The 72,089-nt window shown below is 31.9% G+C and overlaps 2 protein-coding genes across 2 annotated transcripts; one reads left to right on the top strand and one right to left on the bottom strand.

Moving 5' to 3' along the window:
• Nucleotides 1–33,465: 33,465 nt before the first annotated feature.
• On the bottom strand, nt 33,466–36,164 carry LOC18038062 (phospholipase A1-IIgamma). The gene is made up of 2 exons (XM_006428582.2): nt 35,539–36,164; nt 33,466–34,335 (listed from the first exon to the last, which is right to left on the bottom strand). Exons 1-2 carry the CDS (start codon nt 36,103–36,105, stop codon nt 33,670–33,672), a joined length of 1,233 nt encoding a protein of 410 aa, XP_006428645.1. The 5' UTR covers nt 36,106–36,164; the 3' UTR covers nt 33,466–33,669.
• A 34,187-nt stretch (nt 36,165–70,351) lies between these two features.
• LOC112097333 lies at nt 70,352–71,865 on the top strand. Its single transcript, XM_024182517.1, has 3 exons — nt 70,352–70,802; nt 70,941–71,140; nt 71,293–71,865. Exons 1-3 carry the CDS (start codon nt 70,352–70,354, stop codon nt 71,863–71,865), a joined length of 1,224 nt encoding a protein of 407 aa, XP_024038285.1.
• The last annotated feature ends 224 nt before the right edge of the window (nt 71,866–72,089 follow it).

Raw genomic sequence — 72,089 nt, 5'->3', positions numbered from 1 at the left:
GAAGTAGTGGAAGACGAAAATGTGGATTTACAGAAAATCCATACGAAGGAGAACCTAGCAAATGTTTTGACCAAGCCGATAAATACTGATAAGTTTGTCTGGAGTAGATCCTCTTGTGCCCTAGCAGAAACGTAGCAACATGATTATGACGAAGCAGAAATGATGGTGTGAAGATTGATTGATTTTCAATTTAATCTCCAAGTGGGAGAATGTCAAAATTGGCTGCAGCATCTAGAAGGTTTGAAGAAGCAAAATGGTTGGTACTTGGCTTTGAAATTCTAGATGCCGTAATGTTTGGTAAAAGAAAAAGAAAAAATTCAAAGCTCAAAAATTCAAAGTTTGAAAAACTGAAATTTTGAGTTGTATGGCTTGAAGTTTATGACCACTTTTTTTACTTTTGAGGCAAAGTTTTGCCTATAAATACAAGCTCTCAATTTAGAGCTTGTATCTAATTTTGTAAAGAGAGTCGAGAGTTGTGAGAAGCAATTCCTGCAGAGAGTTTTTTATAGAGTTTAAATAATAAAGCTCTTGTTTAGTGATTTGAGAGTTTGGGTGAGTTTTGAGTAGTGAGCTAAAATACTACAATACTTGTAACTCCTCTTCACTAGTAAAATATTTTTCTTCTGTTTTCGCCCGTGGACGTAGGCTAAAAGCCGAACCACGTAATTTCTGGTGTCCTCTATTGAGCTTGTTCTTTATTTTCTTCCAATTTTATTTTAACTGCATGTCTGCTTCACCCATCAATTTCTTAATAGTGTTAAAGTTAATTTGAAAATAATAAAAGAAATACATTAGTACTATAAAGTTTTATAATTGTTTTTATGACGGTTCTATAACCATTGTGAATAAATATTATTTTCTTATAATGTACCTAACAAAGTCTTTTTGATCCAATGTACTGGATAAGCTTAATTGACTTAATTAAAGTGACAACTGTATAACGGGGACGATGTTTTACATAATTATACAATATTATATTTGTTTATCGGATTGCTTTGAATCAATGCGCATCCAAAAATTTCAACTTGCCTCTCGTTAACTTTCCACTCGGCTAGAATTTTCCTCTCGGCTAGAAATTATAGGTACTCAATTATTTTTTTCGAAAAGCAGCCAGTTAGCGGAATCCACAAGTTTTAATTATGTTCTGTTTATTCTACGGCTTTCCCGTAATTTCTGTATGAATATACGGAAGTGATGAAGAGAGCCGTAGATATCGAATCTCAAGTCACGAGACTTCAAAGTCAGTCGATCACCAATACTCAAAATTTTTTTTTGAGCTATAATATAATCAATAAGATAGATAAGTTAATTATTTAATTATCTTTGTTTTCTAGCATCGTAAGAAGCCTATTTATAAATGATATTTAATTAACTTTTTCTAGTTCAAAAAGCCAAAACATATATTATGTAGTGTCAGGAATATCTAAAGTAATCTTAAAATTCTAAAGAATTAATCATTCTCCCAAATAATTTTAGAAAAATATTTTACTCCTTTTCAAATCTTTAATATAACATAGCATATATTTTTTGCAATATACAGATAATTATTACTATTTGGAGACAAGTTCTTGAAGATGAGATCTAGAAAATAATAATTTTTTTAGAATGTAGAATTTATTCTTATTTGTAACTAACCCAAATTGAGACTCATGTGGCATTTATTTTTTTGTTTGAATTCTGAATAGATCTGAATTAGTTTGAATTTTGAATAGAGCTGAATGTTTGAATCTGAATGACATGTTTATTTTTTTGTCTAAATCACTAAAAATAAATACTAAGTTGTTTGTTTTTTAAACTTAAAAAATCTGAGAACTAATACTTTTTACATTTATGTCTTTACAATTATAAATGTTAAGCAAATAATAAACATCTCAAGAATATAAATAAGATAATAGATTATCACAACATATATCATATTCAATTTAATACAACTCTTTAATATTCTATATCATATATGTTAATCAATTTTATAATAATTTATGATTTTTTATATGAAAATATTCATAATAATTATGAAAATAAATAATTCTAGTTTCAAAAAATAAAAAAGATAAAAATTATAATAGTCTACCACTATATATTAGCACAAGTTATATAAAGATAGATAATAATGCTAATTATTGAATCTTATTTAGATAAGGATGAAAATTAATTAATTAGATAGAGGTATTTTGAAGATTATCTTTTGATGATATTATTCAGTCTTTTTGGATTAAGCAAAAAGTTAAAAAAATTAGCTTAATAACTTATTGACTTAATGGCTAAAGATTTTCATGAAGTTGAAATACAAAATGACTTAATTGAATAAAATTCAGTCAATTAAATTATTAAATAAAAAAAGGCCCCTAAAAGTTTTCATAATTACATGAATATTATTCTTATATATACTATCACTATAGAGAGGTTGTATTGTAATGGGTTTGAGTTTCCATAACCATAAAATTTTAACATTATCATATGATTAGGTTTTTGAGTTAATTTTTTTGTTACATTTGTTAGGAATTTTAATCATGTTGAAGATCTTGTAAGCAAAAATATCAAATAAATAATAAATAAAAAATAGATGGAGAGTAAAACTGATCACACAACATAAGAAATTACATAGAAAACTCCTATACTGGAGAAAAACCACAGCCGCCAAGGATAGTAAGAGAAAAATCTATTAGATGAAAAATTATTACAATTATTGTAGTATTTTCCTCATACCAAAACACCGATAACACATAATCTCTCAATAGATCTATTGTTTCTCCTACACTAGAAATTGTCTACTTGCAAAAAATTGATTATTGTATTATATATCTAAACAAGTGAAACCCGACCTCCCTATATATAGTGTTTATTTCTTATAGAAGAAGTGTTCCTTTTCTTCTACTAGTTGTACTCTTCATTTTCTTCTACTAGTTGTACTCTTCCTTTAATAAGTCAAGTCCCAAAGGAGAAATTACTTATTTTTTATATAGTAATCATACTGAATAAGAAAGCAACTAAATAAGAAAATCTTAGGAAATCTCAAAATTTAGGATTTGCAATTACTTGTTTTAAAAAAGAGACATATTTCCTTATAATCTCCAACTTAGTGAATTTTTCAATTAGGCAACAAAACATGGTCCACTGTGTAACCACATAATTACGCCGTCTCCACCCTTTGTACTCCACCAAAATCATATTCACATAGGGCTTATGAGATTGGCTCCATTATAAGTAAAATCTTGTCCTCTATTCAACAATCATAATTGTCTACACTGAGAATCATCATACTCCACTTTATCCAAAATACAAATATTTAGCACATGTTGATCACATTGCTGAAAATACCCACTCTCATCTTTGGCTTCCTTGAGAGTCCTTAACCATTGACATAAAAATTTCACCGTACGTCTTGGATAAATGCCAAACCACATCTTGTACGCAAATCTTGTGGATTTGTTAGCAGTAATACATCCTCTTCCACAGCATTAGCGACTTGCCATGAGGATGTCATCGTCATTTATTATAAGGGACCGTCGTCTCTGACAATGAAGAGAGACTTTGCTAGTGATACTATCAATATTTTTATATATTGACTTGGAGCCACTTGCTAAATTTGATCTATTTACTTTCTGACAATCCTTTTTAAGGTGCCTAATTGTCAACACACCCAGCATACTCTTTCTTTTTGGAGTTATTGTTATACTAAATACCAATTGTCAATGCTGAGTCATCAGAAGCTTCATTACTTCCAACCCCTAGCCTTCTTTCTTTTGAAAGAAGAGTCTTAATAACTATTTCCATATCGACATTTTCCTTCCCATGCATTCAAGTAGGAAACAAATGCTTAAAAGAAGTTGGAAGAGATCATAATAGCCTGATTGCCTTATCATCGTCCGCAATTTTAACTCCAATTACTTTTAGTTTTGTCACGATGGCATTGAGAACACTTAGATGATCAGAAATTTGTGTGCCTTTAGTCATCTTAGCATATGAAACTACTCTTTAAGGTAAAAATGATTAGAGATACTCTCTGCCTGATACAAATTTTCTAGCCTTTCCCAAAGTTGTTTTGCCAAAGGAAGTTTTCTTATATTCGCAATAACATTCTTTGCTAGACATAATCGTATAGCACTTGTAGTTCTTTTATCCAATTCTTTCCAATCTTAATCACTCATAATAATAGATTTCCCATAGCCATTACTAAAAGTAGGGGATGGTTTGCCCTTAAAAGCCTTATATAGCTAGATTAAATGAATGCACCCTTAACTTGAATTTGCTACAAACCAAAATTGATTCTTCTATCAAAATTTTGACACTTAATCCTCACATGATCTAAAAATTTGTTTGCAGACATAATTGGTTTGTAGAACAATCTTTATCTATGATACCATTTGTTAGGAAATTTTCATCCTGCCCAAGATCTTGCAGGCAAAAATATCAAACAAATACTAAATAGAAAATAGATAGAGAATAAAACTAATTACACAACACAAGAATTTATGTGCAGAACTCCTACACCAGAGAAAAACCACATCCGCCAAAAACAATGAAAGAAAAATTCACTATGTAAAAAAGTATTACAATCACTCTAGTATTTTTCTCACACATAAAATCCCAATCACACTTAATCTCTCAACAGACCTAATGTTTTTCTCATACTAGAAATTGTCTTCTTGCAAAGGACTAATTTTTCATGTTATCTACACAAGTGAACCCAACCTTCCTATATATATTGGTTATTTCTTTTAAGAGAAATATTTTTTTTCTTATACTAGTTGTACTCCTTGAATAAGTCAAGTCCCCAAGGGGAAATTTACATATTCTTTAAATAGGAATCCTACATAATAAGAAAACTACTAAATAAGAAAAGCCTAGGAAATATCATAATTTCGGATTTATAAGTCCTCATTTCTAAAAAAGAGACATTTTTTCTAATAATATTTACTTATGAGTATAAAAGTTTTAGTAATTTTTGCAAGACTAAAAAATCTTCAATCTTTATAGTGAACCCTACTTCCTTATTTCCTTCAAAACCATGATGCTCAAGCTTTTGGTAATCAATTGACAAAAACATTACCAATGATTTTTTGACATAGTTGGAGAACTCATTAGTGTAAGGGTTTGAACCTTCATAAAAGTAAGTCTTCCTTCAATTATTAAAAATTTAGGGACTTCGGTAAATTAAAAAGTTTCCGTTGTTGGCTTTATTATTTTTTTAATCTAGTTTGAGATAATTATTGTCGCCCAATTTAAATACAAAATAAGAAAAGTAAAGTTAAAACATGGGATAATGATCGAATATGATTGTATTTTTTTATATTCCAATGAGAAAAACTAGTTTTTACTTTTTTTTATTAATTAATGTCCTAAAAGAAGCAACATTATTGTAAAACAATATTATTGTAAAAACAAACAAAAAGAAACAAAACATAACTATAAGTATGTAACAAATTTAATAGTAGTTATTAGGTAAAACATGGGGGTCATTCGATGATGTTGTAACTAAAGTTACTGCATCAATACCGTAACTAAATATAAATTATGTAAATAAAATATAAAACTTGTAAATTTGACATAAAACCTGTAAATCAACGTTAGCGGTAAAATAAAACATAAATTTTAGAAATTAAACATAAGACTTGTAAATAGAAGGTAAAATGAGTAAATTAATATAAAATTGGTAAATTGATGTATTACTAGTAAATAAAACAAAAACTTGCAAATAAAACGTAAAACTCCTAAATCAACATTAAGTGCAAAATGAAACATAAATTTTAGAAATTAAATATAAGATTTGTAAATGGAAGATAAAATAAGTAAATTAATATATTACTAGTAAACAAAATAAAACTTATAGATATAACTTAAAACTAGTAAATCAACACTGTAAAATAAAACATAAATTTTGGAAATGAAACAAAAGATTTGTAAAGAAAAGGTAAAACACATAAATTATTATAAAGCTGTAGTTACTAGTAAAGAAAATAAAAACTTACAAAGATAACATAAAACGAGTAAATCAACATTAAGCGTAAAATAAAATATATATTTTAGAAATGGAACATAAGACTTGTAAATGGAAAGTAAAAAAAGTAAATTAATATAAAACTAGTAAATTAATGTATTAATGTTAAATAAAACAAAAACTTACAAATATAACATAAAACCACTAAACCAACATTAACTGTAAAATAAAACATAAATTTTGAAAATAGAACATAAGACTTGTAAAAGAAAGGTAAAACAAGTAAATTACTATAAAACTAGTAAATTGATGTATTATTGGTAAGTAAAATGAAACTTACAAATACAACATAAAATAAGTAAATCAACATTAAGTGCAAAATAAAGCATAAATTTTGTAGATTATGCCTAAAACTTAAGAATAATAGGTAAAATAACTAAATTAATATAAGAGTTACTGTAAAAGAAATCCCAATTGCAAAATAAAAACTCATTATAATGTTTATTACCTTATATATTTATTGATTTTTTAAATTTAAATTGAATAATACTAGTTTTGCAGTTATGTAATACATGTGATGTTTTATTAAGGATGAAATTTATTCTCAAAATCGGATTTTAAAAAGATATTATTTTAATATCTTTTATAATTGTTGTAAGATGAGGTTATTTTGCATCTTTTTACACTTCCTAAACAACAACCCTAAATGGTCTCTAAGTAAAAGTAAAAAGTTTGAAACTACATGAAGTATGCATAAGATTCAAAATTAGATATAATTTTATTGATATATCATATATGTGTCTACAAATATAAGAATTTTTTTTTTATTTAGTATTTGCTTGATCCATGTCAAGATAAATAATTATGCTAAATTAACTTATGTAATAAATAGATATTATTATAGAAAATGGGAAAAAAGTATAAAAATATCCTATAATAAATATAGAATTTATGGTTGAACTAATTAATTAGTAATTTTCTTTTGTTTATTAAAGAAAATATTTTTTTGTAAATGAAAAAGTATTTTTCCCTAAAATTCTGTAGAAACATTTTAATTAGTTAAATAATTAATAATCTTGTATGAATTTTCTAGTTTTACTTTACATTTATTAATTCTATGTATAATTTACAATATGAATTTACTAGTTTTACTTTACATTTATTAATTCTATGTATAATTTACAATATTTATGTTTATTACGGTATTGGTGTTGTAATTTTCATTACGGCATTATAGAATTTTCTAATGAATTATGTTAAATCTATTATGTAAATATTATTTATTTATTATTTTTATGAGATTTGTTGTTTTGATCACTGGTAGTTGACTTTAATGTTAGAACGTTGCCCAGATCGTATTTCAGACTTTTCGTCTTCGGGACTTCTAAACTAGTTTGGAAGTCTAGAATTGCCATCTCTAGTTTCTCCGACCTTTCATAAGTATCTTGTCGAAAAAAGACAACCAGATTTGATAAGATCGAATTGAATGTTAAATAACCATAGTAAAAATATCTTTAAAACTTAAATATATCAAAATTTCATACTTACCGCCTACAGGTCTAGAAATTTGGAATATGATTGAAGTAGTGATTTGTGTTAGATAGAAGGGTTCGGATATTGTCACTTCATGTTCTGTCATATTGTTGGCTTTCAAAGCATTGAGCCAAATCTTGGCATTTAAGCATTATCGAGTCATATGTAGTGCAAATTCTGATCCTTTTGTCTAAAGATTCCAACTTAATGAAAAATTTTCGTGACTTTTAGTTAATTTTTCATGCTTGAGACATATCATTTTTCATAGTATTAATGTATAGGGACTAAATAAATAATTTTTTTTATTATTTTTATCTTTTTATTTTTTTTCAAATTAACATTATTTATGTTTTATAGTTTTTATGAATATTTTTATATAAAAACATTGTAAATTATGATAAAATTGTTTTAAATTTGTAAGGATATAAATATAAAGATATTAATTTTTAAATTTTTTAAATTATAAAAAAATAACTTAATACTTACTTTCAAAGACACAAGTTAAAAAAAAATCAAAACATACCAGTTAGATCTAAGTTTTCAACTCTACTCAAAATTCAAAGTAATTTAAGTTAATTTAGATTTCAAACAAAAGTACGAATGCCACCTAGGAAACGAGAAAGGCTTAACCAGGAGTATGTTACATAGTTATACAATATTATATTTATTTATAATTTTTTGCCTTAATTTTCTTCTCCAAGTTCCTTTATGTATAATCAATCACTTCAATTTCCACATCTTTTAGAAGTCTTTAGAATTGGCGAAAACTTATATGATAAGTCCTTTTTTAAAAATCTATTTTAACATTCTTTTGCATATTGGTCTACACATCCAAAATTAAATTGGACATTTTTTGCATTTTGTAGAAAATTCTATTTTATTTAGAGCATAGATATTTAAAAAATATTTTAATAAAAGATAATAAAAACACATTCAAAATGATGTCATTTTTTTCATTTATTTTCCAAAACACGCAAAAAAAAAAAAAAAGGGTTGAGTGTGTTTTTGACACGCTTTTTCAGGTTTAATTCACTTAACATTTTCTACACGGCTAGAAATTAAAGTTGATTTTTTTTTTTTTTTTGTGTGTGGCGGCCAGTGGAATCCAGACGTTTTAATTAACGTTCTTTGACTTTACATTACATGTAAAAATTCCAACCTTCCAATGAAACGTTTAGGTAGTGGCGTCAACTCGCTTAGAAAATCAATGATTATTTTTTGGAGGTTAAAGAATAATTTTTGTTAAATCCATTATTTATAAAGTTAGTATTTTATGATAAGTTTAATTAAATTAGAATTTTATTTATTGTATATCTTGTAATAGAGATTAATTTATTAGTTCTCTAATTTAGTGATATTTCAATTTATTAAGATTATTTGTTTCCTAGTTTTAATAGATGTTAAATTTAACAAGTCAATTGATGATAGGATTTTATAATTGGCCTATAAGATTTATTTAGAGAAAGAAGTTGGTTCAAACTGGAAGTTTATTAAATACTCTAGATATTTCTTGGGAGACAAGTAAGGAAAAAATATCAGATTTATTTCAATTCAGATTCATAAGAATTATAAGAAAAAAGAAACTCTTATTTGGAAAGAATCAAAATCTTTTAAGACTTACAAATTTTGTGAAACCCTATTGCCTATATAAAGAGGAATATTTCACAATTGAAAAAGTACAACACAAAGCATGAAGCAAAGAAGCAAAATCCGGCCTCCTCCTCAGAGAATCCGAATTTGGCACATAATGTTATGTTGATTTATTTTCGTATCTTCTTCATTCAAAGTCTTGTAATGAGACTATTTCTTTTCATCTATGTGGATCTTGGGTTACTACTATACATTTGGGAATCGAAGAATTGTTATTGATCACTTTGCGAAGTACCTTGAGGATCGTGGATCAAGAGGGGTAGCAGTTATTTAAAAAAAGCAAATTCAGTTTAAGGTTGAATAAGCTTTATGGTGATAAACTGTAAGTAAGAGTCTTAAGTTTAGCAAATCCATAAGTTGTAACATCTAAATTTAGTGAATTACTTTTCATATGGGCATGGCCTCGTGTAGGGATGGCAAAATTCAGATTCGGGTCTGAGTTTTGCCTTTCCAGTTCCAAACCCGGATGTAAACCCTGATATTTTTCATCCGGGTCCGGACCTGGTTAAACCCAAAAAAATTTGGGTTTCCGGATTCTGGGTTTATAACCCAGATGATTGTTAAATGTAATTTCTCATCTCTTTCTTCAGTGAAGAATTCATTTCTAATCTTCCATCTATTAACACCAACAATGGAAAATAATTCAAAATCAAATACTTAGAAATAAAATCCAAGATAACAGATTACACAAATTCAATTATCAAAGATAATCATGATGTCTCGACCATGATGATGACAAATTTGGCAATGAATGATGATGACAATTGGGCTTTGTGGGGTTAGGTCAAGAAAAGGGGGAGGATAAATGGCAGCTGAATTTTTTTTTTCCTTCCAAACAGCAAATGAACAAACAACTGGGGAAGGTGTAAATGAAGAAACAGAGACAAACTCATTCATAAGTGGCCGTCACTTTATCAATAAAGAAGTTGCTGAGGACATAGCAAAACACCTGGGGGTAGAAGTGTTGGCGGCCAAAATCGAGATCCCGATTTGCGAAGGTGGACAAACGGCGGCCAAAACTCGTGACATAGTTGGACAAACGATAGTTGATGATGAAGATGAATATGAACACGGTGAAACGATGATGAGCGACGATGATGATTTGTTGAAAAGAAGGGCTAAAGAGAGAGAACAAGTGTTTGTTTGGCTGCCGTGGCTGTGGATAAAGGTTGTTGATTTTTTATAATTTTTCTATTTATTTTAAAATGATTTAAAATTTAATATTAAAATAGTTATCTGGGTCCGGGTTCCGGATATGCGGGTTTACCCAAATCCGGATCTGGACTCGGAAATGTCTGGGTTGAAAATATTGAATCCGGATACCGGATTGTATTCACTCCGGTACGGGTTGAGCCAGGCCCGGAGTTTCCGGATTCATCCGGGTCCGAGTTAAATTGCCATCTCTAGCTTCGTGGATGTAAGATTGATTAATTCGAACCACGTAAAAATCTATGTGTCGTTTAATTTCTGCAATTTATTGTATTTTGAAAAATTAATATTTTTATGTGGATGAACAGTAATAGTGAACAATAACTTTAAACAGTAATGACAAACAGTAATTGTGAACAGTATTTTCAAAAATTAATTAAGTTATTAATTTTAGAGTTTTAATTTCCTACATCTATTTGCAATAGATCTAAATTCTTTTCAATTTTAAAAAATTAAAATAAATTTTTAAAAAATTACTTTTAGTAAAATTACTCTATCTTATAATAAATTTTGAGCAAAAAAAGAGTATCTTTTTAAAATCTAATTTTGAGAATTAATTTTACACTTATTACAGTTCTATATATATCCGCTTCGTATATTATAAAATTAAGAGTATCTTTTCATTAGGAAATAAAATTAAGAAATTTGAATAGATTAATATTATTACCAATAATATTGAGCTAACAAAAAAATAATAAAAAAATTATTTAGTTATCAATTATAATATGTACACAATAAAAAAATTATATATACGTTTATAAATGTGTTTAAATAGATTTTATTCAATGTTATGCCTATTTTAGTTATTTGCATTATGATAATAATTTAATAGTAAGATTAATAAACACATAAGAATACTTTTTAAACTCACAGAACTTTTGAAAATTAATTTTACTAAATATTTAATTGATTTTTTTCATAGTTGATTATTTCTACAATATAGCCAATAACAATTATTTTAAAAGATATAGCATTACCAAATTGACCCTAATGGGAAAATCAATTATAAATCCTCTACAATTTATATCCTTAGATTCAATTTTCAACAAGAGATCACCTGCAAACACCATCACTACTTCTTATTTGAAGAGCCACATTAGCGTTAAACACTTCAAAAGCCACTTTAATTAAGATTTTTTACATAAAATGTGCTTTTCACTTTTAATTATTACCAATTGAGTTTCTCCCTCTTCTACCAATGTTTTATTATTTTTATTAGCGAGAAATATCTATAATTACAATTTATTTTTCTTTTGAAAAAATAATAGCTATTTAATGGTATTTTTTAGCTTATTAAATATTATTAAACTCATACACATCTCAGTGCAAATATTTTTCTTCAAATTTATGTTTTCAACTAGTTTTATAACTAATATTATATGTTTAATTTATTAATTACTAGTTTTTTTAATTAGCATGCATTAAATTAAAAAGGACAAATTAAACATAACGAGGAAAACATATTAAGAGCATATCAATAGAATTATTAAAAGATAAATATATTTAAAACATCATCATCATCATTATTGTCATTGTTGTCACCATGATCATCCTCACAATCATTGTCATTGTTGTCCTCGCGAGCATCGTGTAAAACAACAACTGCAACAACAATAACAACAACGACAACCACAATGACCACTGCAACGAACCATAAAAATAACCACATCCACAACGACAACCACAACAATAGCAGCAACCAAAACCATAAAAACAACAATGACAACAACAATCACAGCAACAACAGTAACAACAACAACGACAATGACAACGACAACGACAACGACAACGACAATGACAACCACAATGACAAACCACAACAACAACAACAACCACAATGACAACCACAATGGTAACGACAACTGTAATGACAACCATACGACAATTACAACCACAACAACAACGACAACATCCAAAACAAAAAAAAACAACATCCAAAACAAAAAAAAAAACAACAACCACAACACCGAAAACAACAATGATGACAAAAATGACGACAACAATGAAAACAACAACAACAACAATAACAATGAAATTTCTTAGCAACAAATATTTGGTTAAATTAGCTGCAATGGTAAAATGGAAGGTAATTAAATTTGGTGAAGGAAAGATTTGATTAAAATAATATTAAATTGTATAATTTGAAGAACCTTTTGGAAGAGAGTTTAGTTTTCATTCTATTGACCACATAGATAAGTAAATAGAAATTTGAATGTTAAAATTTAAAGAGTTTCTTGGTGATGCTCTAAATAATACATTATATAGAGATCAAATTTCAAGTAGTAGGGACTTAAAAGATAGTCAATTACCAAAACTAAAAGTTATTTAAGACTCCTGAGAGTAATGATAGATATTCCAAAATTTGTATTCCAAATCTTAAATGATGATGTGACATATGATCTATCATTTATTAAGTAGTTGATTTTGATAAAAGTTCTTAGTAAATTAATTGTATCACACTATTATAAAAATGGTCTTTACTGATACTTAGTTCGTGACATTTTATTAAAAACTATCAGTATTTACATACATATGGACCATTTTTCGTGTTTAACATACCAGTATTACAAATTATTGATGTGATAGTGTTAATAAGTTAGACATAAGAAATTTCTAATGCTAAGATATCAGTAAAAAAAATCAAAATAATTCTAATCTTGTCCCAATTAGAACTTGAACCCAAGACCTCTCAAAAGTCAAGCTTCTAAGTTAAAAAAACAATAATATAATACAAACAAATGTATATATAGAAAATAAAAAAGCCCTAAGTTGGCAAATCCTTAAATCTAATCAAAGTTAGCTTCATCTTCTAAACTCTCTCTCTCTCTGAGTCTCAGTAGCCACGGTCTCTCTCTCCAGCGTGTCGTCACTCAGCCAATTTGTCGTTAGCCAGTACATCGTGACCGTCAGCCCGCGTGCAGTGAGGGAGCGCGTTGCCATTCCTTAGCTAGTCTTCCGCACAACATCCACACTATGTGCCATCATCGACGATTTGTGCTTTGCCTCATGGTGCGTTCGCTGTGTCATGACAGTTGTCACTCATCAGCACAGCTAGTCTCGCGTCCTCACAGTTGTCACTTGTTAGCCAATGGTCGTCATCACGGTCGTCTGCTACTGTTATTCTGTAATTTGAATTTTCATTCATAATAAAGGTATAATATTAGAAAAATTATTTTAATTTATTTGATTTGTGTATTAATGTATTGGATTTAAATCGGCTACTTGGTTAAAAAAAATTTGAAATTCTTTCATTTGTGTATTTGATATCATTCTTGTTTAAGAAGCACACATTTCACTAGTTGATTTCATTTAGTCCCGTGTTTTTCTTGGCTGCTTTATCTGGCAGAGAAGAGTAAAAGGCTTTTGAAACCTTAATTTTTTTTAACTTTTTTGGGGAAAATAGTGTAAGAGTAATATTAATGTTGGAAAATTTTCTCTTTAAAAGCATATGTGTTTATTTAATTGTAATAAATAATTTTTTTGATTAATAAAATAAATGAGGTATTTTATTCAAGTATCTTAGTCGCATTAATATTTTGAGTAAAATCCATTTAATCATATTATATATATTTATGTAATCACCATGTAGATTCACAAAAGACATAACTACAAGTTATCTTATAATTAAATAAATTAAGTTCGCAGTGGATAAATAAAATTGGACACTTTATTTAGGTATAGATTATAATAAATTCATTGAATAATTTGACTTAATCATATATGAATTTATTGATGTAGTATGACTACATTAAATATGGTCACATATGAGATTTAATTAATTTTGTAATAATTATCAGACTTATTAAATCTCATAGGCATTGATTTTATTGTAATCTTAATCTTGAGTTAGTTCTAATTTCATGATTATAATTGTTATTCCATTTGAGTTACAATGGGCACGACACAAACTTGTAGTCAAGATTACCTGGTATCATGGTGAGAGCAATTATGAGTATTGAAGTTATAGATTAACAATATAGAATTTGTACAACACATCTCTTTATGGGTTTTCGGCACTTGATCATAGAATTCTTTGGTCAGAGTGTGTCAACATATTTCATATGTTGAAAATGATCATTAGAGAAAACCAGTAAGTATTAAGGATCAAGATGTAATTAAATTGATTGGATAGTTGAGATATCGATTTAATGAATGATGTGATACAAATGATTATGCAGTAAAGAGATTAATGTGGCTTGTGACGAATTATTATTCGAGCATACAATTATGAAAGTCAGTTCCAATCTTATAGGGGAGTAGAGTTGGAATTAAATGATTAGACTTGTTCATTTTACAGGCTTATTTGTTGTAGCCACTATTGTATGTTCCCTAATGATCCCCGGGTTAACTCATTTAATTGACTGCACCACTATTAAACCTAAAAACAAGAAAACTAGCATATTAGGTGATAAACTTAATTATAATATTTGTTAAGACCTTATGTGTTATATTCATGTGCAAATAGGGGTTTGTGTTATTTTATAAGGTGGGCCCCAAAGTGGCTATAAATGATCTCTACTTTCACGTAAGTGGAGAGATAATATTAAATTCAAAATATTTATTATTTTCAATTATAATAAAGGATAATACATATCTAGGGTTTTACAAGAAATATTATACAAGTGTATTTTTCTTAAGAAGAAAATACACGAGATTCCAAAATACACGTTTCAAGAAAAACACTGGAAAAGAGGCCGATTGTTTTGGAAGTAGTGAAACAGACGCCCACACGTCCAACGCTTATCAAACTTAAGTCATAGCCTATAAGATTATTTGGTGACGGATCGTGATCTAATAGGAGTGGTGGCGACGGATCGTGATTTAAAAACTTAAATTACTTCAGTGAAAAAGCAAAATCGGATTGTCAAGGTATGATTTTCTAGATTACGGAGTCTTATGTATTGTATGATATTTGTCTTAAAATGTTTTGTGAAAACAAAATTGAATTTTTACTAACAATTGGTATCATAGTCATCTCATATTAATAAATAAGAATATCGTATGAAATCAATCTTGATATTTATATATTAGAGTGACACAATTTATTTAGATATATATATATATTTTTAATATACGAATAAAGCATGCTTTTGGTTTGTCTTAATTCATGGTTAGATTCTTTACTGTATTTTTCCTTTAAATCTGTAACAAGAGGACTGGTTTTTCATCACCATGTTTCCCTCTTGATTTAGTTTACTGTTATAGAAATTTTGTAAACCAAAATTGGCCTAGGAAATTTGTAAATCATCGCAAAGTATTTGTAAATCACTGAAGAATAATCACGGGATGACGAGATCAAAGGAATGAAGGCTGGAAATTTTAGCAACAACCACCAACCAGCGCACTCGTTGCAAGCATTATGTAGCGCTCTCTGCTCGCAGCACTCGATGCAAGCAGGGCCCACTGCAAGCGCATCCCAGTAGTGCATGTGCAGTAGGCAGCGCGTGCGGCCCATGTGGCTAGCAACGCGAGTTAGGGTTGGTCGTGTGCGCGTGTAGTCTACTGGAGGAGGGCATCATTTGGTGGCTTTTTGGTGTGGCGACAATGGTTAACTCGGCGTTAGAGATGGGTGAAAATTTTGAACAGTGGTTGGTCTTTGTGGTGATGGCGGCTGGGGAAGAAAAATATGGACTTTAGGGTTTTAATAGTTTTTATCATTGAAATCCCTATAGTTCCATGGTTTTATCTTTTGGGCAGACAAGTTTCATACTTATGCATTTAAGTCCAAACACAGTTTTGAGCTTAATGAATCCTAGTTATAGGTCCAATTGAAATTGAGCTTAATGGATTAAAATGCATAGATAAAGTTTAACACATTAAATTTATTTTTGGTCCAAAAGTTTTATTAAAATAATAAAAAAATTATTCATTTTCTTTCAAAATTAAAATTGGACCAATAATAAATTTAAAAGCTCAATTTCCCCTAGTCCATTAACAAAAATAAGCTTATGGAAGATGGACATTGACAAGAAGCCCAATGAAGATTAGGCTTAGAGTTAATGTATTTTTTCATTTTAGGAAAGCCATGAATTAAGATTATTTAATTAATTTTTTCTATATGTTATGTTTTGGATGATAACATGCCATGATAACATGTCATATAGAATTGGCAGTGTCGTTCTATGCATAATAATACATGTCATTCAGAAATTATGAATCTCATTATATTGTTTGTAATTTGCAAATGCTTAATAATATTGGATATCGTCTAGATAATATTATAGGAAGCATGCAATTAACAATATATAATCAATGTATGTTTTAAAAAGGGAAATCCAATTTTAAAATATTGAGAGGGAGAGGGAAAATTCAAGATAATTTTTTCCACCGGCTCCATTGTTAGTTCAATAATAAAATTATATATATACCTCGACTTCATGATACGATGATGCTCCCTTCGGAGGGTATATATATTAGATATTTTATTTAATTAACCTCTTCAAAGATAAAATTGAAATATTTTTCAATCGATTGATCACCCCAATGGTAACTATTTATATGAAAAGTACATAGATTGAAACAATGGTTATACACTCAACTAAAATTTGTTATTAACCTTCCCAACGAAGCTTTGTTAACAAATTTACCCTAAAAGGATAACGATAATGATTTATCATGTCTGTACATGAAAGTAAATAATCCAATGAATAATTGGGTCTAGTAAGTGTAGACATGACTTCCCCAACGAATAATTTGTTAAGGCGGTACTAGATTATAACTACAATAAATTAAAATGAATTTATGGTTTTTTCATTTTTTTTATTCTTTATTGTAAATATTATATCAAATTATTTATGCATGGACGTTTTTGTTTTTCAGAGAATGTCTTCCCTAAGCTCACTTACTATTATTCTGAATCAAAATAAACTTACCGACGAGAACTATAAAGATGGGAAAAGAAAGATATTCGTTGTCCTGATTACTGAAAATTATAAATATGTCTTAACCCAGCCACGCCCTCCAGTTTCAGCGGAAGATGCTCATAGAAATCAGATGAGGCTTTTTGAGAAATGGCAAAAGGCCAATGAAATGGAAAAATGCTACATTTTAGCCTCGATTTTTAATATTCTGCAGACCAAACACTAGAACTTGGAGACTGCCATTGAAATAATGGATAGTCTCCAAGAGATGTTCGGGCAGAGTACTCGCTCCGCGAGACAAGCAGCGCTGAAAGGTATTATGAACAGAAAAATGGGGAAGGGCACAAGAGTTCATGATCATGTCTTTAAAATGATGGACTATTTAAATGAGGCTGAGATTTAGGGAGCACAAATCAATGATAACTCAAAGATTGACATGGTGCTAGAATCTCTGCCAGAAACATTTAAGGAGTTTAAGGTCAATTACAACATGAACAAAAGAAACATGACCTTAACTGAATTGATGAACGAACTCTATTCTGTTGAAGAGATCTATCGTGCTGAGAAATCTCTAGGAACCATAAATATTGCTAAAATATGTTATTCTTCTGGACCTAAGCCAAAAGGCAAAGGTAAGAAGAAAGCTGGGAAAAAGAGACTGTCTACCAAGCAAGATGGCAAACCGAAAGGTAAATGCTTCAAGTGTGGACAGAAAGGTTACTAGAAAAAGGATTGCTCTAAGATTGTGAAATCAAATATGGGAAATCTTTTTTGTGAGTGAGGCCTATTTAGTTCAGAATCCTGTTGATACTTGGGTATTGAATTCAGGAGCAACTAATTATATTTGTAATCACTTTATTGGTTTCAAGAAATTAGGAAACTAAGTGAAGGAAGAGTCAAACTACAGTTAGGGACAGGACAATTCGTGTCAGCAGTGAAGACTAGATCTGTTTTATTATCTTTTAATAATGAGATTTTAGTTTTGAATAATTGTCTTTATGTTTTAGACATTAAGAGAAATTTAATATCAGTAGCTTGTTGTTGTGCAAATTTTAATGTACTCGCAAGCGCACGAATCTATTGTAGTATAGACTAATGGTGACGAGTGTCGATCCTACGAGGAGGTGGATTTTGATTATATATAGAATTAATTTTGTAAATGGGTAGTTGGATTTATGGTGGAAATGATTTGGAATATGCTAATAATTAAATTAAAATGGCGAGAATAAATTATAAAATTGGTATTGAAATGACGAGAATAAATTGACGAGAATTATATTGAAATGACGTACTTGGGTATCTGGATCCGTATCAACATGCATCATGGGCTAAATAATCCGTATTAATACCAATTAAATCATGAGGGGGGAATCCACACCTCATGAACCACGCTCTAATCAATATGGTGCTAAGGGCTTATCGTGCCAAATAATAATAACCTTGTACTAGAGGGCCGGTGAAACCAAGGCGGTACTAGACAAGATTAGTATTATTTGTCGACGAGAAGTCAAAACATCCACAAAAACTAGAGGGGAAGAGAAAATAAATTTACCAAATTAAGCCCATGACACATGTTGAGACTTCACCTTCAACCAAAGTTTGAAAGAAAATTAGCCACTCATAATTGAACTAGGGGCAAAATGAGAATTTATTAAAATACGAAGAAAATACAAGATGGAGAGGGAATTACAGAAAATAGAGTCCAAAAATGGATTCAGAGATATCGAATTAGGGGGGGGGGGAGGCCCCCTTTTTATAGATACATGAAGTAAATCATGGCCATCGGATTAAAAATAGTTTGGACGCTCAGGATTGCGCCACGTCATCAGTCAACAGTCCACGGTTTGACCACGTGGATGAACAGTAACACGGTTTGACTCGGTTGAACAGTAACGCGGTTTGGTTGAAAATAATCCTGTGTGATGCATGTACCATACGCGAGATTTTTCATCCACTGATATGCTGCCACGTCACCATCAACAGTACATAAGAATTTTAGCCCAACAAGATCGTGACAACTCATCAGTCAATGCCACATCATCGGTCAATGCCACGTCATCGATCCGTCTATTGGAACAGTATTGTGAACAGTAACGTAGTTAGTACCGTACACGTGAATAGTACCGTACATATGAATAGTGCCATTTTTCCTTTTATGCTCCTCTTAAGGTTTTCGACCGTCCTGAGTTCAAAAACGATGTCCGTTTTGCCGTCTGATCTCTCCTTTATTGTGAAATGACTATAATGCCCCTAAAATACATAAAATACTTAATTAAAATAAAACACATGTAATTAAATCACAAGAAGGTTAAATACATAAAAGTAAGGGTTGTTAGTAAGACTTGAAATGTAAAATGACGGTTTTCTCCTTTATAAATATACATTTTCTAACACTCAACACACCCCCCAACCAGCTTATTGCTAGTCCCTAGCAAATAAAGCGAAAACAAAATTCAAATTCAAAATATTTTTTTTTAATAGAAACACTCGTATTTATTCTGTCAGATTAATGATAGCAATCAAATAAAAGTATAAGCATTATCTTCAGTCTAAAGCAACATCACACCCACATCAACCATCCACAGGAATCAGCCTAGTAGACTTTGTCATAGCTACTTTCAAGAATGACATGTCAAACCCCAAAATCTCACTGGAAGTAGTGACACTCTCACAAAGAAATTAAAACCAATAAAAATAGTCACTCCAATGAATGGTAATTGAGAGAGAAAATAATAAAGAAGTGATATTACATGCTCTCACCAAGATGAAATAAATATGCCCTCAGCTTATAAATAATACGAACTCAAGTCAAACAAAAATGCTAGTCAACCCACTTTATTTATCTTTTTTTTTATTATGCATCACTACATCTTTTTAGCCCATATAACTAGCTTCTACTTCAAACTATAGTTCCCTAAAATCAAGAAGGACTTTTATTAGGACGTAACGTAGGCTAGGGACATGGCTAACAAAGAAGGAAAATAAAGAAAACAAAGTGTATGTTTGAGAAAAATGTAAAGAATTTTTTTTTTTTTGGAAGTTGCAAGGTGGATTTCACCTATTATTTTTATTTTTTATTTTTTGAAACAACAACTTTTGTTTTTTTTTTTTTGGCATAACTTTACTGAACAACATAATTATTTACATTTTCTCAAACATAAATAGGTGATGGAACTTATAAGACATTGGGTAATACTCTAAATCGGAGTGGGTCAAGATGATAAGTTGACAAAGAAAAATGTTTTTTTTTTTAAAGGCTCAAAAGGGTTAACTATGGATATTTGATAAAAGGGATGGCTAGAAAGGCTCAAACGGATCAAAGATGGTCTTTCCATCGTCTTTTAGGGCTCTAAATAATCATCCATATCTACTAGTCAGATGGGCCTCCAAATGTAGCAACACACTCTTTTTTCTTTTTCTTTTTTTTTTATTTTACAATTTTTTTTAAGAGTTAACTCAAAAGCAATTTAGAGATCGTGTGTAAAATAATAAACTGCTAAGCTGTATAAAGAGTGGGCAAAAGGGTTATTCTCCAAGAAAAATAATAGGCTCAAAAACTCACTTGGTACTTATTATGACATGTTCATTCCTTCAAGCAACTCACATTTGTCTCCGACATCAACATGTAGAGTAGCAAACATAATGTAACATCACTTAAGACCAAAGATAATACAAATACTAAAATTTGAAATTAATCATGTCATCCAATGTTAAAACAAATCACAAAAATTTTTTTTTTTAACAACATTCTACCCCCCAACCTATTCTAAACATGAAAGGAAAATATGCGTGCAGAAATGTGAAAATGATGCATAAAAACTAATTAGAAAAGTTACACGTAAAATGATAGAAAACGAAAATATTTTTTTTTTAAAAAGAAGATGCATTTCTAGAGGAACTACACTCCATATTCATCCATCTTCGACTCACAAGTTGGAAAATGTATATTTATATAGGAGAAATTAAAAAGAAGAAAAATAAACATAAAAACATAATAAAGAAAGAGAAAATGTCTGAATTTTTTTTTTTTTACGATGAAGATGCGTTTCTAGAGTCACTACACTCCATATTTAGCCATCTTCGACACAAAAAGTTAGCAACAGTTAGTTTCTACAACAAAAATTAGTAAAAACTTAACCAAAATTCTACAATTGTCGACTATTCCCTCCCCCCAACCAGAACGAAACATTGTCCTCAATGTTTGAAAGGAAAGAAGTATAGTTTAGAAGACATCACCTGGGTGGTGCAACACAGAAAACAATATTTACAAGCGGAGAGTTAAATCTAATTTGTACTTCTTACTGCGGCTACTGTTACCATCATTATTTGGGCGCTCCAACACAAAGGTCCAGGGGTCTGGCTCCGGTTTATAAGCTTGTAACATATCAAGTAGCTCATTAGCAGTGTGAGCACAAATAAAAAGTTTTTTCACATTAGAAGGAATGAAATAGTTTTTTATTGCATGGTTAAGAAATGCGATAAAGCCATTATAAAAGTTATTGACATTTAACAAACCGATGGGTTTTTGGTGGATGTGCAGATGGGCCCAAGATGCTAGCGTGATAAGTGCCTCTAGTGTTGCAAGATCTCTTGGAAGGAAAATAAAAGCATCAGCATGATTAAGCATTTCAGTTATTCTTTCTTGCATACCTGAGACGACTAAGTCTTCTCCAGTTGATGAGTCAGACGAACTGCCCAATGGTTTTAAGACTCTTGGGATGATGCCTAACACTTGACTTCCTCTGATAAAAGCTGCTTCTGAGACCATTTTTGATAACCCTCGATTACCTCCTCCATACACCAAGTGTAATTTTCTCGCTGCTATGCTTCGACCAAGATCTATGGCTGCCTCAACGAACTCTTTATGTTTGCCATAGGTAAATCTAGAAAGCACACAAATGTTCTTGAATTGTCTATTGGGAGTAGCTGCCATTGTGATACTTCACAAAAACAATTTGTAAGTGCTTGACAAAGAAAATCACATTTAAGAGTCTTGGTGATAGTGGGTCACAGTTGTGTATGAGGTAACATGTCAGTGTCAAATAACGTGTAAAGCACATGGCTCGCGAGTCAAAAAGGAAACAGTAAAAAGGAAAAAGCAAACAGTAACAAAATTATTAAAGACAATAAAGTAAACAATAAAACAATAGTGAAATAAAATAACAGTAAAGTAAAAGGATATTTACAGGTAGTTGCGACTGTGGCTCACATCTTCCTCTCGTTTTACGTCCAGAAACGGCTTGAACACCCTCTATGGGTCGAGGATAGGCTTCCCATCCAGTTTTCTTATAAACTGGCAAACAGGGTTGTTTATAGTCAGATTCCCGAGACTATATCGTGCATGCTCTTTCTGGAATAATGGCCATAACTGGAGAATCGCTCCTTGCACATATCCACTGGGATGCGTTTCAAGAGACAAAAGGATATCATCCAATGACTCCTTATTCAAGCCATCCTTAATGAATTGAATCTTATCTTCCCTGTTATCAGACACCATTCCTAAAGAACATGGGTTTTTATTGCAACTCATTCTGACACACTTATGACAAGCAACAGAAATTCTTCGAGCTCGTCGTTTTCTTGCATAATTTCCTTTACCACAACCAGGCATGTATGCAATAAATTTTGGAGGTAACTCACCCGCCGATCGTACTTTTGCCTCAATTAACCAACGGATATCAGCAGGTATGTTATTCCTCATGAGTAATCGCATGCGTTCGGACCGAGCTTTCTAGATCGTAAGGAGGGCATTCTGAGGAAGTGAAGGGAATCGTTTGTGAAGCTTCGCTAGAATCTCGTTTCTGTCCATACCTTCGCCTCAGAATATCAGTTATTATGGGAAACTGAAGTAACCGACTTGATTATCACGGAGTACCGTTATCCGCCACTTCACCGGGGTAACAAACTAAAGCACTCAAACAGAAAAAATAAATTAAAACACACAAAGAAAATTAAAATCGTCCTCTTATTGAATTTACCTCAAGCTCCAACTGGATGTCGTAAACACTTCTCTCAATGTCTCTGAGTTGGCTTTCTAAACCCTCAACATAGGCTACTAACTATGGTGGCTGTAGAGCCCAAATGCGATGTGTTTTACAAAATTGAATCTGCCGTTTGAGATGAGTTTTGACACGTTGAAGTGGTTTAACAATGTTCAGGAGGAACGGTCTAAGTAATGTACTCATGAGTAAAAATGATAAAAGAAAACTTAATAGTTAAACAAACACACTTATGCAAAAATAATTTCAATTAGCAAAAGAATAATATAAAGAAAGAAAACAAAATCAAATCAACGAAAAGAAAAATCAATTCAAATTTGGTGGGTCACTCAAATTTATTTCGGTGTCTTCTTCATGTGGTTGGTACTCTAGATATAGCTTTAATCTTTGACCATTAACTTTAAACGTGACACCATTCTTTGGGTCCTTAATTTCAATTACCCCATGTGGAAAAACAGTATGTACAATAAATGGACCAGACCAACGAGAGCGTAACTTACCTGGGAATAGGTGCAAGCGAGAATTGAATAAAAGCACTTTCTGACCTGGAGTGAAAGATTTTCTCATAATTTGCTTGTCATGGAAGACTTTCATTCGTTGCTTGTAAATCTTGGCATTTTCGTACGCGTCATTGCGAATTTCTTCAAGTTCTGCCAGCTGTAATCTTCTTTCTGAGCTGGCTTGCTGCATGTCAAAATTGAATTTCTTGATGGCCCAATATGCACGATGCTCAAGTTCCACAAGTAAGTGGCAAGCTTTTTCATACACTAGCCTGTAGGGTGACATCCCAATCGGGGTCTTGAAAGCCGTTCTATATGCCCATAATGCATCATTAAGTCTTAATGACCAATCTTTTCTGTCCGGCCTCACCGTCTTTTCTAATATGTGCTTTATTTCTCGATTGGAGATCTCAACTTAGCCACTGGTTTGCGGATGATACGGAGTCGCCACTTTGTGTGTGATTGAATACTTTGTCAAAAGAGCTTTGAATGCTTTGTTACAAAAGTGGGCACCACCATCACTGATTATTGCTCGAGGGAATCCAAAGCGTGAAACAATGTTGCTTTTCAAAAATCCTATCACCACCTTGTGATCATTGGTTCTGCATGGAATTGCTTCTACCCATTTCGATACATAGTCAACAGCAACCAATATGTATTGATGGCCAAAAGAAGGGGGAAAGGGTCCCATGAAGTCGATACCCCATACGTCAAAAATCTCAACCGCTAAAATTGGATTTTGTGGCATCATGTTCCTTCGTGTAATGCTTCCCATTCGTTGACACCTATCACATGAAGAACAGAAAGTGTAAGCGTCTCGAAATATAGATGGCCAATAGAAACCACATTGTAAAACTTTAGTCGCTGTTTTCTTAGCACTGAAATGGCCTCCACAAGCTTGTTCATGGCAGAATGAAAGGATATTCTGAATTTCACTTTCTGGGACACATCGTCTAACAATTTGGTCTGCACAATACTTGAACAAATACGGGTCATCCCAAAAGAAATTCTTTATCTCTGCAAAGAATTTAGCCTTATCTTGCTTGGTCCAATGCTCTGGAAGTTTACCTGTAACAAGATAATTAACTATATCAGCATACCAAGGTAATACTTCCACATTCATTAATTGTTCATCTGGAAATGACTCATTTAATGGTAATGATTCTGTAATTCTGTCAAAATGGAGACGAGAGAGGTGGTCCGCCACAACATTTTCATTCCCTTTTTAATCTTTGAATTCCAAGTCGAATTCCTGCAAAAGTAACACCCAACGAATTAATCTGGCTTTTGCATCTTTCTTTGTGAGAAGATATTTAAGAGTAGCATGATCCGTGAATATAATTATTTTACAACCAATGAGAAATGATCGAAATTTTTCTAATGCAAACACTACTGCTAGAATTTCTTTTTCAGTAGTTGAATAGTTCAACTGTGCATCATTTAATGTCATACTAGCATAGTAAATAACATGGGGAATTCGATCAACTCTTTATCCTAAAACTGCTCCTACTGCATAATCAGATGCATCACACATTAGCTCAAATGGTAAGCTCCAGTTTGGGGCCTGAATGATGGGTGATGATGTCAACAATTGCTTTAGTTTTTCAAACGCCATAAGACATGAATCATCAAAGACAAAAGGTACATCCTTAGCAAGTAAATTGCATAAGGGTCTAGAAACTTTGCTAAAATCTTTAATGAAACGTCTATAGAAACCAGCATGCCCAAGGAAAGATCTTACTTCTCTGACTGTTTTAGGTGGAGGAAGATTAGAAATGAGATCCACCTTGGCTTTGTCAACCTCAATACCTTTGCTCGAAATGATGTGACCAAGAACAATACCTTGTTTTACCATAAAATGGCACTTCTCCCAATTCAAGACTAAGTTCTTCTCGATACATCTCTGCAGAACTAGTGTTAGATGATGTAAACATTGATCAAATGAGTCTCTAAAGACAGAAAAATCATCCATAAAGACTTCAAGGAATCGTTCAACCATATCAGAAAAAATGCTCAACATGCATCGTTGAAATGTAGCAGGTGCATTACATAATCCAAATGGCATTCTCCTATATGCAAATGTGCCAAAAGGGCAAGTGAAAGTAGTTTTCTCTTGATCTTTTGGTGCTATGGGAATCTGATTATATCCTGAGTAGCCATCTAGAAAGCAATAAAATTCATGGCCTGCTAATCTATCAAGTATTTGATCAATAAATGGTAAAGGAAAATGGTCTTTACGTGTGACAGAATTCAACTTTCTATAGTCAATGCATACACGTCATCCTGTAGTCACTCTAGTGGGTATCAATTCATTATCGGCATTAGTAACTACAGTGACTCCTGACTTTTTGGGGACAACTTGCACAGGACTGACCCATGAACTATCAGAAATTGGGTAAATGATACCTGCATCTAATAGCTTAAGGACTTCTGTTCTAACAACTTCTTTCATATTAGGATTTAACCGACATTGCATTTCCCTAGTAGATTTAGCATTTTCATTGAGGTGAATGTAATGCATGCAGTCTACTGGGTTTATGCCTTTAATGTCTGCTATGGTCCATCCTAATGCCCCTTTATACTCTTTCAAAACATCCAACAACTTACCTTTTTGTTCGTCATTGAGGGATGCTGAGATGATTACCGGTAAAGTACTTTCTTCTCCCAAAAATGCATATTCCAATGTGTTGGGTAATGGTTTGGGCTCGAGTTTCGGTGGTGATTCTGATGATGGGATGAGTTTCTTCTTTGATGGTGCTAGTTGTTCAACTATTGACTTCCATTTATTAGTGTCCATAGATGGTGCTGAGTCAAGCAGGGCGTTGACCTCATCAACCGATCTGTCAATATCAAAATCAAAACCAAAGTGAGATAAACATATTTGTAAAGGATCATCACTAAGGTTTGAAAGAAAAGTGTCATAAACTATTGTTTTAATTAAATCCACATCAACAATTCCATCATCTGCATTGTGAGGTTGTTTGGCAATGTTGAAGATGTTCAGCTCCATAGTCATGTTACCGAAAGACAACTGCATATTTCCAGTCCTGCATTGAATGTGAGCATCCGCAGTTGCCAAGAAAGGTCGGCCTAGAATAATGGGGATGTGCTTCCTTAAATCCTGTATTGGTTGAGTGTCAATTACAATGAAATCAACAGGAAAATAAAACTTGTCTACCTGAATAAGCACGTCCTCCACAAAACCACGAGGTATTTTCGTGGACCGATCTGCAAGCTGTAACACCACTGGAGTTGGGTGTAATTCTCCAAGTCCAAGTTTCACAAACACTGAATAAGGTAACAAATTTACACTAGCTCCTAAATCCAACAAAGCCTTCTCAATTGTGTGGTTCCCTATGCTACATGAGATAGTGGGGGAGCCTGGGTCTTTGCATTTTAAAGGAATTTTATGTTGGAGTATAGAACTAATGTTTTCTGTTAAAAATGCCTTCTTTTGAACATGCATATTTCTCTTTTTAGTACAAAGGTCTTTAAGAAACTTGGCATAAGATGGAACTTGCTTAATAGCATCAAGTAAAGGGATGTTAACACTTACCTGTTTGAAGATTTCAAGAATCTCACCTGTGGATTTTCCCTTTTTTCCTTCGCTAACCTCTGAGGAAATGGAGCTTTCGGAACGTATTCTCGTGGGTTGGTTTCTTCTTTCTCCTCCGGTGATGATTCCTCAACATTCACAGGTACAATTTGATTTTCTTTTGTCACCGGCATCTCCACTTTGTTGTCGACTTCTTTTCCTTTTCGCAAGGTCATTACTGCTTTTACTTCTCCATGCTGCTGTGGTGAACTGGTACTTGCTTCATGCACTCCTTTAGGGTTAGGCACTGGTTGACTTAGAAGCTTACCTTTCTCAACGGTCATTGCCAAGGTCTGAACTGAAGAAGCAAGTTGTCCCACCATCTTCTCGAGGCTTGAAATTGATTGGGCTTGTGAGTTGAAGCCTGCTCTCAACTCATTTCGTAGTCCATCAATGGTGCGGTTCTGTTGCTCAATCGTGGAGTGAGTAATATTCCTGAAATTCTGGAATGCATCCTCCCATGGTCTGGGTTGAGAGTGGTTCTGGTTGTGATTGTATGGTCTGAATGGTGGCTGAGAGGCTTGAGAATTTTAAGGAATTGGTTGCATTGGTGGAGCTAGAGCTGCTGGTCCATTCTGTTGGAGTCCTTGAGACCATGAAAAATTGGGGTGGTCTCTTCATCCAGGGTTATATGTGTTGGAGTATGGGTTGTAATTTGATGGCTTTCTCATTACACCTATGGCATTGGCTTGATCTGAGTATGAGTCATGGTCATGTGGTTCTGTTGATTTAGCAGTCGATAACGATGCTATTTATCGAGAGAGACCTTCAATTATCGCTTTGACTTCTTTAATTTCTGAACTCGACTCGCCAATGTGAACCTCATTTACTCCCTTAATCCTTCTAGTATTCCTGAGTGATCGACTCCGTTGTTGGGAATTATCCGCTTGTTGCTGGAAGAATTCCCAAATTTCTGATGCACTTTTTGACATTAGCTCTCCTCCACTTGTTACCATTAGCCATTCTTACACATTCGGCAATAATCCCTCCAAAAAGTATTGGCATTGGTGCCATTTCTCATACCCATGATGTGGACACTTCAAGAGTAGCCCATTGAATCTCTCCCATGTTTCGAAAAATTGCTCGTCCTCTCTCTGGGTAAACTCCGAGATTTCCCTGCGAATAGCATTGGTTTTATGCACTGGGAAATATTTATTCAAAAATTTTGTAACCATTTGTTCCCATGATGAAATGCTATTGGCAGGCAATGTATTTAACCATGAACGAGCTCTATCCTTTAAAGAAAATGGGAATAGTCTAAGTTTAACATCATCGTCTGAAAAATTTTCATATTTAAAAGTTTGACAAATGGCATGAAAATCATTCAGATGATTATATGGGTCCTCATTTTCTAAGCCATAAAATGTGGGGAGACAATTTAGCACACTAGGTTTTAATTCAAAACTCCTAGCAGCTACATTTGGGTACCTTATGCATGATGTGCTCAAATTAGCTAAGGGACTAAAATAGTCCTTAAATGGCCTTTCCTGTGGTGCTTGTAAATCCATTCCAAATTTATTTTTAATGTGCCTGTGTGTGCGAAGTGTTTTTTCTAATTCAAAGTCTATAGGTTCAAGATTAGGTAATAATGACCTACGACCATGCATGCAAAACAAATAAAAATAATGATGGGAACAAAACAAACAAAAATAAAGATGAGAACAAAACAAATAAAAATAAAGAAGAGAGAGAAATTACGATACTAACCTTATTGCGCTATTACAACCTTACTATAAAAATACACAAAAACAAATACGTGATATAAATTAACTAAAAATAAATTAATAAGATAAACAAAAAAAATTACAAAGAAAAATAAATTAAAAATTAAATTACAGAATTTTAAAGAAGAGAAAAAGAAAAGAAATACTAACCTTTAAATGTAGATTCACTTTTTTTTTCTTTTTCTTTTTTTAATAATAAAAATTAAAAAAATACAAGAAAACAAATAAAAGAAATTATTCACAAAAATTAATTCTATGAATTAAAATTACTTACCTCCCCAGCAACGGCGCCAAAAACTTGTTGTACAAATTTTAATGTACTCACAAGCGCACAAATCTATTGTAGTATAGACTAATGGTGACGAGTGTCGATCCCACGAGGAGGTGGATTTTAATTATATATAGAATTAATTTTGTAAATGGGTAGTTGGATTTATGGTGGAAATGATTTGGAATATGCTAATAATTAAATTAAAATGGCGAGAATAAATTCTAAAATTAGAATTGAAATGGCGAGAATAAATTCTAAAATTGGTATTGAAATGGCGAGAATAAATTGACGAGAATTATATTGAAATGACGTACTTGAGTATCTGGATCCGTATCAACATGCATCATGAGCTAAATAATCCGTATTAATACCAATTAAATCATGAGGGGAGAATCCACACCTCATGAACCACGCTCTAATCAATATGGTGCTAAGGGCTTATCGTGCCAAATAATAAAAACCTTGTACTAGAGGGCCGATGAAACCAAGGCGGTACTAGACAAGATTAGTATTATTTGTCGATGAGAAGTGAAAACATCCACAAAAACTAGAGGGGAAGAGAAAATAAATTTACCAAATTAAGCCCATGACACATGTTGAGACTTCACCTTCAACTCAAGCTTGAAAGAAAATTAGCCACTCATAATTGAACTAGGGGCAAAATGGGAATTTATTAAAATATGAAGAAAATACAAGATGGAGAGGGAATTACAGAAAATAGAGTCCAAAAATGGATTCAGAGATATCAAATTAGGGGGGGGGGGAAGGCCCCCTTTTTATAGATACATGGAGTAAATCATGGCCATCGGATTAAAAATAGTTTGGACGCTCAGGATTGCGCCACGTCATCAGTCAACAGTCCACGGTTTGACCACGTGGATGAACAGTAACACGGTTTGACTCGGTTGAACAGTAACGCGGTTTGGTTGAAAATAATCCTGTGTGATGCATGTACCATACGCGAGATTTTTCATCCACTGATATGCTGCCACGTCACCATCAACAGTACATAAGAATTTTAGCCCAACAAGATTGTGACAACTCATCAGTCAATGCCACATCATCGGTCAATGCCACGTCATCGATCCGTCTATGTGAACAGTATTGTGAACAGTAACGTAGTTAGTACCGTACACGTGAATAGTACCGTACATATGAATAGTGCCATTTTTCCTTTTATGCTCCTCCTAAGGTTTTCGACCGTCCTGAGTTCAAAAACGATGTCCGTTTTGCCGTCTGATCTCTCCTTTATTGTGAAATGACTATAATGCCCCTAAAATACATAAAATACTTAATTAAAATAAAACACATGTAATTAAATCACAAGAAGGTTAAATACATAAAAGTAAGGGTTGTTAGTAAGACTTGAAATGTAAAATGACGGTTTTCTCCTTTATAAATATGCATTTTCTAACACTCAACACTTGTTTATCAAAACAAGGGTACACTATAAATTTTGGGTCATCTGTTTCTATTTTTTTTTTATAATAAGAGACTTATTTGTTCTGGTACATTGGAAGAAATTTATATCATTTAAGTCCTATGATCTATTCTATGCATGAAATAATGATCAATAATGTTGAGTTTTACCCCTCCAGGTTTAGTAAAAGGTGATCTTTTGGGGACGGCGATAAATAACACCCAAAAAATCAACTAATTAGGCCCAAAGGCATGTTGTTTTAATGGATAAGAGTACTAACCTTATTGTGCAACATACCTAGGGCTCTAATAAAGCTATTTTGTACTTCTTAAGTTTCATTTAAAAATTAATATGGTCATCTATATGCATAATAATTTATATATGTATCAAAGTGTTATCTTATTAGGTATTAACTCATGCAGTCCTTATATTGTTTTAAAGGTTTCATGTGGTCTAAATGAAAACTATTTTCAATAGTGTTAAATAGAATTAAGCTATGAAAATTTTATTAAAAAGCCTTATATGTTAATGTACTCCCTGTAAAATTTAAGATCTACTAGTGAAGAAATAATTTACAAGCATTGTCATTACAAATAAAAACAACTTCACCGTCCAGCTCCTTGAAGTTAGAAAACCAGCCCTTATCATGACACATATGATAAGTACAACCCAAATCCAAAATCCACTCATCTTAGAGACATGTCAACATTATGCCAACCAAACGAAAGTCTGACTCCTCATCATGCTCTGCTACACATGCATTAGAAATACCCTTACCCTTTTGTAACTTAGGACAATTATTTTTCCAATGCCCTTTCTGGTGACAAAAAGCACATTCATCTTTGGCAAACCTCTCTTTAGACTTGCTCTTTTTTTTTCCATGTTTGCAGTTTTATGAATGACCTCTCATTGTCAATGCTTTTGCAACGGTATCTTTTTAATCTTTTATGTCTTTTTTTTTTTTTTTGGTCTCATAATTGTACAATGCACTACATACATCATCGAATATGGCATTGTCCTTCCCATGAAGCAAAGTAGGGTGAGATGATCATATTCATCAAGAAGGGAATTCAGCAGTACAATCTCTTATCTTCATCTTTAAATTTTTTATCAAAATTTAGCAAATTTGCATGTATTTTGTTAAATGAGTTTACATGGTCATTCATTAAAATACCAGGTGCATATGTGAATCAATAGAGTTTTTTCTTCGTATAAAGCCTATTTTCAATGCTTTTTTTCATGTACTTTCTTGCAGGGTCTTTCATAATTTCTTTGCTGATGTCTCTATCATGACAGAGTATTTATGATCTTTAAGAAAACCTAGGCAAACAATACCACATGTATGTCTATTGATCTTTATCCACTTCTTTTTATCCATCTTATCAGGTTTTTCTTCAAGGATAATGTCCAACTCTTGCGGAAATAAGACATCCCACACTTCACATTACCATATACCAAAATTATTGGCACGGTCAAATTTGTCCACTTCAAATTTCGCATTCGTTACAGTAGTCCGTGTTGATAAAGATGAAAAGGACGCCTCCATCTCTTTTCTAAATTAATTAACCCGAATGAATGTCTTCTTGTTTATTTGTGTAGATAATCCACCAAGAAAGTTCCTAGGAGAATAGAGGGGTCATAACAGTCTTACTTAAAATCCAGACTCCTTAGACTCTTATTGTATTGTTGACAGAACTTTCCTAGACATGTATTTATCCATACAACTACAATGTAGGCTCCTGATACTCCCAAGTATGAACTGTTGGCTCCACCATATTCGCGAATAGCATCGTATACATGAACAATTGGTATATGTGAACAGTGTCGTATTCCTCAAGTACGAACTGTCTGCTTTGCTAGCAATTGTTGGAAAATTGCGGGTTGAGCAATTATTAATATTACGGTGACTGCAACTTCTGCAAAAATGTAAATGTGGTGATGAACAAATGTAAAGAAAATAAGACACAACAATTCACGTGGTTCGACATAAAGCCTACATCCATAGGCAAAGACTGAAAGATAATTTTACTAACAAATCAAAATTTATAAAATTAGAAAAAAAAACTCTCAAAACCCACAACCCCAATACACCCAATTATATCCTTACTAGAACACTCAAGTAAAAACTCTCTCAAATCTCTCAAATTGCATCACTTGTAGTTGCTTTCAAATGTCGGATGGATTACAAATGCATTCTACTTCTCTATTTATAAGCGAAGCTTACAAAATGGATGCATGGAAAAAACTTGGCCATCTTTCAATTTTAATGGCTTAAGTGTTGACTTTGGTGAAGAGTAAGAAATTTCATGCTAGCGCATGCAATTGCAGTCAAAAGTTGCTAGCCATATGCATAAGCTTTGGTGCTGACTTTTCAACAATATACATTTTAGAATTATTGAAAAAATAAATTTTATACCGCCAAAAAATTTTAGAATTTTTTAGTTTTACATATGTTTAAAAGAATTAGGATATATTTTACATTTATACTGAGAAGATTTTATGTAAAATATTCTAAAATTTAATATTTCTATTTTAGTATTTTTGTAGGGATTAATAAATTTTTTTCACAACTTATAATTTAAATTAATCATCAAAAGAATTAATAAAATGCAGCACCAAACATATGATAAGTGAAAAGTATTGAAATACAATATAGCATCATATGTTGTACAATATTAATATAATACATTACTAATAAAATACAGTCTAATGCAATACATCATATATAAAATAATATAATACAATACAATGTGCTAAACGCACCCTCATGAGTTTTATTTTATTTTCTCCTTATATTCGGATGATCTCACAGATGAGATGATAAGTTACATTTATAAAATTTGAAGAACAAATAAACGAGACCACACATTATAGTTACGTGGACAAATATTAAACCTTATTTAATTTATAGTAAAATTTGGTTTCTCTGCCCAACAGATTTAGCACTAGTTTGCAGGATGGATATATTAATTAACTAGTAGTCGTGGGAGTAGTACTTGGAGGATCTGGCACATAATCCTCGAGCTTCCAGAAGCCATTATCCAATTGAACCATGCTCTTGTTCTTGACAGCCCACCAATTTGGTGGTACCCCATATTTAACCTCTAAAAGATCCAATCCTTTGTTAACAAGTGCAATATCGCGATCAATTGCCAACTCGAAATCGTCATCATCGTCATCCCCTTTTGGCGTCCCTGCAATTCCATGCAGATAATTCTCTAAATTATGCAAAACTGATAGAGATGGTTTACGCTTCTTTACGTATGTTGATTTTGTGGTGTCGATTTTCAACTCTTGTCCCACGTGAACATAACCCATGGCAATGTGCGGAAGATAACGAGGCGGAAGATCAGGAACTATGTCGTCTTTATTTGTAATGCGTAAGAGGTGAAGATGATTCAGATCTTCGAATACAGTCTTGAAGGCTGAGTTCCCAACGCGGGGGCTAGCAAACACGATGGCTGTCACCATGCATCCTGATGCTGCGTCTGATCCTGTGGGTTTGTTATATCCGTTGGCAACTAAATCTGCTGCATTCAGTGTTGCAAGTGCCGAACCCAAGCTGTGGCCTATCACTGTAATGCTCATTTCCTCTTCCTTGTATTTGTCCACCAGTGTCCTTACTGCACTTCGAACCTACTTCCACAAATTAATATATATAAATAACAGGATTAATTTCAGATTATTGGTCGTGAATTGATTATTTTTCAAGCACTCTTCTTATTTTCAAAAACTTTAATTTATCTTCTATTTTTGTTAAGAAGATTAAAAAAAAATTATCAATCAATTTTCATTTTTTTTCTTATTTTTTGAATAAAAATGAGAGTGACTTGAGATTTTCGAAAATAAAAGAAATAATCTAAAAATAAATAGTTCACGAACGTGATCTAATATTTACCATTAATAAAATTAAAAATCTGAACTCTGAACTAACTCTCACTATTTTAAGAATAGGCGTTGACACACCTTTTAACAAAAATATAACTCGATTCTCGCGTATTATCTCAGTTTACTTTTAAATGTGGCATACTATTGTCAACATAAAAAATTGAAAAATGCGGTTTACAAAAGTTTAGGAGATACACTCAAATAAATGAAAAAAACAAATAGCGACTAACGTTTTAAATAATGAAAAAATGCACTTCAATTGCCGAAAGAAAAAATCAAAACTTATTCAAATCATTGACTACCTCACGGCAGTAACCAATTCTCCCATTGCACTCTCACTCTTACTCTCACGCCGGCATCCGCCTATTTAATCACTCCGACGAACTGTCCACGTACTCCATCGCCGGCACCGTATCTTTATTTTGTGCAATATTTTGTAATCATTTGTGTGCAAATAGCAGCGCTCATAAAAAAAACCAATGTCATTTTACTAAATAAATTATTATATTTTTTTTCTTTTCTCTTATTTTCTACAGCCACTAAATGACTTTATTTTAACCATTATTACAAGGTTATTCCAAAAAAAGAAACTCTCTTGTCTCTTTCAAATTGTCAAATTCTCGTATCCTATGTCTTACCAATAAAACTCTTTTGAGATTTTAAAAACTTTACGCCGCGTGTTTGCCTTTACATTTACTATTCTTATATTATATTTGACCCGTCATTTTGGTATTTATTAATTAGTGATTATAAAAATAAAAATAATAAAATGATACATCTACACCGCACATCACTAATAATGTACGGCAGATTTTTAAAAATAAACAAAAGCAAGATGAATAGAGAGAATCCATCTCTTATTTTTACTTATTAATCATCAATAAAATCGTGCACGTGTCTTTTTTCGTTTTTTCTCAGGAAAAGTTCGGATCATGCATGTTTCTACTCTACCTGATCTTTGGCACTGGACTTATTGTAGGTGGAGGCTGAGTCAGATTTGACGTAGAGAGAATGAAAACCAGAGTGCACCTCAGGAGTAGGACCATAAGTATCTTCAAATATGTCGGAAGCTGCAGTAAGAGAGAATTCAATATCTTTGAACCACTCAGCAGCCGATTGAGTTCCTCTCCATGAAATCAAAATGTCTCTTCTTCCTAACACAGCCTTTCCTTCATCAGTGGCCACAGCAACGTACCCAATCCAAGCGGATTGGTCAGGAAGAAGCCACTCCAAGAAATCAGTATCTGATCTTGCGTATAAATAATTGGTGACAATGTATTTGTATGGATTGCCATTTTGTAAGGCTACATTCGAGAAGAAATCTTCTGGTGCATAACGAGGAAATCCGTACATCTTAGAAGTGGTCTCGCCATTGAAAGAATCATAAATAGCTTGAACTCTTTCACCATAATGAATTATATAGCGCCGGAGATTAATATTGAGAGGATTCAATAAACCATCCCAGTTGTTGTTGCCACTCAACTCCTTCCAATTGTCTGCTATGCTAGTCCCACCCATTATTTCGTTCTTGTTGTAACTTGTGAGGATGTCGCAACTAGATTCACTAATTTGCTTGCCTTTTATAGAATGCTACCCCCAAAGTGCCACATGAGACACACTTAATTTATACATAAACACGTGAAATTAATATCTTGCATGGGTGGTTTTACAAGGAGATCATCAATTTCCCATTACTAAAATTAATAATACCACTTATCTCCATACTATTTTCATAATAGTATAAGAAAATAATCTTTTGGTGAAAACCACCATCTAAAATATAGGAAGATTCATGTTGTATCACAAAAAAATCAATAAACGAATATGTAGAAGCATACCTGAATCTATAAAGTTTAATTACTCTCTAAAATTATGCAGTTTATCTTTAAGATCAACATGTTAACTGAGAGAATCCTTTAAATTTCTCTCTGTACTCTGTATGATGATAGGGTGTACATAGAAAAAAATAGTATGTTACGTGTGATTTGGGAACCATAACCCTTTATACAGACAACTTTTTATTATCTTTAGTATTCCTATTTTAGACCATTATAAGAATAAAAATTATCCTCACGTCTCTATGTATTAAAGGCCTACATCTTAGATCCCAAATTATCGAAAACCTTAATAGATTACTTATAATTGAGGTTAACTTTATATGATAGTTCGCAATACATAGTTATTCATATATGAGACCAACATTGGATTAAGAATTCAACAAATATTCAAACTCCCTAGCATTAAAAAAAAAAAAAAAGACATATGGATCGTTTTCTTGGTATTTTATCTAAGGAATAAAAAATATATATCTATCATATGAAAAAATGTTTAAAAATAACAAAAGGTCTTATTGTTAAATTAATTTTATTTACATTAAAGCATATATTTCTTATTTTTAGTCTTTAAATTTTTTATTTTAATTTCTATTTTTATTATTTATTTATTTAATAATAAATATGAAAAAATATATTTGAAAATGAAGATCATACTGTTAAATTATGGTGTCAACGAGATTATTGTTTATTATAAAAATTATACAAAATAAATGATATATATTAATTTCAATAGGAAAAACTGACAATCTCCTTAATTTTATATCTTAACTATAAAAATATTACATTTTAATATTTTTTGTGTTATTGTTATCAGTTGTGGTATTAATTGACTTGTATAATACCAATATTGTCTTTAATGAATCACTTTAAAAGGATAAAAATAAATATAAATGTAGGAACTGTTAATTTGTTTAAATGAATAAAAAATATGTAGATATTTTTTCGTTTCAAAAGACCACTTTACCTTTTAGATTATATATTATATTACAATTTTGGGTAAGATTATATGTGTGTGGCCATCATTTGACTAACTATAGTACTAACATATATAGATGTAGTAATTTTTTTTCCCTTAGCTAACATGTAAAAATGTTACTTTCAATAATTAAGTGATACGTTACAGTCATTTGTTATTTTGGCATAGTTAGAGTAGTAAAAAGATGATAACCATTTTCTAATTAATTACTCCCTGGCATTTTTGTGTGCATTAGTAGATAGTATTTGTTTCATACGAGGATTTTGTTTTGGGTTCACATATAATAGAAAGATCTTGTGTCATGCAGTCAATGAAAAATCTATATTGAGTGTGAATAATAATCATTTCAAATGAGGAAAAGGCCTTGATACCTTTAAGGCTTGCTCAAATGTATGGACAACATTTTTTTTTAATATCTTTATATCCTTGACTATAATAAGTACAGTAGAACCTCCAAATAGGAATACTTTATATAAGAATAATCTCTTCATAATAATAAAAAATTGTGATCTCAACTTGGAACCAGTTATAATTAAGAAAAATTTTCACATTATAACAAATTATATTTTTTGTAGGTCTCGTCTTAAATAAACTTACCTCCACATGATAATAATATCTTAAAAATATAAGCCATGTTACATTAAATAATTAAGATAGAACAAAATATCTTTTAAAGTTGGTTGTAACAATGATTTCTTCTTTAAAGTTGCAACCACATTTTTCAACTTGCGGGTATGTATTAATTGATTAGCATTGGCATCTTGTTGTTGAAGCCAAAATATTTCTAGCATCTCAAGTATGTTTGTAACTTCCTGGTATGAAACTTTTTATATTTATGTACTGTCATCCTCAGGATTACCCCCTTTCTCTTCTTGTCTAATTGCATCGATGATTTCTTCTTCAGTTAAAACATACCCGACTTGTCATTTACTTGGATGATTGATGAAGACATTAATATCCATTTGATTATTAATATATGACATAATTTACCTCTATATTACTTGCATTAGGGATAATTAAGGAAAGATAATAATTTTTGTACTATATCTTTATTGAGTTATAATCACTTTATAAGAATAAATTTTTTCAGTCCCAACAATATGAGTATATAGAGGTTTTATTGTAAAATGATTAACTTTTAAAAAAAATTATCAATAGGCGAGACCTCATTTTAATAAAAAAATAATTACTATAAAAGCTAAAATATATTAAAAAAAAGAATTCTAAATGCAGCATTTTTGTAGACAATGGCGAAGGGTTTATTAATGAAAAATTTAATAATGTGGGACTTAACAAATGACAACATCACCCCATGAAAAAGCGTATCTGCCAGCGGCTAATTGATGAATAGTTTGGGATTCTAACCACTAATTACATTCTGTTATTATATTTTTAGATTTTGTTATTATAGTTGTAGGATTTGTTTCGGATTATTTTTAAGAGGATTAAAAAAATTATTTTAAAAGTTAAAAGTTAATTTTGGTATTTGATAATTTTTTTAAAATTATTTTTGGGAAAATCCCAGCTTATCCTATAATAGATTTTGAAAAGCAGGTAGGAACAATTTTTCAAAATTCGATTTTTAGAATAATTTTACATTTAATACAACTCTATATGTATATGCCCACGTACATTATACAAATCGAAAATTACTCTTATTCAATTAGAATATAAAATCAATAATTTGAAAAAGATTATTATTGTTACTTATAATATTGAGATAAAAATGAAAAATAAATTTAATAAAATAAAATATTTGTTTTAATTCTTAATTGTTATATTTACACAAAAAAAGTTACATACATATGTTTATAAATATGTAAATAAACGTTATTTAATGTTATATCTATTTCAATCATTTATAATCTTATAACAGTTTAACAATAAGTTTTTTTCAAATATTACGACTGTTTTTAAAACTCACAAAAATAAATTTTACCTAATATTTAACTAATTATCTTCACAGTTGATTATGTTTACAATATAATAAATAACAAATATTTTAAAAGTTAAATTATTATCAAACTAGCCGTTAGTCATTATTGCTTAGAAACGTTTTTAATGGGAAAGTCATTATTCTGACTAATTAGAGAAGGTGCCCAAATTGAATTAGAAGCATCATGACTATGATTGTTATAGTAAAGAATATTAAAGTCAAAAAATGTGGATGGTACGAGTGGAAGGTGAAATGATCAATTAATATAATCATGAATAAGTGAAAAAAAACGATGATGGAACTAGACACCTAAGGACCAAGAACCATAATTCCATGAGACCATGGACCATACATTATGGGACGACAAACCTTAAGTCCATGAGACAATGGACTAAACACTAGAAATTTGAAACCAGGAATCATGGACCATACATCCATAAGACCATGGACCATACATTATGGGATCACAAACCATAAGTCCACGAGACAATGGACCAAACACCAAGAACTTGAACCATGAGACTATGGACCATGCAGAAAAGTCAGTTATAGGCAAAGCCTTGTGTAGGCCAAGTCGATGTGTACTCCGGCTCTTTTTTTTGAGAAAATTTATATATTATTATGAATTTTATAAATAAAAAATTTAATTTCCCATCCCTTTATTTTTAAAAACAAAGAAAGTACCATTGGTTTACCTTACTAATAAGTCAATTTATTATTTTAAGTTCTCTTTTTTTTGTATGCAATACATGGTCATGAATCTAACTCGGGATTAGATGACATCTTCACTTAATATTATATTAATAATTCGAATCTTAACATTTGAATTCCAATTAATTTGGTTATTTATATATAGCCATCACATCATATTCAACATCAATAATTAATTTGATGTAGTGCCACCGCATTAATTGAGAGCTTGAAATTCAAACCTACGATCCCTAGTGTTACTCTTACTATTAATATAACCTTTAGCTAATTTTTATTTGACAAGTACCCCATCCCAAATGAAACGTATCTCTTGTATTTGAAACCTTAACATCTTGCTTTCACTAAAAAATATTAACCAACTAGATTATCATCGAAGATAATGTAACTTTCATTTTTATTAACTTTTTTTTTTCTAAAATGTAAAATTATTAAGCTTTTACATAAGTTTCGAGATTTGATCTTAGTCAAAGTCCACAAAAGGGGGATTATGGTCCAACTTGACCAGCTAGTTAAGATTTAATGACAGGATTGCGTTTGTTCAGCTAGCCTGCTAGAACCCAAAAGCTTGGTTTAGGTTTAATCAAGCGGGTTTGGCTACAATGCCGTTGGCATTGTACCCGGCACCATGCCGGGCACTCAAAAAGAGAGCCCGGCTGTCTTTGGCTGCCATTTGGCAGCCAAAGACTTGGTGCAACCGGTTAACAAACCAGTTGCACCATATTTTTTTAAAAAAATATATTAAAAATACAATATAAAAATAAAAAAATTAAATAAAATGTCAAAAATAGTTTTTTATAATATAATTGATAGCAAAAGATAAAGAAATTAAATAATATAATAGAAACCCTATAATACAATATAATATAATTAAATAGAATGGCAAAAAATAAAGAAATTGAAAATGAAAAAAAATAGTATTTCAGATTTAACATCAGTTGTTGCATGTCCGACGTCTCGATTGCATGTTTGACGTAAGATGTTGCATGTGTTAAATAAAGCCAAAATAAAGAATATTCTGGAATATTCTCGTCCATTTCATGTTTGACGTCGAAGTTGCGAACTTTACGTGATAAGTTGCATATTTCGCGTGAAGTGTTGCAAGTTTCATGTTTAACATCAGTTGTTGCATATTCGGCGGTTGGATTTCATGTTTGACGTAAGATGTTGCATGTGTTAAATAAAGCCAAAATAAAGAATATTCCAGAATATTCTCGTCCGTTTCATGTTTGACGTTGAAGTTGTGAACTTTACGTGATAAGTTGCATATTTCGCGTGAAGTGTTGCAAGTTTCATGTTTAACATCAGTTGTTGCATGTCCGACATCTCGATTGCATGTTTGACGTAAGATGTTGCATGTGTTGAATAAAGCTAAAATAAAGAATATTCCAAAATATTTTTGTCCATTTCATGTTTGACGTCCAAGTTACGAACTTTACGTGATAAGTTGCATATTTCGCGTGAAGTATTGCAAGTTTCATGTTTAACGTTAGTTGTTGCATGTCGGACGTAATGGTTGCATGTTTGACGTTAGATGTTGCATATTTTGAATAAAGCCAAAATAAAGAATATTCCCGAATATTCTCACATGTTTCATGTTTGTCATCGAAGTTGCGAACTTTACGTGATAAGTTGCATATTTCGCGTGAAGTGTTGCAAGTTTCATGTTTAACGTCAATTGTTGCATGTCCGACGTCTCGATTGCATGTTTGACGTAAGATGTTGCATGTGTTGAATAAAGCCAAAATAAAGAATATTCTGAAATATTCTCGTCCATTTCATGTTTGACGTCGAAGTTGCGAACTTTACGTGATAAGTTGCATATTTCGCGTAAAGTGTTGCAAGTTTCATGTTTAACGTAAGTTGTTGCATGTCCGACGTCTCGATTGCATGTTTGACGTAAGATGTTGCATGTGTTGAATAAAGCCAAAATAAAGAATATTTCAGAATATTCTCGTCCGTTTCATGTTTGACGCCCAAGTTGCGAATTTTACGTGATAAGTTGCATATTTCGCATGAAGTGTTGTAAGTTTCATGTTTAACGTCAGTTGTTGCATGTTGGATGTAATGGTTGCATGTTTGATGTTAGATGTCGCATATCTTGAATAAACCCAAAATAAAGAATGTTCCCGAATACTCTCACATGTTTCATGTTTGACGTCGAAGTTGCGAACTTTACGTGATAAGTTGCATATTTCGCGTGAAGTGTTGCACGTTTCATGTTTAACGTCAGTTGTTGCATGTCTGACGTCTCGATTGCATGTTTGACGTAAGATGTTGCATGTGTTGAATAAAGCCAAAATAAAGAATATTCCGAAATATTCTCGTCCGTTTCATGTTTGAAGTCCAAGTTGCGAACTTTACGTGATAAGTTGCATATTTCGCGTGAAGTGCTGCAAGTTTCATGTTTAACGTCAGTGTTGCATGTCCAACGTCTCGATTGCATGTTTGACGTAAGATGTTGCATGTGTTGAATAAAGCCAAAATAAAGAATATTCCGGAATATTCTCGTCCGTTTCATGTTTGACGTCCAAGTTGCGAACTTTACGTGATAAGTTGCATATTTCGCATGAAGTGTTGCAAGTTTCATGTTTAACGTCAGTTGTTGCATGTCGGACATAACGGTTGCATGTTTAACGTTAGATGTTGCATGTCTTGAATAAAGCCAAAATAAAGAATATTCCTGAATATTCTCACATGTTTCATGTTTGTCGTCGAAGTTGCGAACTTTACGTGATAAGTTGCATATTTCACGTGAAGTGTTGCATTGCATAAAAGAAAAAGAAAAAGAACATTAGGGAATCAGTAAATCCAATATTTTGAAAAGAACTTAGAGATTTGGCCTCCATATACTCTTGAATAGCCTTGCAAGATGCATAAGATTAGTTCACATCCAGTCCCAATTCAGGCACAATATAATAACTACACCCAATTAAACAAATTAAAAAGAAAAATCACAAAAAATAAAGAATAATGCTAGTGATATACAAAATACCAGTCATTAAATAATAATTTCACCTCTCCTTGATGATAAATATTAAAAACTGATGGATGTCGTTGGGACTCAAATAAGAATCACTCAGAAACAAACAAAAATCTTGAGAACGCAAGTGAGGAAATGGAAAATGATAAAAAATAATAGAAAAAACGAGGACTTACTAGTTAGCATCAAAACACTAGGTCCTTTACATGACGAGAACAGAGGAGTTACCTCGAGCCACACTGCTCTTCCTGCAACTCATCCACGCTGCTCTTCCTGTCCTAGAATGACTCCAAACATAAACCTCAACTCTTTTTTTGGTTTCATTCCAGGATACACCATTGCATAGATTTTTAAAGATTGCTTTGCAACCCCAAAATAATTAACTCAAAATTCACAACAAAAAAAAAACAAAAAGCCGGACCCAGAACAATGGGTAAGTTCTTACCAAATTATTGAGCGCCCATCTTTAGTATTCCTAGCAAAGAGTGTAGAGCTCAAAATAAGCCAACAACACCTATAACCAAACAAGAAAAAATTAGGGTACCCATAGAAAAATAACACTTAAAAACCAAACCTCAAAAAATCAACCAAAAAAACTTGTTTTGAGGGTTTTCGATGGCAGCTTGGGGCAGCTCACGGGGCAATGATTCCGGCCAAAGCCAGGACGACGACAGTAAAGGCTAAAGAACTAATGCTGTAGACAACAGTGCAACGAAGGTAATGGTGGACGGTTGGAAAAGAAGCAGCGGACACGATACTGGCTCTGCCTCTCTCTAGCTCTCATGTACAAACTAAATACCTAGGTAGATGGATCCGATTGGTTGATTAGTGTGAGAGAGACGGCGGATTTGATCTTAGATGATGAGTGAAAAATCGGGATGAGAGAAACTATGAATTTGAAAGAGAGATGAGATTTTATGGATTTCTTTTTTGAGAGAGCAAAGAAATCGGATTGAGGTGAGAGAAAATTGTGGGATTTTCTTTTGAGGGAACCGGTTTACCAAGTAACCCATTTATTTCTATTTTTAATATAAATTTAATCTCAACTGTTGGATTCAATCTAATTGAATCCAACGGTTTTTATCTAATTCCGGCATGGTACCTGGGCTTTAATGCCCGGCATTGTAGCATTAGCCTAATCAAGTACATGCCAATAAAGAATTCAGAGATTTGGTTTAGATAAGTAGGGATAGAGATAAAGTTACAATGTCATTTGAATCCTAATTGATACATACAACTAAATAAGTGTCTAAATTCAAATTCCTGATTATCTATAGTGTTATAAATATGCTGTCTTTCCTAGTACAAATAAAAAGTACTACTAACAACAAAAATTATGAGGAAAATTCTATGATAACCTGATTAAAATTACGATATCAATGCTATGATAAACATAAATTTTGTAAATTATACATAAGATTAGTAAATAAAAGGTAAAATAAATAAATTAATGTAAGAGGGTCTCAGTAGCTATAACCGGTCTGTTCATAAGTAGTAATAATTTATGTTTGAATCAATGATCAGTAGTCGAATCAAGCTGATTTAATTCCTTCAACCAGAGCTTTTTCTAATTTGAATTACAATTTTAATTCGCACTCTTGTATTTTAATTTGATTTTTCTTATTGTCAACAAATCTCTCATTTTGCATTTTACATTTTAAAAGGATTTAAATAATTACCGATCTCTGTGGACACGACTTTACTCAATCACTATACGTAATTTATTTAGAGTAGGTATTTATTTTTGCTGGCTTCGACAACCATCAAATTTTGGCACCGTTGCCGGGGATTGGTGTCATTTATTTAATCATTTTTACGTTTTACTTGGTGTATGGTTCGTTCTTCTCGTACATGTACACTTTCGTTTGATCCTGAAATTGAGAAGACAGCTCGCCAGCTGAGACAACAGACGAAGCGAGCTAAGCAACGATCCTCGTCGCCTTTGCTTTCTGAAACAGATACGGTGCCTAATTTAGTTGAATCATCTAGCAATTCAGAAGAACAAGTGATGGATAGAGCTGTACCTGTAGAAAGAACTCTTAGAGAGTTAGCTAAATTAGACTTGAATCAACAACCACTCTGCATTCAATATGTAGACTTGGAGGTAAATTTTGAATTAAAGTCTGGTCTTATTCATTTGTTACCCAAGTTTCATGGTTTTCCAGGTGAAGATCCTCATAAACATCTCAAGGAGTTTCATGTTGTATGTTCAAGTATGAGACCACAAGGCGTGACTAAAGTGTAGATTAAACTGCATGCTTTTCCTTTCTCTTTAGATGGACTAGCTAAAAACTAGTTGTACTACTTGCCTCCTGGATCGATTACAACGTGGAATGGTTTGAAGAAGCAGTTCCTTGAGAAGTACTTTCCTTCTTCAAGAGCTGCCAACATCAGAAAAGACATTTGTGGGATCAGACAACTTCCTAGGGAGACTTTGTATGAGTATTGGGAGCAATTCAAACAATTGTGTGCCAGCTGTCCTCAGTATCAGATTTCTAATCAACTTCTTATTCAATATTTTTACGAAGGACTGTCATTGATGGATAAGAGTATGATAAATGCTGCTAGTGGAGGCGTGTTGGTGAATAAGACCCCTACTCAAAAAAGGGAGTTGATCTCAAATATGGCTGCCAATGCACAATAATTTGGCAGCAGGCAAGATCTCACTTTAAGAAAGGTGAATGAGGTAAATATTTCTTCTATTGAACAACGTTTAGATAAACTTACTTCTCTTGTGGAAACGTTTGTTGTACGTAATGTGCAACAAGTGAAGACTTGTGCCATTTGTTACAATATGGGTCATTCAACTGATATGTGTCCTACACATCAAGAAGAACCCGTTGAACAAGCCAATGCAGTTGGAAGATTTCCAAGCATGCCTCAGAAGAGGTATGATCCTTATGCACAAACATACAATCCGGGATGGAAGGATCATCCCAACTTCAGCTATGGAATTAGGCCGTCAGGATTCCCACAATAGTATCCATCAAGACAACCAGCACCTCCACAGTCAAACTCCAAGTCAGGTATATCTCTTGAAGAAACTATTAAATCACTTGTGACTAACACTCAACAATTTTAGTAGGCAACTACAACAAGCATTCAGAACTTGGAGAACCAAATGAGTCAATTGGCGACTACAGTGAGCCTTCTGGAGTCTCAAGTATTAGGGAGATTGCCTTCACAATCTGAGGTGAATCCAAAGCAAAACGTTAGTGATGTCATCCTTAGAAGTGGGAAGGAGTTGCAAGAGCCTAGTAAGAAAGTGACAAAGCATGTAGAAGATGAGCTTGAAAAGAATGAATTGATGCCTAAATCTCAAGATACGCAACCCACCAGAGCGAAACCCCTACCTATTGTGATACCTCCTTCTTTTTCAAGCCAGTTTGCAAAATCCAAGAAGGATGAACAAGAGAAAGACATCCTTGAGACATTTCGTAAGGTTGAGGTAAATATTCATTTATTAGATGCTATAAAACAAATACCTAGATATGCTAAAGTCCTTAAGGAACTATGCACCTCTAAGAGAAAATTAAGAGATGAAAAAGTTTACATGGGGGAGAATGTTTCAGCAGTTCTCCAAAAGAAACTACCTCCTAAGTGCAAAGATTCAGGTATGTTTACTATCCCTTGTAAATTTGGTAGTGTTAGAGTTGAAAAAGCTATGTTAGAATGTTAGATCTAGGAGCTTCTATTAATGTCATGCCTCGTTCCATTTATTCATCTTTGATTGTTGGTCCATTAAAAGAAACTGGCATGATAATTCAACTAGCTGATAGGTCTAATGCATATCCTGATGGGGTATTAGAAGATATCTTAGTACAAGTTAATGAATTGGTTTTTCCTGCTGATTTTTATGTACTTGATATGAAAGAGGATAACTCCTCTAATTTTGTCCCAATTTTGTTAGGAAGACATTTTCTTAAGACTGCTAGGACTAAAATGGATGTACATAAAATGACTCTCATTATGGAGTTTAATGGAGAGGTTATAGAATTCAATATGAATGATGCCATGAAATATCCTAGTGAGGAACATTCGGTATTTTCTGTGGATGTTATTAACCCTATAGTGCAGGAAGTTTTTTACAAGGAAAAGACGAAGACATTTCATGATAGAATGATTTTGAGAAAGGAGTTCTCTGTTGGTCAAAAAGTTCTTCTTTTTCACTCTAAGCTTAAACTTTTTCTCTATAAATTACGTTCTTGCTGGTTGGACCTTTTATTGTTACTAATGTTTTTCCTTATAGTGCAGTTGAGATTCGGAGTCCGACCTTTGACAAGGTTTTTAAGATTAATGGTCATCGCTTAAAACCTTTTTATGAAGGTTTTTTGGTGAATATTGTGGAGGATGTGGCTCTCGAGAGTCCCAATTATGGAGATTGATGCATAAATATGTCTAGCCAAAGACATAAAACAAAGGTGCTTTTTAGGAGGCAACCCAAATGATTTATTTATTTTTGTTTTTGTTATATCTTCTTTTAATTTTGATTCAGATTTTTTTTTAAAATAATGTGTTTGCTTATTTTGGCCAAAAGAAAATTTTTAATAAATACTTCTGTGATTTTTAAAGTAAAGTGGTTTTAAGGCGTGCCCACGTGCTTATTAAAAAAGTACTTCTGAAATTTTTAGTGTCTCAAGTGATTCATCACTAAAAAAAAATTATTATTTATTTATTTATTATTATTATTTTAAAAAAGAGTTTTTTTCTTTTAGTTTTTTATTTATTTAAAAAAACGAAAAAAAATTTTACTGTTCACAAAATCCCTAATTCAAAAAAAATTGCTTTCTTTCCCAACAACCAGCTGCTCCAGCCTTCACCAGAGCAGCAGCTGTGTTCACCGAGCAGCCGTGCACGCCCAGCAACCCACGTATCTCAGCATTTCTCGCACAGCACAACCATCCGCGAGCAACCTGAACCAGCAACCGTGTACCTGCAAGCTCCAACCGAGCAGCAATCATCCGCAACCAGCCTACACCCTGTATTCCAGCCGTGTGAATCGAAATCCATGAGTGCAATTATTGTAACAATGCTAAAGAGGAAAACATAAACTTCCAAGTCATCTAAAAAGACACCTATCGCAAAGAAATCCAAGATTGCCGCTCTTACTACAGTTCCATGGAACACAGTTTCAGATTCACGCCAAACCGTGAGACAAAAATCAAAACATGGAAAAGGCATGAGTGTTTTGCCACTTGCGGAATCCAATCTCGGAGGGTGCCTTGCATTCGCGACTCAACAAGAGAAAGAGAGGTACAAAGATATTTCCAAGCGAAAAATACTTCCAGCTAAGTATATTCATTACCCGACTCTTGAAAAATTGAATGTTAAGGATAATTTTGATTCTTTGATAGATAAGAAGCGTTTGCGTAAGTTTGTTGATGTTGATTGTTTGGGTTATGTTGAGTTGATTAGGGAGTTTTATGTTACTTTTTAATTTAATATACCGAATGATTTTACTTTGCATACCCCGGGTGTTCTAAAGTTTAGGTTAATGGGACAAAATTTTTCACACTCTATCACATATTTTAACCTAGCTTTAGGATTCATTGATGATGATTATTCTTCTAGTGATGCATATTTAGGAACAACTTGTGACTTTAGCAAAAATTTTGAGCCTTATGGTCTTTGGCGTAATTTATATGTTGATCACAATGCCTATGACCCGAGTAAATCAAAGAGTTCTTTCTTACGTGATCATGTTTTGAAATGTGTGCATCGATTCTTAGCATATATTTTTTTAGGAAAGAAAGATCACTCAGGAGTTTTCTCTAAAACTGAATTTTATTTTATCTGGTGCATGTTAAATGATGTGAGGCCTAATTTAGGTTTTCGGTTAGCAGATCGATTTCAAAGTGTGCTTAAATGGTATAAGACTTTATTTCTTGGTCCATACATTATTCTGTTAGCTATAATCCTATGTGTGCTTGATCCTGACAATAATGATTTGTATCATGCTTGGAAAAAAGAATTTTTGGATATGTCTGTATTTGAAAGAACAGGTATAGTCGAATTCAAGGAGGGGAGATTTCAGTTTACTGAACCAGGACCCACTGAACCTCCAAAGAAGCTTTATGCTAGGAGTGGTGCTACCTTTGATGACGAGTTTGACGACGACACTGCTGCCCCGCCAACTATTCCTTCTACATCTGCACCACATTTGAGCATTCAGTTAGAGAAAATAGAGCACAAGCTGAACAAGATGGAGCAGAATTTGGTCGCATACTTTGAGAGTGTGGGATTTATCCCACCATTTCTGCCAAGCCCATAGACGTTATGTGGATCAAAGCTCACAATTCAGGGAAGTTTTGTCTTTAATCTTTTATCTTTACGCTTTAATTTTTATGTGAGCTTTGATTATCTTACATTGGGGACAATGTGAGTTCTTGGTGTGGGGGAGGGATTTTTGCATTATGGAAGTATTATTTTCACTCTACTCATTCTTAAATGATTTTAGAGTTAGTATGCTTCATATATTATTATTTTTCTTTTCTTTTCTTTCTCACTACTCTTTTTCCATTTATCTCAAATTATTTACATCTATTTTTATTCTATCATACTCTTTCATCACTCACATTTTATCTTCCACTTTTTATATTACTACATACATCTTTCTCACTTCTTATTATTTTTACCTTTTCTTTTACATATCACTCCTACCTTCTTCTTATTCCAAACCACTATTGATGGTTGATTCATTTGAAGAGTATATATGATTTGATGGCAAATTTACCAACTTTGTGAGGATTTGAGCCTATAAGCAACCACTTTGCTCTAATATTTTTGTTATGTGAATATCAATATTAGTACATTTATTCTAGAACTTGCTTTGTTATGCATGTTGAAGCCGCATTACGGGATTTTATGCATTAAAATGATAAGGGCAAACCATTTTGCATTTTTCTATTCTCGCATTTTCTTTTTTTTTTTCTCTACCCGAAGACCTTTATTTACTATATTTGTTTGAGTCTTAACCATTACCCATCTAATTCTCTTCGTCTGCTTAACTATTTTTCTTCTTTTTGAGCCTCAATTTAAGGAGATTTTTGGACTAATTGTGTGGATGTATTTTGTATATATTTTGTTGCTTTTTAAACCTTGTATTAAAGTTTCTCAATTAGATCAACAAGCATTATGCTTGAATTAAATTGTGCGAGGTTCGTTTCTTTTGTTTGATTAAAAAAAAAACAAAAAAGAAAAAGAAAAAGAAAAGAAAAAAAGAAAAAGAAAAGGAAAAAAAAGAAAAATCGAAAAAACAATGTTTACATTCTTGGTTACTTGAGTAGAAATAAGCATTTTGATATCATAAGTTCATTTAATGAGTTCATTCTTCTCATTTTGATGTCTTTTTCTTTCGTAGATCTTTCTTTTTCATTTAACCTATTTAACCCCATTACAACCTTTTTAAAACCCTTAGATTTTTGCATTTTATTCATGTTTTGTGGATTGAGATGTGATATATGAGCAAGCTTATGGTAATAGCATTCTTTGATTTGATTTGAGTGCATAAATGATACCCTACACACTTTGAGTGCATGGAGTGAAGTCAATGAGAGGGCTATTAAATCTTGTTGCACTTGAATTTTGAATGGATCTTCTTGGTGGTTGGATTTTTCTTTTATTCTAGCTTATGAGATTCTATGCTTTAAAATCATTGTCTCTTGAATGTTGATCGACTTAAATTCTTGAGGAATGCTTGCGTAATTTTTTTTTCGGATGAGTTGAGATGAGAATTGAGTGGAGATTTGGGATTAGTCTTGAGTTATATGCTTGAGGACAAGCATCATCTTGGAGTGGGGGAATTTGTTAGAGTGCAATTTATGCACTAGTTTTGCATTATTTACTTCCCTTAATATCGATGTTTTGCACTTAATAATAGTGATTTACTTGTGTTTTACTTTTGTAGGTGCAATTCTATTGATTGGTACTAAAATTGAGATACAAGATGATGTTTAAGGATGATTGTTCTCTTGAAGAAATAATGAGCGTCAGAAGAACTTTGTTGATAAGGCGTGGGCGCGTGCTGTCAACTACAGACCTGCAGTTTTTAGTTTAACGTGTTTTGTATTTTTGGTTATTTTTGTAATTACGAATTTAATATTTCAGATATTAGTATTTTATTTTAAATAGAACTCTAGAGGAGAAGAGAGAGAGTATTTAAGAGAGGAATCTATAGTGAAAAAGGAGAGATTTTTGAAAAGAGAGAAACCCTAGATCTAAATTTTTCTCTTCTTTCTATGAAGAATTAAACCTATTATTCTGGTTTAAGGTTAATAAAGCTTTGATTCATCACTACTTTGAGATCTTTCTTATGCTTTAATTGTTTTATTACTTTTTAGGTATTTGTTTATTCTCTGAATTATTGTCATGATTATGTTTGTTAATTAGATAATTGGCCACTATTTAATTATTAACTTAATCTCTTGTCAATTAAAGGATTCATCGTATGAAGATTTTAATGTTTATGACAAATAACATAGCAGTAAGTTGTGTTATAAGAATAAACAATCTAATTTAAATGAACCATCGTATGCGTTTGTTGATTCGGATTTGGATCTCTTTGGTTTTTCAGGCTGTCAATTGATTAAATCCTATGATCGTATTTAGGGTTGTCTATAGATTAGAGAAATAATCAACGGTCGTACCTTGGTTATCGACTAGTTAAGGAGAGATTGACTATTAGAGGGTCTCAGTAGGTATAACCGGTCTATTCATAAGTAGTAATAATTTATATTTGAATCAATGATTAGTAGTCGAATTAAGCTGAGTTAATTCCTTCAACCAGAGCTTTCTCCAATTTGAATTACAATTTGAATTGTCACTCTTGTTATTTTAATTTGATTTTTATTATTGTCAAAAAATATCTCATTTTGCATTTTACATTTTAAAAGGATTTAAATAATTACCGATCTCTGTGGACACGACCCTACTCAATCACTATACACAATTTATTTAGAGTATGTATTTATTTTTGTTAGCTTCGACAACCATCAAATTTTCAAAGTTTCCCATATATCATCACACATATTACATAAATCTAAAATTTTCATTATTCAATTTAGAAAAAGAACAATACATATATAAAGTAGTCATTATATTAATGAGCTTCCATTTGTAAATTTTTTTTTCAAAAACTCGTATAATATTTACTTGTTTTACTTTTCATTTACAAATTTTCTATTTCATTTGCATAATTTATATGTATTTTGTACTTAATGTTGATTTACAAATTTTACGTTACATCTGTAAGTTTATATTTTGTTTACCAATAATACACTATTTTGCCATTCTTATATTAATCTACTTATTTTACCTTATATTTATAAGTCTTATGTTTTATTTTACACTTAATGTTGATTTATAAATTTTATATCACATCTGTAAATTTATGTTTTGTTTGCGAATAATACATCATTTTACCACTCTATGTTAATTTTCTTGTTTTACATTCTATTTATAGGTCATATGTTTTATTTACTTAATTTATGTTTTATTTTATACTTACTGTTGATTTACAAGTTATGTTATAATGATAAGCTTTTGTTTTATTTACCAATAATATTTAAATTTACTACTCCTATGTTAATTCACTTATTTTACCTTTCATTTATAAGTCTTATGTTACATTTACAACATTTATGTTTTTTTTGGCACTTAATGTTAATTTACAAGTTCTACGTTATATCTATAAGCTTTAGTTTTATTTACCAATAATATATTAACTTGCCATTCTTATAGGGACTTACTTGTTTTATTTTTTATTTACAAATCTTATATTCCATTTATATAATTTATGGTTTGTTTTACACTTAATGTGTATTTATAAGTTTTATGTAAAATTTATATCTTATGTTTTATTTACACAATTTATATTTAATTACGGTATTGATATTATTATTTTAATCATGCATTATATAATGACCCAAATTTCAATCATATTTCAATAGTGAAAGTATTTCCTTTTTGTCAGTGGATGTAAGCCTAGAATTGAACCATGTTAAGTTCTATGTCACTTTTATTATATATTGTATTATTGTTTTTGAATAATATAACAAATATTATAATAAATAAGAATAATTACAATGACGAACTAAGAGCATTTTAGTAACTTAAAAAAATTCATTCCAATTCTAAGATAAAATAAATATGTAAATATCAATACTGTTTATTCCGATTCTGATTTCTATAGTTAGGTAAACAAATTATTAAAATTGTCATTCCTGATTCTAATTCATTCTCATTCCTCAGTCTAATTCTATCTTATTTCTATTTTATTTCATTTTGATTAACAATTGGACAAGACACCATGAATGCATTCATGGCATGCACTAGATTAAATCTAAACTACTCTTCTGAGTTTTTGCTACCTAGATAAACAAACCCAATCAAGTCTAAATCTTAATTAGCGGGTCAAGTTAGACCAAAAGCCCCCTTTTGTGGATTTTGACAAAGGCCAAAGCCATAAATTTGTGTGAAAACTTAGTGCTTTTACATTTTAGAAAATTTTTTAGTAAGAATAAAAGTTACATAATCTTCGTGTGATAATCTAGTTTGCAGGTCTTTTGTGAAAGTAAGATGTTAAGGGTTCAAATACATGAGATACGTTTCATTTGGGACAGGTACATGTTAAAAAAAAAACTATATGAATAGTAAGAGTAACATTAGGGATGTCAATATTTAAGTTTCAAGCTCTCAACTAATGTGGCAATACTACATTAAGTTAGTATTAATATTTAGAGCGATGATACAATCACAAACTCTTGTACAAACTGACGTGACATTAATTCATTAGTTGAGTGAAAATATAAAATAATAAAAACAAATCATGTGGGTCAAGTGATATTTAATTCAATTAATTTTATCATTACTCTAATATTTAACATGATGCAATAGTTATGGATAAACAATCACATCAATCAAATATTAAGATCAAAGCATTAATGCAATATTAACGAGGTGGATCAGCAGCCCTATAGAATTATATTTATTTTTTCACTGTATGTGAGTCATTAGATCAAATATAAATTAATGACTCAGATACAATCATCAATTAGCTAAAAACATTAATTTACGCATTATTTTCTAAGATTTTTTTCTCTCTCCTCTCTCTTCAACAAATTTACTCCGTTCTTTCTCCTCTTTCTAGTCTTGCATAAAAATTGGAAAATCCTATTTGCACAATAATAACTCGTTAGCCTTGTTAAAATTCCAATATCATATTTGCACTAAAAAATAATATATTAGAGAGCAAAAGCTTCTGAATTGCTTAGTTGTTGTAATTCAAAGCATGATTGATATTAACTTGAATGATTTGAAAATGGTTGAATATGGGTTATTTGGTCAAACAATTTTGAGTTATCAATACACTGATAGGATAGTTTAATTAACAACTTTTTAGTCGGTGGCTACTTGTCGTCCAGGAATATTGAATATATATGATCATATTTGTGTTTTGTTGTTCGTTTAACCATAATATTGCAAATTTACGTTTGCAAACAGCATTTTCTTTTGCAAATCTTTATTCTGGCCATTTACAATTTAATTTTCAACCATTAACTTTTGAAGTTATAAAAAATACTATGATGATAATGAAACTCTAATTAATATTTTTCTAGTATTGATGATTAGTTTTTTAAATGATTCGTGCAAAGAAGAAAGAGAAAAAATGAGATAAGGATAGAAAGAAATCTTTATTAACATTAATGTTGCGTTTACTAAACTAGAATCGGAATGGATCTAAATGGAAATACGGAATGAGAATCAAAATAAGTTGTTTACTTGAACTGTAAGAATCGAAATCAGAATGAGTTGGATTGTCATAAATGTGTTTACTTTATCTTGGAATCGTAATCGGAATCGGAATGAGTTAGATTGTAATAAATTACAAAAAAGTACTTAATGAATTATTGTCATAATTATTATTTTATATTTTAATTATAGTGATTATTTATTCAAAAAGTATTATTATTATTAATTATTGTCAATAATATGTTGATATATTAATTAATTATAAAAATTATAAATTAATTAATTATATTAATAATTATTATATAATATATTAATTAATAATATACTATTACTTATTTAATTGTAATAATATATTAATTATTATGATTATTTATTTGAAATCTATAATTATTAATATATTGTTGTTAATAATGTATTAATATATTAATTAATAGTAATAATTATATATATTAATTAATAATAATAATATATGAATTAATTATATTAATGATTATTATGATAGTATATTTATTAATTAATTATAATAATAAAAATATATTAATTATTGTGATTATTTATTCAAAAACTATGATTATTAATATATTATTGTTAATAATGTATTAATATATTAATTAATAGTAATAATTATATATATTAATTAGTAATAATAATAATAAATGCATCAATTATAATAATTATATTAATTATTATTATTAATTATAGTTTTTATATTAATTAATAGTAATAATTATTTCAATTAATTAATGATAATATATGAATTAATTATAATAAATATATTAATAATTATTATAATAGTATAGTAATTAAATAATAATAATATATTAATTATTGTGATTATTTATTCAAAAATTACAATCATTAATAATTCTTGTTAATAATGTATCAATATACTAATTAATTAATTATAATAATATATTAATTATTTCTATATTTGGCTTTTTTAAGTTTGATATTTATATTTTTTATTTAAAGGAGGAGCATTTTACAAAAATTTGAAAGTCAATGGGGGCACAATGGGAACTCTAGGGAATGGGAGATTGATTCCCACCTCCCCCATGGGAATCAATCTCCCATTCCCCATTGCCAAGTAGTGGTGGGCGCCACAATGCCGATTCCGATTCCGATTCCTGCTCTATTTTGCGAAGTAAACGCCGTTAATCATTCCAATTCCGGATTTTGATTCCTCAATTTGTGAAGTAAACACACCATAAGAGACAGAGAAGGATTATGGGGTCCGCAGGAAGTATTTAAAATCTAAGAAATTGTTGTCATGTAACATGAACAATTGATTAGCCTTTAATAAGTGGTTGTAAATTGATGTAAAAATAAGTGTAATTTTAGGGGACTGCTAATTTGTGCCTATAATATGAAATGAAAATATGATCTAGTATGTAATTAGAGTCACGATCACCTATTGTATAAAGAAATAAATAAAAACAATAAATTGACTTATTAGTAATATAAATCAATGGTACCTTCTTTTTAAAAAAATTATATAAAGTTATGAGAAATTAAATATATTTTTTATTTATAAAATTCAAAATAATAAGTAAATCCCCCCCCTGGCCGCGGAAAAAAGCTAGGCCATATCTCGAGTTAGCTCACATATGGTTTTGGCTATAACTTTGATTTTTCTTCATGGTCCATGGTCTCATGGACTTGTCTTCACGGTCCTGATGAATAGTTACATCATCTCTTTTTGGGTTATTCATAGTTCCATTAATTTGTCATTTCACTTTCCACTCACGCTATTCACAATTTTTTTTCCTTTTTTATATTCCTAGTTATAACAATCACAGTCATCAAGCTTCTAATTCAAATTGGGCATGCTACTAGAAAGATGAGACGCACTGATATTAAAAAAGTATCAACATTCAACCACCTAAGTTATTTCTAATAGGGGTGGGCATCGGTTTGGTTCGGTTTCGGGATAAATTTTCGGTTTCGGTTTGGTTCGGGTCCTAAATTCAAAAAATCTGTTTAGTTTTTAGAGAAAATAAAAACCGAACCGGAACTGATAGTTCGGTTTTTCGGTAACGGTTCACTTAATGAATCAGATTAACAAATTGGTTTTTCGCTTTATCTTAACTTGCACACAAGGCATACTATAATCAATAAAAATTTTTTACAAATTTGTATAAGAAAAAAAATAATAATAAATTTTTGGACTAAACTGAATAATTTTCGGAATCATCATCACTATTTTTAATATCAAAACTTTTGGCTCAAAATTTAAATAAAATAAAATTAATTTTTACGCCATAATATAACTTATAAAAAACATAAGGATCAGAATGTTATATTGCCTTGTTAACTTTTGGTCAAAGATCCTTTTGAAAAGTTTGCAAAACATGTTAGGCTATAACAAAATTTTTATATGTAAATATTTTCTTAAAATATTGAAATATTGGGTCATACTAAAATTTTATAAAAGAGAGGGATCCAAAAGATATTATTGGTTCGGTTCAATATTTCTATATTCGATTGGTTTTTGAATTAAAAAAACCAAATCGAAACAAGAGAAAAGAACACAGAGACCCTCAATGTTTGAATAAAGGACACAGAGACCCTCAATGTTTGAACAAGGGACACAGAGACCCCAACATTTAAATAAGGGACACAAAACCCCCTAATGTTTCGAAAAAGACACTCAAACCCCCATTTGTTAATAGAAATTATAATTTTTAAAGTGTAATTACCATTGTACCCTTATAGCATATTGAAAAATAATTGTTCATTGTCCAATTTATTCCTATATTATTAATAAAATTACGAATATAACTAATTATCCAATTTTTCCATTTAATTTTGTCAAATTTTCTCTTCAACTAAATAAATTTAATCAATTGCTCAAGAATAAAAATAAATTAAATTGATTACTAATATAATAAAAATAACAATTCTCCATTTAAACTTATATAATCAACAAAATAAAAAAATTTAATTTATATTTATTCTTGAGCAATGGATTAAATTTATTTAGTTTGAAGAGAAAATTTGACAAAAATTAAATGAAAAAATTGGATAATGAAGTTATATTCGTAATTTTATTAATAATATAGGAATAAATTAGATAATGAACAATTATTTTTTAATATGCTATAAGGGTATAATGGTAATTGCACTTTAAAATTATAATTTCTGTTAACAAATGGGGGTTTAAGTATCTTTTTTGAAATATTAGGGGGTTTTGTGTCTCTTATTCAAATGTTGGGAGTCTCTGTGTCCCTTATTCAAACGTTGGAGGTCTCTGTGTCATTTTTTCTCGAAAAAAAAACCGAACCGAACTAAATTTTTTTCGGTTTCAATTCGATTTTGTCCACCCCTAATTTCTAATACCTTTTATATATAAGTGTCAATGGTTGTTGATATTATGATACTATATCTAAGTATTAATATTAATTAAGGAAGTAATTTTAATTTTAATTTTAATTTTTCAATTTTTGTAAATGTAAACTACATCGTTCTTATTGTTAATATCATTTAAATTCAACGCTTTGGAATTTTTTGACTTTTTATTTCTCTCTCCTTCGAAAATCGATGCCCTCCTCTCATTCTACCAAAACCCTAAAATTAAAATCAATGAAACAAAATTATTCATTATTTGTTTCCACTAAATGAATAAAAATTCACTTAGGATATGGTATCTTTCTAACAAAAAAAATATAAGAGTGATTGATAATTAATAAATTAAAAATTAAAAAATTAAATCCTATTTATTTACTATACACATAACACGAAATCTTTAAAAGTTTACTAGAGTTCATATCAATAGAGGATTTTTATCCTAAATAAAATCCCATTTTAATTTTCTCTTATCGTTTCAAGGGCCACTGTTTTCTCCATGGCCACTGTTTCGAGAGCTTGTCTCTTGGTCTTATGTATTCGGCGGTATAGGAGCACATTGTTAGTAGTGCGACTTCCTTGCGGACTGCAGGTGGTATACAGCTACTACATACGGCTGGTTCAGATCTTGCGATCCAGGCAGCATGGTGGTGCATCGTGCTCGTCGCTGGTGTCTTGAGTTGCAGGTAGTGATGTAAGACGCGGTGCACCGTGCGAGGAAGTTGTTGAGGAAAAATCAGGTTTTTAAATTTTTATAAAACCTTTCGAAGATCGCTCTCATATAATATATAAGAATTCGTATTCTAGAAATCGTACCTTGAAAATCCGAGTTGGCTTTTTCCGCTGAAGTGATTTAGGCTCCTAGATCACGATCCGCCACCACCACTCTTGATAGATCACGATCTGTCACCACCACGCTTGTTAGATCACGAACTGTCACCAATGATCTTCCAGGTTATGACTCAGGTTCGATCTGCACTTGACGTGTGGGCGCCTTTATCACTACCAAAGCAACTAGCATGAGAAAATTTTTCTCTCAATAATGGAGAGAAAAATCTTATTCTCTGATCTGTATAAAGTGGCTTCACCTATTTTTTTTAAAGAAAATAAGCATTTTATATCACCCTTTAGTAAAAACCCTAGGCTCCAAATAATTGAAAAAACAAAACCCACGTTATTTGCTTTTTCAATAAGGGACCCACCTTGTAAAATAACATAAGGCCCCTTGCACAAAAGCTAATTAAATAGAGCCTCCCACTAAATGATATATTTAGGCTTTTGACCCAAATAGCTAGTTATCTTACTTATTAGTCCAGTAGTGGTGCAGTCAATTAAATGAGCTAACCTGGGGATCATTTGGGAACATACAATAGTGGCTACAATAATTAGGCCTGTAATTAAACTAGCCCAATTATTTAATTCCAAATCTACTCCACTAAAAGATTGGAACTGACTTCCATAATTGTATGCTCGAATAATAATTCGTCCCAAGCCACATTGATTTCTTTACTGCACAATCCTTTGTACCACATCGTTAATTAAATTGATATCTCAACTGCCCAATCAATTTAATAACATCTTATTCCTTGATCCTTACTGGTTTTCTCTAATGATCATTTTCAACATACTAAATATTTTGACACACTCTGGCCAGAGAATTCTATGATCAAGTACCGAAAACCTATCAAGAGATGTGTTGTACAAATTCTATATTGTTAATCCATAACTCCAATACTCATAATTGCTTCCACTAAGATACCGGGTAATCTTGACCACAAGGATGTGTCGTGCCCATTGGTAACTCAAATGAAATAACAATCACAATCATGAAATCATAATTAACTCAAGATTAAGATTACAGTAAAATCAACGCCTATGAGATTTAATAAGTCTGATAGTTATTACAAAGTTAATTAAATCTCATATGTGATCCTGTTCAATGTAGTCGTACTACATCAATAAATTCATACATGATTAAGACAAATCATTCAATGAATTTATTACAGTCTATACCTAAATAAAGTGCCCAACTTTATTTATCAACTGCGAACTAAATTTATTTAATCATAAGATAACTTGTATTTATGTCTTCTGTGAATCCACATGGTGATCACATAAATACATATAATATGTTCTGTGAATCCACATGGTGATCACATAAATACATATAATATGATTAAATGGACTTTAATACAAATATTAATGCAATTAAGATATTTGAATAAAATACCTCATTTATTTTATTAATCAGAAAAATTATTTATTACAATTAAATAAACACATATGCTTTTAAAGAGCATATTTTCCCAACAGAAGTGCGAGGCACTGGCTTGGGCGGCTGTTCAAACGGCGGCAACAGAATGATGGTGCGGCAGTCCGCGGCCTGAAGACACAAGCTTCCAGTAGCGACTTGTCGACGTTATAACGTACGGCTTCGTTTGAAGATGGTGGCTATTGTTCTTGGTTGATGGCGGCTGCTCGAGAAAAATTTGGAATTAGGGGGTTTTTCTTTGGTTTTTATCAAGAAGGTCTTTATAGTTTTATATATTTCTAGTTTGGGCTGAATGATTGAAAAGACTTGCATTCAAGTCCTAAATTTGTTTTGGAAGAAGCTAAACCATTCAACGTTTCGATGGATCTTGTAGCCTTAGGAATAGCTCTAAGGCTTCGTTTGGTACAGCTTATTAAATATAGCTTATAACAGTAGAGCTTATACTAATAGAGCTTTTGGACAAAAAATCATTAGGTGTTTGGTTGTTAATAAAAAAGTACTTTTGAACCATTAAACTGTGTGATATTTTTTATATTATATTTTTTTAGAAAAGCTCTCTAACCTCTACTTCCAAAAGCTTAAATTTTGGGTTTTTACTAGTAGAGGTAAATTAATTTATTTAAGCTAAAAAAATTCTACTAAAAAAATAACCAAACACCATAAAAAATTTTAAAAAGTACTTATGAGATTAAATAAGCATTTATGGCTTTTAAATAAGCCATACCAAACAGGCACTAAGTATAAAGTACTAAATACTGCAACTTCGATTGCACATATCATCTATTCAATTGGAGCTAATACCTGTCACTGTGTATTGGTTGGGTGGATTTAATTTGGGAACAAGGTTCTTTTGGTGTAATCGATGCACCAATTATTTTAGTAAGATGTGCCAATTATTTTAGTACATTATGCAGCAATCTTCATAGTGATGTCAAGTATATGAATAAGGCAGGTGTTTTGAAGGATGTACGAGTAATTCGGGCGAATTGTTATAAATACAACAAAAAAAGGTGAGTGCGTTTTTATCCTTATGAAGTGTGATACTGGCAGAATTTTAAATTAAACTTTTATTATTATCTAACAAAATCTCATCACTCTAGAAGATTACAATAGGATACAATAATCTTCACTGACTAATGATATCCTACAAGAGATATAGGGCTTCTCAACTCACCATTCAAATGAATCCACCCAAAAGATATAGAGTTTAAAGAAGAAACTCTAAAAAGAGAACGAACAAGTTGGAACATCCCGCCAAGCTTAAGATAAAATTTCTATTATCTAAAATTCAAATCAAATCTGAATTAAAAGTGTTAACTATCATGAGGTGGAAGAGAACAAATCAAAACTCAATTTGACTATTAGGTCAGTTTGATCAGCAAATGTAAGCAGTCAACACTCATTTAATCATATCTTGATGCATAAAACTTCAAATCGAACATTGTAAAATTTATTAAACTCTTCACTCAAAGAGCTTTTCAAAAATATGAAGTTTGTTAGATAGAACTTGATGTATTGATGCCAATAAATTCAGAACTTGCCGCCTTGTGCAGAATTTTTGACAGTTGTGACCTTTGTTAACTAAATCTTGTATTTCTTTAAGAGGAGAAGTCCAAATTTGATTTTGCAAAATTCTTTAGAAACTAGACAAAATTATCTTTTCAACCATATATTATACATAATTTAGCTATTTCTATAACAGTACAGTTAATTTAAACAAGTGGGTTGCTAATTTTGACTTTTGTTTCCCACTTTGACTAACCCTTCCAAGTGTTCACATTCATCTTCATTGTTAACCCCCAAATATGATAAGTTCTAGACACTCCGGTATCAAATGAAGGACAAAGAGGTGCCGCACTACTCAAGGTGAAGAAAATAAAATAAAATAATAATATAATTAAAAAGAGGGCAGGAAACGTAGCTATAAATAAAGGACTTCATTTTTGTCCTCAACATCAAGTTTTTCTCTTCCTCTTCAGACCCATTTTGAGAAGAGTTTAGTGATTTGAGAGTTTGGGTGCAATGAGGTTTTGGAAAGTGAGCTAAAATACTACAATACTTATAACTCTTTTTCACTAGTAAAATATTTTCTTTTTGTCTTTGCCTGTGGATGTAGGCTAAAAGCCGAACGAAGTAATTTCTGGTGTCCTTGTGTGATTTTATGTCTCATTATTTCTCAATTTCACTTTAGTTGCGTATCTGCTTCACCTATAAATTTTTCAATAGTGGTATCAGAGCTATTGGTTGTATTTTTTGGAGTCGGGGATACTATTTGCGTATACGGTACTGTTCACGTATATGATACTATTCATATATACAGTAGTGTTCATGAGAAACGATGGGAGTGATCCAAGAATTTTAGCAGTGCAAAGTAGGGAATAGTGGTGTGAGTAGAGCAACTGTGTAGTTTTGTACATGTTTAAAAAAGTTCTGTCACAAAGGTAATAAGAGTCTAGGGAGTTTGAGTTTTAAGTGGGACCGTTGTGAACCTTTCAGTCTTTCTTGGAAACTTTCCTAGTGTGCATTTGCTCACATAGTCATAACTATTCAAGGTGGTACATTAACTTGTGTGCGGTATTCATTAACAAAATGACGGCAAAGTATGAAATTGAGAAGTTCAATGGGAATAATCTCTCATTGTGGAAAATGAAGATGCAGGCAATTTTGAGGAAAAATAATTGCTTGACAGTAATTGGAGAAAGACTCATGGAGATAACTGATGATGAAAAGTGGATTGAGATGGACAGCAATGCCATTGCTGATCTACACCTGACACTTGCAGATGGAGTGTTATCCAGTGTGGAGGAGAAAAAGGCAGCAAAAGAAATATGAGATACTCTCACAAAATTGTACAAGGCTAAGTCACTGCACAACAAGATTTTCTTAAAAAGGAAACTCTATACTTTTCGAATGGGGGAATCTACATTGGTTATCGACCATATCAATACTTTAAAGACTGTATTTTCGCAACTCATAACGTTGGGTCATTAAATAGAGGAAATTAAACGTGCATGGCTTCAATGTCTACCAGATTCGTATGATCAACTCATCAGCAACCCGACGAACAACAATCCAGTGAACAGTCTAATTTTCGACGATGTTGCAGCCTCTATATTAAATGAGGAGAGCAGGTAGAAAAGTAAGGAAGACAAACGAGTAAGTTCGCAACAAGCAGAAGTGTTATCGGTGACGAGAGGGAGATCTACGGAACGTGGCCCAATGGGAGTCACAATCATGATAGATCAAAATCCAGAAGTAAGAAGAATGTTAAATGCTACAACTGTGGCAAGAAATGACACGTCAAAAAAGAGTGGTGGAACAACAAGATGAGAAGAGAGGGCAAAAAACCTGAGTCATCAAATGCTCAGGGGTGTGTAGCAAGTACCTCAGATGATGGCAAAATTCTTTACAGCGAGGCAACAACTGTTTCAGAAGGCAGAAAACAGCTATCTGACGTCTGGCTCATAGATTTAAGAGATACCTGGCACATGACTTTTCGGAGAAAATGGTTCCACACATATGAATCTATCTCGGAGGATCTGTATGTATGATATTGATCATGCCTTGGAGATCACTAGTATTGGTACTATCAAAATCAAAATAGTTGATGGTACAATTCGCACAATTGAGGAGGTACAATATGTCAAAGGTCTGAAGAAAAATCTATTGTCTTTGGGACAAATAGATAGTTAAAGGTGCAAGACTCATGTTGGAAATGAGATCATAAAGATTACCAGAGGTGCGCTTGTATTGATGAAGGCAGAAAAGATCGGTGCTAATCTATTTATGCTTAAAGGAGAAACATTACAGGAGGTTGCTGATGCGTGTGTCGCGTCAAATAGAGAAGAGTCAACGATGATGTGGCATTTCACATTTGGCCATATGTCGGAACAAGGTTTGAAGATTCACTCTGAGCAAAAATTACTTCGAGGGCTCAAATCAGTAAACTTATCATTTTGTGAGCATTGTATTACAAGTAAACAACATAGATTGAAGTTCAGCAGATCTGTTGCCAAAAGTAAATGCATTCCAGAATTAGTTCACTCTAATATTTGGGAATCGCCAGATATATCCATGGGAGGTGCAAAGTACTTGGTGACTTTTATAGATGATTATTCCAGGAGATGTTGGGTGTATCTAATCAAGAAAAAGTCAGATGTGTTTCTAGTATTCAAACAGTACAAAACGCGGGTAGAACTTGAATCTGACAAAATGATTAATTGCTTGAGGACAGATGAAGATAGAGAGTATACAGATGGCGAGTTTTTTATTTTCTATAAGCAATAAAGTATTCAGAGATAGTTCATGGTGGCATATACTCTTTAACAAAATAGAGTGGCAGAACAGATGAACAGACTCTTACATAAAGAATAAGAGCTATGTTGAGGATTGCGGGTCTACCTAATTCATTCTGGGCAGAAGCAGCCAAAACTGCCGGTTATGTAGTAAATCAGTTGCCATCCACAGCAATTGGACTGAAGACAGTGATGGAGATGTGGACTGGAAAATCAGCTGATTACTCTCACTTACATACATTTGGATGTCTTGTGTACGTGATGTACAATGCCCAAGAAAGAATAAAGCTGGATCCAAAATCTAGAAAATATGTCTTCTTGGGGTATGCTGATGGAGAAGGGTATCATCTGTGGGACCCCACTGCCCATAAGATAGTCATCAACAGAGATGTTATATTTATAGAAGATTAATTGTAAAAGAGAGATAAGGGTGATAGCACTGTAAAAGGAAAGTCAGAGACTGTACCAGTATATGTGAAAAATAATTTGGAAAAAAAAGATTCAGATGCTTCTGAAGCAGCACCAGAGCACGAGGAATAAGAACTAATCGAGTCTGAGGCTCTAAAAGCTCGTCGGTCAACTCGTGAGAGACGATCGCCAATGTGGCACTTGGAGTTTGTCACAGAGATCAATGTTGCATACTGTCTTCTAACAGAGGATAAAAAGTCATCAACTTTTCATGAAACTTTAAACAATTCAAATGTTGCTTTGTGGATGACAGCAATGCAACAAAAAATTAAAGCTCTACACAAGAATAAGACATGGGAACTTGTACCACTACTACATGGAAAAAAAACTATTGGAAACAAATAGGTCTACAAGATCAAACGTGATTACAATGACCAAGTAGAGCGGTATCATGCAAGATTGGTGGTGAAAGGATATGTTAAAAAAAATGTATTGATTTCAACAAGATATTTTCTCTTATGGTTCGACTCACAACAGTCAAAGTAGTCTTGGTAATATGTGCTACATTTGACCTACATCGAGAACAATTAAATGTGAAAACTGCATTTTTTCATGGAGAACTTGAAGAAGAAATCTATATGCTCCAACTAGAAGGTTTTGCTGAAACGGGCAATGAGAACTTGGTTTGCATATTGAACAATCTCTATACGGTCTTAAACAGGTGCCAAGGTATTCGTATAAAAGATTTGATTCCTTCAGCGTGAGCCTTGGATACAACAGACTCAGTTCAGACTATTGTGCATATTACAAGACATTTGAGAGTAATGATTTCATCATTTTACTGTTGTATGTGGATGACATGTTAGTAGCAGACCTTAACAAAAATCGAGTTCAAGAGTTTAAAGCACAATTGGCTAGGGAGTTTGAAATGAAGGACTTGGGACCAGCAAGTAAGATTCTAGGGATGCAAATTCACCGAGACAGAAATAACAGGAAGACTTGGCTTTCTCAGAAGAATTACTTCAATAAAATTTTGTAGCACTTCAATATGCAAGATTGTAAGCCAATCTCTTCCTCACTTTCTGTTAATTTTAAATTATCCTCAAGTATGTGTCCTAGCAATGAAGCAGAGAGGAAAAAGATGTATTGAGTACCGTATACATCAGCAATGGGAAATTTAATGTTTGCTATGATATGTACTAGACCAACTATTACACCAGCAGTAGAAGTAGTTAGTCGATACACAACGAATCTTGATGGAGAACATTGGATAACTGTGAAGAGGATTCTGAGATATATTAGAGGTACCTCAAATGTTGCATTATGTTATAGAGAATTAGAGTTTACTGTTAGGGGCTATGTGGATTCAGATTTTGTAGGAGATCTTGATAAAAGAAAATCCATTACTGGCTATGTGTTTATACTTGCAGTAGGAGCTGCAAGCTGTGTTTCGAAACTGTAGACCATTGTGGCTCTATCTACAACAGAAGCAGAGTAAGTGGCAGCAACACAAGCTTGTAAGGAAGTTATTTGCATACAAAGGTTATTGGAGGAGTTCAGGCACAAACAACAGAAAATTTTTGTGTTTTGTGACAGTCAAAGTGCCTTGTATATTGTAAGGAATCCAACCTTTCATTCCAAGACAAAGCACATAGGGTACAGTATTACTTCGTTCGTGAAGTAGTGGAAGATGGAAGTGTGAATTTGTAGAAAATCCATACTAAGGATAACCTAGCAGATGTTTTGACGAAGCCGATCAATATAGACAAGTTTATCTGGAGTAGATCCTCTTATGGTCTAGCAGAGACGTAAGCAACATGATAATGACGAAGCAGAAAGGATGATGTGGAGATATGACTGGCTCGCAATCAAATCTCCAAGTGGGAGAATGACAAAAATGGCATGCGGGCTCTACCCTTCTAGAAGGCTGCCCTGTCCATTTTGAAGAAGGAGGTGTTGCTTCCTTCTTTGACTGGAACAAAAGAAAAAAAAAGGGAAATGAAGAAAAAGAGGTGCCACACCGCTCATAAAAAAAATTATTTTAATTGAAAAGAAGGTGGGAAATGAAGCTATAAATAGAGGGCTTCATTTTCGTCCTCAGCATCAAGTTTTTCTCTTCCTCTTCAGATTCATTTTGAGAAGAGTTTAGTGATTTGAGAGTTTGGGTATTTTGGGGGGTTTTGGAAAGTGAGTTAAAATAGTACAATACTTGTAACTCATTTTCACTAGTAAAATATTTTCTTTCTTTCTTCACCCGTGGACATAGGCTAAAAGCCGAACCACGTAATTTCTGGTGTCCCTGTGTAATTTTGTGTTTCATTATTTCTTAATTTTACTTTAGTTGCGTATCTACTTCATCTATAAATTTTCCAACATCAAAGTGTGTAAAGAAGAAGTTCGTGAAGTACTGGACAACAACTAGGTTTTATGGTGAACAAAAATGCAATTTATTGCTGTACATTGTGTTTTTTTTTTCTTTTTTTCTTTGCAGAGAATTCACACATGCAATCTCTTATGGATTCCCTTTCGATGTATGGTAAACTAGAGACTAGTAAACAAATCTTTGACATCATTTAATTATAATGAATGCTTGCTGAAATGATAGTGCCTTGGCTCTTCATTTTTAATTTTCCCCTGTTGTTGTAGTAAACTTGAGACTATATATCAAGCGAGCTCCATGATAGGTGGAGTTAGTCAGATGCAGCGCGATAGTTCAAGCCTTAGCAATCTTGAGCTCCAGTTTCCCTCATCTTCGTAAAGCCAGCCTGATCAATCACAGCAGCCGTATCGGCCCACTACAACGCAGACACAGTTCCACGAGTTCCGTGCAAATTATGGTAGCAAAGGAAATTCAAAAGGAAAAAAAGAGTAGCGCAGGCACCACCTATCATTTACATTCACATGTCCTATGATCTATATATATTTACAATTTGTAGTCGCTCTAAATACTAGTGACAGGTCTCACATGTGCTTTAAGCACATAAGCATAGTTTTTGCAATCAAACATAAATTTTAATGTTCCTAATTTCTAATACAAAACATATTTTACAAGTCTCACATTAGGACATCTATACATGCCCAAAAATCTGATGGCAGCCGAGATCAACAGCTTTAACCAGTTCCAAATGCCACAGTCTCAATTGAACCACAACTTTGCCATATTACTTGCAGCCACCTCAGCAGAGCACCTGCCGTATACAAAACTCTCAATCACAGGCTGGCAAAGACATTGGTACCGCAGGTATATTGCTCCATAAATTATGTCTATCTTTAGATAAGAAATCTTTTAGACATGAAGAATAAGTAACTTAAATCTTTTAGGTCATAATCATTGTTTCTCGCAACATTATGCACGGTGGTTGATTTGAGAAGAATGCAATGTCTTTTAATCCGTTGTGTGCATTATATTTAACTGGTCTCTAATTCTTGGATTTCATTCACTACAAAAAAAAGGGCCTTTTGTGGGGAATGTCTGCGGCTGAAAAATGTCTCCTGGCAAATGAGTAAAATCTTGCTGCCATTTTGCAGGGAATTAAATCAGCTGCAAGGTTCAAATGGGTATTTACTGCCCTTTTATACTTTGGTAGTAAAGAATGACACATTGCCGTAAATGTCTTTTATTTTACAACTATTATGAGCTGAAAATAGAATTTTTAAAAATTAAAAACAAAAAACGCAGGTCACTCTTTCTTTCTGTCGCTTAGAATCATCCATTCATGAATGATTGGATTTTGAAGTAAGCTCAGCCAATATTCGCTCTCTTGCCTCAATTTCTTTGTGATCTCAATTTTGAAGTAAGCTCTCTTGTCAATTCACTATTCTAGGGTTTATATGTTATTAATTTTTCATTAATAGAGAATATCAATTTCAGTTTTGCTAGGAGTAAATGATTGGATTGATTTTTGTGTTTTTGTTGCTCATGAGTAAATTTGGTTATTTTGAAATTGAGTGATGCTTTGTTTATTTCCAGTAAGTAGTAGCAATTTACGTTATAATTGAATGATACTCTCTTTGATTTTGTCTCAATTATTTATAATTAAGGTGATTAGATGGTGATAATCCTTTGAATTATTGAAGTAATTACTTGCATCCTCGTTGTTTAGTAATGTGTAACAGTAAATTAAACTAAAAGTTAGTTTGATTACTGCAAATTACTCTAATGTTGCTGGGTTTCTAATTAAACAATTACTGTAATGCTGCTGGGGGTTTGCTTTGTGCCATTAAGTAATATGCATGACTAATTGAAATGAAATTCTCGGTGGTGATACTTTGAGAGAACAGAGTTCCCTATTTATTGCAAATAACTGCTAAATGGAGTGGCTATTAAGTAATATGCATGACTAATTGAAATGCTTCTGGATTTGGTTATTCATGAACTTCACGGGGCTAGCTTCTCAATCCTTTACTAGAAACTCATAAAAAGCTAGCTACCCCATAAATGATTTTATCCATTGAAGATTTTATGGCATTTAAATAACGGGGAAAAAATTAAAAAAGGAAAAATTAAAGTGAAACAACTTGCTACTGAAAAAGAAAAGTTACAAAGACTCGCCTTTGCCTTTGAGGTCAAGTTTTGTTTTATTTTTATTTTTATTTTTTTTAATTCTGCCCATTACCATTACGCTTGAAAATCTTTATTTATTATTATTATTATTATTATTATTTTTATGATGAGTTAGGTTTATAGGAAAAGACAGTGCAGTCTGCAGTGGTTGGCGAGAGAGTTAGGGCCATACTTGATTGGTATTGCGAAAGCCAAAAGCGTAGAAAAAGTTAACATAATATAAGCTAAAATCCATGTAATCGTTGATACTGGTGCTCACTTTTCAAACTAGAGCAATTTCCTCAACAATTGAGAATACACAATATAAGGATCATATAACAAGGGTTAGATTTAATGGCATTTAAAAGATAATGTAAACTATTAGCTATTTTGGTAATTGAAGATGCAATAAATATTAGTTATGCTTAAAGAATGAACATTTATACATGATAGATCAAATAATTAAGGAGATAACTAATAACACACACATTAATAGAATCATGTTTTCTTTATTGCTTCTTTAGCAAATATTAACAGACAACTGAATTTCTAAATAAGTTGTAATTGACTCATGTCAGATAAGAGGGAGGTTTCTGAAGAATCTATATTTTCGAGACTTGAGGCAAATAAAAAGTTGAAAGAGGCATTCTTTCATTTGGTCGGCTTGTCGAAGGTAACATAATTTTTAAGTTCAGTAAATTTAAATATATTAGACATGGACAAAAGTTGGAATGACCTATTAGATAGGTCCTCTGTTCATTATATAAGTGGGGTTGATCAGTTCTTAGCTTTTGCTTTCATGAACAAAGTCGATGACACAAGGATTTATTGTCCTTGTACGAAGTGTTGCAATCGATATTTTGTTGAAACAGATGTGGCAAAGGAGCACTTAATAGTGGATGCATTTTTGCCTACTTATAGAATTTGGACTAAACATGGAGAATCTAGTAGATCCATGCATACAACACATAGTAATATGGTTATTCATAATTTAATCATAAATGATGATATGGTTGGAATGCTACATGATGCAGTAGGTATGCTACATATGGATCTTAGTGACAGTGAGAATCATCCAATGGAAATGGATTATGGTGAAGGGTCAAATCCTGAAACTTCTAAGTTTTTAAAGTTGCTTCAAAAGGCAGAATCTCCATTATACCCATGTTGCAAAAAGTTCATAGCATTATCATTTATTGTTCGACTCTTGCACATAAAAGTGTTGTGTGGTTGGACAGATAGATAATTTACACTATTATTAAAGTTACTTAAAGAAGCATTTCCTGAAGATGTAAAACTATCAGATTCATATTATGAGGCCAATAAGATCACTTTTGATTTGGGCTTCACATATAAGACTTGGGATGCATGCCCTAACAATTGCATGTTGTTTAAAGATGAGGATGAGAAACTTGATCGTTGTAGTATATGTGACACATCTAGATACAAACAGTTTGATGCTAATCCTAATGGTGCTCAAGTGAAAAGGGCACCCGCTAAACAAGTAAGGTATTTCCCATTAGTTCCAAGATTATAAAGATTTTTTATGTCAAAAAAACAGCTTCACTTATGAAATGGCATGTAGAAAGTCGCATTGATGATGGCGTTTTGAGGCATCCAACAGATTCTTCTGCTTGGAAATCATTTGATGAGTAGAATCTTGATTTTGCAACTGATAGTCGAAATGTTAGGCTTGGTTTAGCAGCTGATGGCTTCAATCCTTTTAGAACTATGTCAATATCTCATAGTGCATGGCTTGTTGTTTTAATGCCTTATAACTTACCACCGTGGATGTGCATGAAGCAACCTTTCTTTATCTTGTCAATGCTTATTGATGGTCCTAAAGCACCTAGTAATAAGACTGATGTGTTCTTACAACCATTGATTAATGAATTAAAAGAATTATGGCATCAAGGTGTTTCAACTGATGATGCATCAAGTAATCAAATGTTTAAATTGCGTGCAACATTAATGTGGACTATAAGTGACTTCCCTTCCTATGCTAATTTTTCGGGTTGGAGTACTAAAGGTAAGACAGCATGTCCTTGTTGTAATGAGAACACTAGATCTCGTTGGTTGTCAAATGGGAGAAAGTTTTGTTATATGGGTCATTTTAGATTTTTACCAATGTCTCATAGATTTCGAGAAGATAAAGAGTCTTTTGATGGTTTTGAAGAATGGGAATATGCACCACCAAAACTTTCTAGGATTGATGTGATCATCAATTAGATGGTGTACTCACAGACTATAAAACGGAAGATCTTATAAAGAGAAAAAATGGTGAGACTAACCAGGGAAATTGGAAGAAAAAAAGTATATTCTTTGAACTACCATACTGGGAGCATCATTTAATTCATCATAATCTTGATGTCATGCATATTGAGAAGAATGTTTGTGACAACATATTATGGACAGTATTAGGTGTTCCTGGAAAGTCTAAGGATAATCTGAAA

The sequence above is a fragment of the Citrus clementina genome, unplaced genomic scaffold, assembly GCF_000493195.1.
Source record: "Citrus clementina cultivar Clemenules unplaced genomic scaffold, Citrus_clementina_v1.0 scaffold_6, whole genome shotgun sequence".
Taxonomy (NCBI): domain Eukaryota; kingdom Viridiplantae; phylum Streptophyta; class Magnoliopsida; order Sapindales; family Rutaceae; genus Citrus; species Citrus x clementina.
This window is presented reverse-complemented; position numbering and strand designations above follow the sequence as displayed.

Excerpts from the sequence above, each read along its gene's own strand:
- LOC18038062 (XM_006428582.2), bottom strand. The coding sequence starts at position 36,105 with ATGGGTGGGACTAGCATAGCAGACAATTGGAAGGAGTTGAGTGGCAAC. Across the intron at positions 34,336-35,538 it reads AGTCCAGTGCCAAAGATCAG|GTTCGAAGTGCAGTAAGGAC; the intron begins GTAGAGTAGAAA and ends TTGTGGAAGTAG.
- LOC112097333 (XM_024182517.1), top strand. The coding sequence starts at position 70,352 with ATGGACAAAAGTTGGAATGACCTATTAGATAGGTCCTCTGTTCATTAT. Across the intron at positions 70,803-70,940 it reads AGAATCTCCATTATACCCAT|ATTCATATTATGAGGCCAAT; the intron begins GTTGCAAAAAGT and ends TAAAACTATCAG. Across the intron at positions 71,141-71,292 it reads AAAGGGCACCCGCTAAACAA|AATCTTGATTTTGCAACTGA; the intron begins GTAAGGTATTTC and ends TTTGATGAGTAG.